Below are 72,089 nucleotides of genomic sequence, written 5' to 3'. Positions count from 1 at the left end.
TTCTGTTCTGTTCTAGTTCTGTTCTAGTTCTGTTCTAGTTCTGTTCTAGTTCTGTTCTAGTTCTGTTCTAGTTCTGTTCTAGTTCTGTTCTAGTTCTGTTCTAGTTCTGTTCTAGTTTTGTTCGTTCTGTTCTAGTTCTGTTCTAGTTCTGTTCTAGTTCTGTTCTAGTTCTGTTCTAGTTCTGTTCTAGTTCTGTTCTAGTTCTGTTCTAGTTCTGTTCTAGTTCTGTTCTAGTTCTGTTCTAGTTCTGTTCTAGTTCTGTTCTAGTTCTGTTCTAGTTCTGTTCTAGTTCTGTTCTAGTTCTGTTCTAGTTCTGTTCTAGTTCTGTTTCTAGTTCTGTTCTAGTTCTGTTCTAGTTCTGTTCTAGTTCTGTCTAGTTCTTCTAGTTTCTCTAGTTCTGTTCTAGTTCTGTTTCTAGTTGTTCTTCTAGTTCTGTTCTAGTTCTGTTCTAGTTCTGTTCTAGTTCTGTTCTAGTTCTGTTCTAGTTCTGTTCTAGTTCTGTTCTAGTTCTGTTCGAGTTCTGTTCTAGTGCTGTTCTAGTTCTGTTCTAGTTCTGTTCTAGTTCTAGTTCTGTTCTAGTTCTGTTCTAGTTCTGTTCTAGTTCTGTTCTAGTTCTGTTCTAGTTCTGTTCTAGTTCTGTTCTAGTTCTGTTCTAGTTCTGTTCTAGTTCTGTTCTGTTCAAGTTCTGTTCAAGTTCTGTTCTAGTTCTGTTCTAGTTCTGTTCTATTTCTTTCCTAGTTCTGTTCTAGTTCTGTTCTAGTTCTGTCCTGTTCTAGTTCTGTCCTGTTCTAGTTCTGTTCTGGTTCTGTTCTAGTTCTGTTCCAGGTCTTTTCTAGGTTTTGTAATAAATTCTTCTTCTCGTTCTGCTCTAGTTCTGTTCTAGTTCTGTTTTAGTTCTTTTCTTTTTCTGTTCTAAATCTTTGCTAGTTCTGTTCTAGTTCATTTTATATATCTTTAAAATCCTTTCTCTTAATTTATATTTCCAACAAAAACTCTTGACTATGTTATCTTAAAGAAAATTGATTGCACAGCAAAAATTAAAACCATGTTACATGAATTTTAGTTATTTTTTATTTTGTAAACGAAAAATACAACAATTTGTTTTTGTCTTAAGCAACTACAAAAACAATAAATAATACCAAAATAATCTAAAATAGTAGTAACGAAAACACACATACCCTTATAGTTAAAATAACTTATCTAAACTACAACAATTTTTGGTATATGTTTGTATAAAAAAGGTAAAGAAAAAATAAAACAAAAATGTTGTACTTACCATTTTTTAATTGCAAACTAACGCCAACACAGCTCGTTAAAATTAAATATAAAACTAAGATAATGAAACGTAACGATGTGCAGTTAAAGGTGTTGCTCCAAGTTGTAATAGAAATTTGTGTTGTTGTTGAAGCTGTTGCTGCGGCTGCTGCTGCTGCTACTGTTGTTGGTCTTATTTTTGGTGTACATGATGTGGTTGTAATTGTTGTTGGTTTGATGAGGGAACTAAGGTGTTTTTTGTTATTGGCAGATATGGTGGAGGTGTTGGCAGTTGATGATGTGGATGTGTTGGAATTGCTGTTATTGGAAACGCAAAAACAAGATAAATTTGTTTCATTACATGATGACAATGTTGTTGTTGTTTTTGCTGTTGTTAATGGTTTTAATATGGTGGAAATTTTTTGTTGCGGCAAATACTTTTTATTAGTTGTTGCAATTAAATGTGTACATTTTGTCACATTTTGAGATTTTATTGTATTTTTATGTATTTTAAAATTGCTAATGACCTCCTTTTTCTCCTCCTCCTCCTCCGCCACCTGCTTTTCATTTGCTCGTTTCTGATCGTTGTTATTATTGCTCTTTGACTTTTGTAAAGTTGACAGTTTATGGCAATTTAAAAGTCTTAAAGCCAAAATATTTGTGGCAATTGTTGCTGTCGTTGATGAGAATGTTTTTATTGTTGATAGATATGACTTATTGTCGTCGTAAGCCATGGCTTACTAAATTGTAGGCCTTCTAAGCCAGCCAATTTGTTGGTTTTTTACTTGTAACTTGTCAATTTTAAAATGAAAAATATGTTTCGTTTCTATTTAAGTAGAATTCTTTAAATACATTTTTTAAACGATTTCTTTAGTTCTTTTATCTGTTAAATAAATTTAGTTGAAAAACGTTACATTAATATTTATCAAAATGTTACTATATATTTAATGAAGAGTATTTTTTTATTTAATATTTTCTCTAAAACTTCTAATATTTTTTTTAAAAAATATTTAATTTTAGTTTTTTTTTTGTTTACCAAAGCTTAATGTTTGTATTTTAGCTATGTGTGTTTACTTTAGCAGCTTTTCCAATTTGCTGCTAAATATTACTAAATAGTGAATGTTGTCGCCTTTTGGCGGCTTTAGTTCAAAGTGAAATGTTTATGGTGTGTGTGTGATAAGCATATTTAAACATTGATAAATAAGAAAAAATTGCTACAATTTATTAATTTTGTTTACTTTATTATTTGCGTGATCTATAAAAGATGGAGTTTATATTTTCGTGTTTAATAAAAAGTAATTTACTTGAATTGAAAACACAGGTCGAGGTAAATTTTTATTTTGTATGTAGGAAAAAATTAACTTATTGAATTTTTAATTCTATTAACAAATAAAGTTTATATAATATCAAATTATCATTATATAAAACTATATTTTATTCAGTCGTAGATCAGTTCAAGTTCTGTTCTAGTTCAGATCTAGTGCAGTTCTAGTTAAGTTCTAGTTCAGTTCTAGTTCAGTTCTAGTTCAGTTCTAGTTCAGTTCTAGTTCAGTTCTAGTTCAGTTCTAATTCAGTTCTAGTTCAGTTCTAGTTTAGTTCTATTTCAGTTCTAGTTTAGTTCTAGTTCAGTTCTAGTTCAGTTCTAGTTCAGTTCTAGTTCAGTTCTAGTTCAGTTCTAGTTCAGTTCTAGTTCAGTTCTAGTTCAGTTCTAGTTCAGTTCTAGTTCAGTTCTAGTTCAGTTCTAGTTCAGTTCTAGTTTAGTTCTATTTCAGTTCTAGTTTAGTCCTAGTTCAGTTCAGTTCTAGTTCAGTTCTAGTTTAGTTCTAGTTTAGTTCTAGTTTAGTTCTAGTTCAGTTCTAGTTCAGTTCTAGTTCAGTTCTAGTTCAGTTCTAGTTCAGTTCTAGTTCAGTTCTAGTTCAGTTCTAGTTCAGTTCTAGTTCAGTTCTAGTTCATTTCTAGTTCAGTTACAGAGAAGTTCGAAATATACCTTTTTATCTCCAAACAGCAGTAATAATATCAATGTTCGTCAAAATATCTTATAAAATATAAAAATCCCCGGTTGTTATTGGTGAGACAATATAGTGATTAACTGACCAGACTGATCTTATTGACTTTTCACTTGTCTAGTGTTACAATTTCAAACGGATTCATTGTCATTGGATTCAGTTGTAATTGTAAATTTCACGACATTCAAGACATAACCACATGATCAGTAAATTTAAAATATATTGTCAGCTTAGGACTAGAAATTTTATTACGAAATGTAAATTTTATGACATTCTGCCCAAGCTTAGTTGTGGATTTTCCAATAAGAGCATTATTCTTGATTTCAATAACATATTTGAACTGCCAATTAATGTGTTAATACTTTACGCAGACTGGAATCTTCACTGTTAAAATTGTAGTTAATAAAAACTTAAGCCGTCTCATTTGCTTTCCCTGAAGGAACCGGCAGAATCTAATATCAATATTACAATAGTTTGTAATAGACTTAATCCAAGTTTATATTACAACTTCCAATAGAAGTGAACTACAAAAAAGTAAAATAAAACACTTGTGAGAAATGCATTTACCTGCTTCCAGACATGTGCTTTTATAAAACATACACTTGTATGTAAATCACACTATTCACTTAGAATTTCTAATGTATTTTCCAAATTAAAATTGCACACTTTACACATAAAACTCTTTGTTATATCAAATTATTAGTTATTAGTACATTTCCACAATTCTTGCTAAAAAAAAACCAATGAACTGAAGAAGAACTGAAAATGTCTGACCCAATATTAACAAAATATAAAAAAATCAATAGTAACTAACACAAATTGCACTTCTGCATGTCTGCACCGAGAATGCAAAAAACCAGAGTAGTAAATTAAAGTCAACAACACACAAATCTCAAAGCAAACAAGGAGGTACTACGAGAGGCTCCACCATTTGCCTTGTCAACTAGCGGCCAGACGTGTGCTGCTCCACTTATTTTGGAAACATTTTTAATTGTATTAAGATTGTAAACAAAACAATTAAATTTAAACTTTTGTATAACTTTACAAAAAATAAGTAAATAGGTATTTTTATAAGAAAACAAACGTACGCCCTTTAATGGAGTTTCCAACGAAAACCACATCAAAACAGACACAAAGAAAACACACCGAAATCTTAAAAAACTAACAAAAGAAAAGCGCGATTTTTCTTAAGAACTCCTCGTCCACAGACAAAATAATAAAAATTCAATAAAATTTTCAACTGAATTTTGTTAAAGAGGAAGAAACAACAAGAATTAAACACACAAACAAAACAAATGAATGTCATGATAAAAATAAACAAAAAAAATACATATTCATTTTAAGAAAAACAAACAAAACAACAATAAAAATGTATAACAAAAGAAACTAAACAAGAAGAAACAACACAGAAACAAACAGGAATAACAAATAAAAAAATTGTAACATACACATGTATGAAAGCACAAAGAAAAGAAGAGAGTAACAAAGACAACACCAGAAAATCAAGACTAAAAAGAAACAGTAAAAAACAAAATATTTTGGAAATATTTTTAAGAAAGACTTTAGTTATTAAAAATATATTAATAAATCTTATTATTTTAACAATATCACACCTTTTTAGTTGTTATTTAAGCTAAAAATCTATTTTGTTGCTTTTCTTTTCACTTAAATTGCTGTAATGTGATTTTCTCTTATTTTGTTTTGTCTAGATTTTCGTTTGTTTTAATTAAGAATGCTGCGGCATTTTGTTTTAGTTTTTTTTTAAGGCTTTAATTTTGTATTATTTTAATATCTATTCACACTTTACACTATTTTTTAATGAAATTAATATAATAATTTGATTTTTTTGTTTATATATCCGATAATAAATTCTTATAGTTAGATTTCTATTCATACAATTAAACGCGTTTTCTAAAACGACCGTAAATCTTCCGAAAACGTTGTTGACTGAACGACACAAAAAACAAGACTGAATGAAAATCATGCACGAAACAAATGTCAGAATTAAAATTTTCAAGAAAATGTTAACAAAACAAGTGCCAACAAATGATGTTGAGAATGACGGTTAGTGATGATAAATAGCAGATAACACAAATTATAAGGTTTTTAGTGATGACACAATATTCTTTTTGCTTAAAACTTGTTGTTATCGTTTAAATTATGAAAAAATCCTCGTTCTTGGTAAAATAGTAGAATAAAAGGGAAATTGATGTTTAGCAGGCATTCCTACTCCTTGTTGTGGTGATAAAAATGGATAAATTTATTATGTAAAATTTTATTTAAAAGTATGTTAATTTTTATTAGCATCCTAAAAGTATGCTGTTGTTTTGTTGTTTTGCATTTTTAAAGTTCAACGCAAAAAGCCAACGTATTGATTGTGTTGCTTTATATATAAAAACAGTTTATTTATATTAAGTTATCAGCTACGCTTTAGCTCATTTCCAAACCAGTTATGTAAACACACTCAACCAAACATAAAAAAGAGGTCGCTGGTGTAAAAAACAATTCACATTAAACTAACCAACACTGAAGTCTAACCAACACTAATATCAACACTATACAAATAAATGTAAACAAACCATTTAAACATTTTGCAACACTTGCATTTTGCAATTAGTAAAAAGCGGGTCTTTTGAGTAAATTTATTTCTCTTTTTGATAAAAAGTAATTTAGAAAATTTTCAATAAAATTAATAAATCCAAATAAAAATGACTAAGGTAATGCAAAGAAAACCGGGCCCCAAATCTGTTAAACAAAGTAAAATATTTAATAAACGTGGCACTTTAGGCGAAACCAGTGCGGAATCCTCCGAAGAGGATGACAGCAGTCCAGAACAAACTTTGGATAACAAGACTCAACAACAAGCTGCCATAACACCAGAATCTCGAATTATAAGTAGATCCCATATAGAGGCAGGAAATGCTTCAGAATTTCGTACACCCGATACGGAAAATGATGTCACCGATTATGGTTTAGAATTTACCACCAGCCACATACAAAATCCCTCACCAAGAAGATGTTCTACCTTAAGAACGGCTCCTAGTTCACAGGAGGAATTGCAAAGTGGCATGCACAATAGTAAATCAGTAATTAAAGGTAAAATATTATACTTTCTAATTAAAAAAAGGGTAATGGTGTAATCACAAATTGTTTTCTATTGTTTTGCTTTTTATATAGCAAATGAAACTCCACGCTCTGCCCTTGTCAAAACACCAACGCCTTCAGAAAAAACAAAACCAGTCAAGAAAGCTAACACCAAACAAAAGAAACTTAAAGGTACACCAAAACCTAAAGAACCGCTTTCAAGTGCCAAAGAGACTCCTGCTGATAAAACAGAAACTACGCAACAACAACAAGTCGCTAGGAAACCACGAAAACGACCTAATCCCATGCAATTGGAAAAACGTTTCTGGAAAGATGTACAAAATCTCCAAAATAGAACAGACCATCTTATACCTATGCTGCCATTTTCACGTTTAGTAAGAGAACTTATGCATGATGCCTCTACGGAAGTATTTAAAATAACACCCACTGCATTAGAGGCTCTACAGACATCATCGGAATTGTATTTGACACAACGTCTGCAGGATGCCTATATGTTGACGCTGCATAGGGGAAGAGTGACACTGGATGTTAAGGATATGGAATTGATAAATTATTTGAAAATTAATTTATAATATTAACAGTTAATGTTTAGATTAAAGTTAAAAAATAGAAAAAAATCACCAACAATTCAGTTTTTTTATTAATATTTTTTTACACATAAATGTTTTCCATGTTGTAATAATTGTATTCTTTTTTTATTATTTTGTTTCATATAACGATTTTTGTTTTCTTTACTTTTAATTGTAGCACAAAAATTTACTAAAATAATGTATTAAAGTTTTGTTTTTGTTATATTAAACGTTCATTATCATTTTTTGTTTATTATATTGTAATAAATTCTAAACTAAATAAAAAGTTACTATTATTTGATTCATTTCATTAAATTATTTGGATTTCGGTTTTTAATTGAAACACTCACACATACAATATACAAAAGAAAGGCAAACGTAAATAATAATCATTATGATGATAAATTCTAAAATTAACATTAAAATGATAATAATTAGTTTTAATAAAAAAGAAAGGAAAGAAATTGGAGTAGAAGGAACCATCAACTAACAACACTCAAAGTGCGTCCACATCTTCGCCCACATCATTGTTGACATTTGAAAGAGATTTTTTGTTTTTATGTTTTAATGGAGGATTAGTGCCCTGATTAACAGTCTGCACACCTTTGGGCTTTGAACCATGATTATTAGTTTGACCGGATTTGGAGGCATGTGATTTGTTATTAGCTGCAGCACCCTTGGCGGGATAGGGTATGGTAAAGAGTTGTATATGCAAATGAGCACAAATTTCCAAGCATACCTAGTGAAAAGACACAATGTTTTAGTTTATAACACATTTTCTTGTGAATTGATTTACTTACTTGAGAACAGTATCTGATTAAATCTTGTATACCCCATAGCAAAGTAAACCAAAGCAGCCAAATTTCAGGCACCACACAATTGAAATATTGATTAAGGAACAGCAATGCAGGACCCAACAAAGACCAATCCAAATATTCCATTTCAGCCTTAGTCATATGGGCGATCTGTAAAAATGTAAAAGATAAATAAAGTTAAATATCTTTAAGTTTTATAGTAAATTATTTTCACCATACTTACCACTAATTTATTAGTGACTTTAGCGGCCACCATACCGAATGCAACTATATACAAAGATGAATGTTCGGTGAATATATTTTCAGGCGATTTTTGAGCAATTATAAATGCAGGCAATACTACCAAAGTCAATGGTATACTAGGCGATAAAACACTAGTACCCTGTATTGATGATGATGATGATCATGATGATGTTGAACACGACGGTCGGGCCAGTAGAGTTGTTAAATTAAATAGAAAATAAATTTATATTAGTTTTTGGTTTAAAGGTTTTTATTCTGTATATAAACATAAAAACAAAAAAAGTTTGAAAATGTAATGATGTTAAGATCATAGAGTTCTGTTTTTTTTTGTAATTAAGTTCGAATTTTTGAAAATTTCAACAATTAGAAAAAGTTTATTACATTTTGAAACTATATTAAAAAAGCTTTAAAATTCAAGAACATATTCAAATAATTTAAGTTTGAAATTGGAAAATGTAAAAAAATCATGAACAATTTTTCAAATATTTTCGAAATTTTCAAGTTCGAAATTGGGAAAGTGAAAAAATTGTTCTTTATTAAGTGAAAATTAAATTTTAATGAAACCTTATGATCTAGAGATTAGTTTAACAATTTTTAAATTTTTTTCAAAACTAAGTTCAAATTTCAAATTAATAATTTCAATCACTTTTTCAATCATTTCATTTTCAAACCATTTTTTTTTACAAAAACATGAGAGACTAAATATCTTTTGGCTTTTTTTAATTGTTAATTACTTTAAACAGGAAGTACAGGGGTTGGTGTTATTGATTGAGCTTGTTATATAAAGCTTTTTGTTTTAATTTTAAAGGTGTTAAAAAGTGAAAAGGTGAAAATTAAGAAAATAAACTATTAAATAAAAGGTATTAATGAAAATATGGAAAAAAGTGAATGAATTAGATTTTTGTTTAGTAAAAAAGACAAATAAGTTTAAGACACAAGAAAGGAATGCAGTTAAAGGATAACGGTGTGAGTTATAAAAACAAAGTTAAAAGTTGAAACAAAACAAGACGACACAACAAATAATTACAAAACAAAAATTAAAAAAAAAAAATAAAAATAAAAAATACCAAAAACCCCAAAATTTAAATTTAAGACAAAGTTAGTTGTTATTAGATAGACTAAAGACATTCCTTGTATTTTACTCGCAAATACAAACTACTTAGGTGTAAAGATTTGTTTATAAAAAAAAAAAACACAAAAGCTTATAACTAAAGTTCTCTAAATGTTACAGAATTGTAAATTATACAATTTACTATTGAAACTAGTGGATAATGAATATGTTTGTATATACATTTATGTGTTAACGTCTGTAATTTGTTGTCTTCTATTGAGTTTTTTTTTTTTAACAAAAAATTATGCTGTGTGTGTGGAAAAACAAATAAAAAATCCAACAGCTCCTTTGTATTTAAAAGACTTTTTCTTGAGAAGAATAGATCGCAGCCAATTTGAAAAGTATCAAGAAAGTTCATTAAACTTTTGTTAAATTGTTAGACTAGACAATAGACTACACTGTAGTCTAAACTATAGAGTAGACTATAGACTAAACTATAGACTATATTATAGACTAGACTATAGACTAAACTTTAGACTATATTATAGACTAGACTATAGAGACTGGACTTGAGACTAGACTTGAAACTAGGCTTGAGACTACACTAGAGACTCGACTAAAGACTAGACTAGAGGTTCAACTAAACACTGGACTAGAAAATATACTAGAGAAGAGACTAGATTCTACACTAAAGACTAGATACTAGGCTATAAATAAGACTAGAGACTTCATTTGGGACTACACTAGAGACTAGACTATAGACTAGACTAGAGACTGGATTTGAGACAAGACTTGAAACTTTATTAGAGACTAGACAAAAGTACGAACTAGATACTACACCAGAGACTAGAGTCTAGACTATAGACTATACTAGAGACTAGACTAGAGACTATACAAGAGACTAGACTACACTAGAGACAGGACTAGGGAATAGACTAGAGACTAGAATAGAAAATAGAATAGAGACTAGACGAAAGACAAGAATAGAGACTATACTAGAAACTAGACAAAAGACTAGACTAGAGAAATGACATAATACTAGACTAAAGACTAGACTTAGGAACAGTCTAGAAACTATACTAATGACTAGACTAAAGACATGATTAGAGACAAGACTATAAACTGGACTATAGACTAGATGCAATACTAGAGAAAATACTAAATACTGGACCACAGACTAGACTACTGGACTGTAGAATAGACTAAAGACTAGGCTATAGACTATAGACTATTTACTAGACTATATACTAGACAATAGAATATAATATAGACTCGACTAAAGACTATATTATAGACTAGACTTACACTAGACTAAAGACTAGACTATAGACTAGACTATAGACTAGACTATAGACTAGACTATAGACTATACTATAGACTAGACTATAGACTAGACTATAGACTAGACTATAGACTAGACTATAGACTAGACTATAGACTAGACTATAGACTAGACTATAGACTAGACTATAGACTAGACTATAGACTAGACTAAAGACTAGACTATATACTAGACTATAGACTAGGCTACAGACTAGACTATAGACTAGACTCTATAGTCTAGTCTAGACTATAGATTATACTATTTATTAGATTTATTAGATAATAGACTAAAGAAGAAGCTATAGACAAATAGTATAAACTCCGCTTTAGTTAATTTTTTAAAAACTTTTCAATTTGCTGCTTTTTAACAAAAAAGCTGTTTAATTTCTTTATATGTTAAAAAGGCTGTTTCAAAGTATAATTTTGTGGGTGTATACAAATAAACAATAATAATAGTTTAAACAAATTCATAAGTGTAAATAATAGTGTAGTGTTTCATTAGGTGTATTAAAATAAACAAATTCAAATTTCAGCTTAAGAAAAGTGTATAATGTGTGTGTGTGTGTTTAAAATGTTTTCATTAAAACTAAATATGAGACAAAAAGTAAACAGTGTTTTGTAAATTAAATAAATTATAGAAAAAAAATATGAAAAAATGTCTTGATTTCTAACACACACATACACTTAATAGAGAGTGGAAAATAAAACACTTAAATATTTTTTTATTTAAAACTAAGTTAACAAAAAAAGAAATACAATTCTTTTTTTTTTTTGCAAATATAATTAATAGAAAAATTCTCTTACAGCCACTGAAGATCCATTTTTTCCACATCCTTCAGTTGTTATAACTTTGGCATAACGTAAAGCTAATAAAATATCAATGCCACAGGCAAAATATAAAGGCATTATGCGTAATTCACAGCCAACATAAGGTAGCTATAGATAAATTATACATCCAATTTGTTTCGTTTCGTTTTTTTGTTTTTTTTTTGGGTTTAAAATTTATAATTGTTAAAAAAAAATTAAATAATATCAGTGTGATATAAATTTTTGTCTATAGTTTTTTTTTTAACAAAATAAAAGAAAAACTTAAAAAAATATATATTTGTAATAAATTTTGTTAAATAATTAAATAAAAATATAATTTTTAAATTTCCAGAAGATCGTAGTTACAAAAATTAAAAATATTTATATAATAAGCAATCTAATTTGAACAGCAATTATCGTTTATCGAATTCTAGAGACAACAATTTACAGGAGTAATAATAGCAAAATGTTTAAATGTATTTTAATGTTTAAATTAAAAGCTTTATGTAAAATTTTCAATTTGTTAATTTAAATAAAAAGTCTATAGTTACCATTTATCTGGCTGTTATAATATAGTATTTAAAGTTTCTTTATAAAAATTAAATTTTAGTTTAAAACTAAAAATAACTGGTTGTTTCCAAAATGTTTTGGTCCTTCGAACCACATTAAAAGTTAAATATTTCTAAAAAATTATTAAGTTTCTTTCTCCACAAAAGTCTTAAATGTATAAAAAGTAAGAAATTTATAAAACAAGGAAAATATAATTTTTTTTTATATATTCAAGTCCCACTTAATGTTTTGGTCCTTCGAACCACATTGGAATATTATCAAGTTGAAGATTTCTAAGAAATGATAAAGTTTTAGAAAGTCTTAAATTTATAAGAAATTAGACATTAATTATAATAAAAAACTAAACTTTTTGTGATTATACTTGGTCCTTCGAGCCGTAGAGTTATTTTTAATTAGAGTTTAATATGAAGAAAATTAAATGCTGTAAAGAAGTAGCAAATAAAAGTGGCATCAAGAGACCATAAAGCTTTTATATGATTATATTATTAAATAATAACCTTTTTGAAATTATAAACAAATAAGTTTTAGGTCCTTCGAACCGTAAATCCATTTGTTTATCTAATATTTATAAAAAAGATTTCAGTTACTAAATAAATAAATTTAACATAAGAACAGTGATTATTCTTAAAAATGTGCTGGTCCTTCGAAACATAATTTCTTTTTTAAAATACACACAAACATGTTTTGGTCCTGCGAACCTCAGTGATTAATGTGGATAATCTAATGTTTATAAAAAGTGTTTTATGTTAATGAATATATAGTGATAATACTCAATTATATTTTGGTCCTTCGAACCTTTACCTTCTGCTGTTTATAATATAATATTTATGTATATGAAGAGATTTTTGACATTGGTCCTTCGTATCGTAAAGTCATTTTATAAACCTTCGTTTATCGTAATGTCTTTTTATAAGCTATTGTTTTAGTAGATTGAATGAGTTAAACGCACAAATCTGTATTAGAATATTTCGGTTTTTCGAACTGTAGAGTCTTTTCTGAATTAAATAAATATTAGAACTAAATAAATATTAGAACAGGGTAAAACTCATAAATGTTTTGGTCTTTTTTATATTGCTATTGTTTTCGTCCTTCGAACCGTAAAGTCTTTTCTGAATTAAATAAATATTAGAACAGAGTTAAACTCAAAAATGTTTTGGTCCTACGAACCGTAGAGTCTTTTCTGAATTATGTACATATTAGAACAGGGTAAAACTCAAAAATATTTTGGTCCTACGAACCGTGGAGGCTTTTTTATAATATAATATTTATATGGAAAGATTTTTAATATTGAATAACATAAGTATAGCTATTGTTCTTTAAAATATGTTGGTCCTTCGTACCGTGAAGTTTTTTTGATTATCCAGTATCTATTAGAAGTGTTTTCGCATATTCAATGAGTTAAATTTACAAATCTACACAAGAATCTTTTGGTAGAATCTTTTTTATTGAATAAAATTAATCAAGATTAGAAGAGCGGTTATATGTACAGTTATATGTACGAATCTATACAAGAATAGTTTGGTCCTTCGAACCGTATAGAGAATTTTGATATTATACGAAACTAGAATTGATATTTCTCTTAAAAATGTTTTGATTTTTTGAACCATAGAGTCTTGTCTAATGCATGAATTAAATTAATATTAGAACAACGGTTAAACTCAAAACTCTTTGGGTCCTACGAACAATGCTCAAATCTACACAAAATTGCTATCGTCCTTCGCAGCGTAAAGATTTTTAATAATAGTTTTTTCTCTTAAAAATGTTTTGGTCGTTTCTATTGAATGAATAAAATCAAGATTAGAAGAGCGGTTAAACTAGAAAATATTTCGGTACTTCGAACCGTAGAGTCTTTATTATAATATATTATATATATTGTATTAGTCATTTGTGCCATAAAGCGTTTTTTATTCACCAGTATCTATAATAAGTGTTTTTTGTATATTCAACGAATATTTTGGTCCTTCGAGCGTAGACAGTTTTTTGATATTATACGAAACTAAAATTGATATTTCTCTTAAAAAATGTTTTGGTTCTTCGAACCGTAAAATATTTTCTATTGATTGAATTAAATGAAGATTGGAACTGCGTTTAAACTCAAAAATGTTTTGGTTCTACGAACAATGCTCAAATCTATACAAAATTGTTATGGTCCTTCGCAGCGTAAAGATTTTTAATAATAGCTTTTTCTCTTAAAAATGTTTTGGTCCTACGAACCGTAGAGTCGTTTCTATTGAATGAATAAAATCAAGATTAGAAGAGCGGTTAAACTAGAAAATATTTTGGTCCTACGAACCGTAGAGTCATTATTGTAATATTATATATATGAAAAGATTTTTGATATTGGATGACAAACATTTAAAAAATGTTATGGTCCTTCGCACCGTAGAGATTTTTAAGAATAGCTGTTGTTCTTTAAAAATGTTTTGGTACTTCGAACCAAAGAGTCTTTTTCTATTGAATGAGATTAAAACAGCGTTTAAACTGAAAAAATTTTTTTGGTCCTACGAACCGTAGATTATATTTTAAAATGCTAAAACATTTGCTTAAGTGTATTTGATTAATAACTAAATGCTGAGCTAAATTAACTTAGTATTTGTAAACATAATAAATGCATTAAATTATATAACTATAAACCATTTAGTAACATGTTATAAATTGGATAAATTTTTAAAATAAATTAATATATTTTAAACCTAATGACCAATTATGATTACGATTAAATTATAATGAAAGCTTATAATAATGTAAATAAATCAAAAATATAATTTAAACAATTATTTGTTTAGCTAATTTGATTGTTATTGTTATGTTAATATTTGTAAAAAAGAATACCCAAATAAATGAGATTTTTTAATAATAATGGAGCATTTTTTAAATCTATTTAAAACCAATTTTTTGTTAAAAAAAAACAAATCACAAAGCAGCATATAGTGGCCTTAGCCTTAATCAAAATAAGGGTTTAATATTAATGGTTACAAAAAGAAAATCATATAAATGAAATGGTATTTGGGGGTCTAAGCAATTAAAAGATTACTAAATCAAAAAACCCAATTGAAGTGGAACAAAAATTAAAAAAAAAAAAACAGCAAAATGTAATGGAAACCATTTCTAAGTGTTATAAACTACCAAACACAGGGATTATGATAAAGGGATACATAAACCATTAGGTTGTTTAGTTAAGGTTTTAATAAGTTAATGTATTTAAACAAAAAAAAGTTTGTGTAATAAAACTGTTTTTAAGAAAAAAATAATTTTTTTTAACAGTTTTATTAAACAGACTTGTTTCTTTAACTTAAATGGAGTTTTGTGTTTTAGAGGGTGCAGGGTAACTTTGTTAAAGCCTTTTTGGTTGGTAAGTTTTTGCAAAAATTTTGAATTTTTTCTTTAATAAATATTTTATTTTGAATTAATGCTTACAGCAACTGAGGAACCATTTTTGCCACTGCCGCCATGTAGGAAGATTTTGCAAAAATTTGTAAAATTTACAAAATAACAGATAGTTATACCCAATAAAATAATATAATTTTTATTAAAGCCAACAATTGGTAGCTAAATATATATGAGAAAAAAATAAAAAAAATAAATAAGAAAATTTTTTTTAAGTTTTATTAATAAGTATGAAAATGTGGTTGGTTGGTTGGTTGTTTGATGTTGTAAACAAAACTTTTCTGTTTTGCAAGTAAAGTTAACAAATAAGTTTCCATTATAATAGTTCCAGGTGTTTGTAGGTTAAAAAAGAAAATAAATTAATAATAAAATAAAATATATTTTAAAAATGTGTTTTTTTTAATATAAATGAAACCCTTAGGATGTTGTAGACGCAACAACGAACAATTATGATAAAAGCCAATTAAAACATCCTTACCACAAAATTTATTGTCAAGTTGATGACTGTTTAGTGTAGTTGTTCCCTTTAAGTTAATGACAAGAAGTGTTTTCCTAAAACCCTAAACTTAAATTTGCTTTATATTTAAAATATAAGAAGTTTATACAACTTTTAACTCAAACAACTAAAATTAGTATAATGTTTTTATTAATAACAAATTAAAACATACATAAACAAATAGCAAACTATTATATAAAAAACTAATAAAAACAACTAAGAAAAAACCTTTTAAAAGCCGGGTAAAGAAAAGGAAAAAAACTATAAGTCATACTTGGGCCTTTAACCAATTTATAGTTCCAAACTTTATTTTATTAAAAAAAAACAAATTCAAATTAAAAAAAAAAAACGTAATTTACAAAAGTTTTACTAAAAACATGAGCAAGTTAAACAAAAGTTAGGAAAAAGGGAAATAGAGTTAAGAAAAGTAAAATAAGTTTAAGGAATTAGCAATAAAGGATAATTGGAAAAACTAATGTTTCTTTTTTTTAAGTTACATTACTGTTCTGGTTTTAGATTAAAACTATTTAATAAAAAACAATTAGCCAAAAGAAGGTATATGTAGGTAATTTTTATTTATTTTCAAAACGTTGGCTGTTAAAAGGGAAAACTTACGGCAACTGTTGAGCCATTCTTGCCAACACCTCCAGCCAAAACAACAGAGAATATATGTGACAATGACCAAATACCACAAACTATTGTCATTAGGCATAAGGAAGACCATAATTCTAAATTACCAAATATCTAAGGGAGGAGTTAGGAGGGTGTATATTTATATGTAAACATATATCATATAGTTTAGGTTTGTTGTATAGCATATTTTTTTTTTTGTTTAATATTTGAAAAGAAAAAAAACACAACATAAAATTTTAGTTTAAATATGGTAAATGTTTTAAAAGGATATTTTTGTTTTCATTTATGTAGCGCATTAATTAAAAATATAATTTTTTAATGAATTTTTTTTCTTAAAATATAAATTTATTAATCTCCTGGAAATATTATTTTTTTTTTTGTAAACAAAAGTATTGAAAAATTTAAAAATATATATAAAAATAATAAATAAAAAATATGTTTTTACAAAAGCCAAGACATAAACCATTCTTATTTATATTAGACTATATTGTAAACTAGACTTTAGAAGAGACTTTAAACAAAACTAGACTATAATTTAAACTTTTAACCAGACTGTTAACAAGATTACACTACAGACTAGACTACAAACACGACTACGGAAAAGATTATAAACTAGACTATAGAGTAGACTATAGACTAGACTATATACTAGACTATAGACTAGACTATAGACTAGACTAGACTATAGACTAGACTAGACTATAGACTAGACTAGACTATAGACTAGACTATAGACTAGACTATAGACTAGACTATAGACTAGACTATAGACTAGACTATAGACTAGACTATAGACTAGACTATAGACTAGACTATAGACTAGACTATAGACTAGACTATAGACTAGACTATAGACTAGACTATAGACTAGACTATAGACTAGACTATAGACTAGACTATAGACTAGACTATAGACTAGACTATAGACTAGACTATAGACCAGACTATAGACTAGACTATAGACAAGACTATAGACAAGACTATAGACTAGACTATAGACTAGAATATAGACTAGACTATAGACTAGACTATAGACTAGACTGTAGACTAGGCTATAGACTAGACAGACTATAGACTAGACTAGATATGTGATGGTAGTGGAGCCGATGATGTAACATTAGTACTATGGCGATAAACATTATCATATCTTACAATTTATCATACTTTTTCGTTGAAAACACGTAATGTAACATCAACATTTTTATATGTTTTTTATATGTAAATGCAATTTTTTATATTTTTAAAATACACACTTCATAAACATACTTCATATTTATTTAGCAGTATCAATAAAAAAGTATGGATATTGAAAAGAAAATAAGGTAAATAAAGTTATTATTCATCGTTTATATCTGTATATGTAAAATTATATGTATATCATTTAATAAATTGCCTCTTAAATTTTATGTAGAATACCTTCTAAATTGTAAAAAGTTGAATATTTTATGTTTTCAAGCATAAAAATTCATTTTTGTGTTAGTGTATGTATATTAGGGTTATATTTACAAACCCAAACCCAAACATGTAGTTTATACCATTAAATTTTCATGTATATTTATATGTAAATAGTTTTAAAAAATCAATTGGCCGGGGAAAGTTTTTGCAGTAAAATTACCTGCGAAAAGGCACTAGATACCACATAGTTATCGAGCCAAATTTTTGGTTATACCCTAATGTACATATCTACACAATTAATTTTATTCAAATTCACACAACACATTCGCATGTCCATTTTTATATAATATTTATATACAAATAAATATTCTCACTTTATATAATAACATTTACTGCGAGTTAGCAGGAATTTTTACACTCTAAATTGAAAGAAAATCGAACAACACAATTACTTCAAAAAATTTTATAGTATAGTCTACAGTCTTGTCTATAGTCTAGTGATAGTTTAGTCTATAGTCTAGTCTAAAGTCTAGTCTATAGTCTAGTCTATAGTCTAGTCTAAAGTCTAGTCTATAGGCTAGTCTATAGTCTAGTCTATAGTCTAGTCTATAGTCTAGTCTATAGTCTAGTCTATAGTCTAGTCTATAGTCTAGTCTATAGTCTAGTCTATAGTCTAGTCTATAGTCTAGTCTATAGTCTAGTCTATAGTCTAGTCTATAGTCTAGTCTATAGTCTAGTCTATAGTATAGTCTATAGTCTAGTATATAGTCTAGTCTATAGTCTAGACTTTAGTCTAGTCTTTAGTCCAGTGGTTAGTCTAGTCTTTAGTCTAGTCTTTAGTATAGACTTTAGTCTAGACTTTAGTCTAGTGTTTATTCTAGTCTTAAGTCTAGATTTTAGTCTGGTTTAGTTTGTACTTTCGTCAAATCTATAGTCTAGTTTGTAGTCAGCATAAAGTATAGTCGTTAGTTTCATCTATTGTCTAGTTTATAGTATAGTCTATAGTTTAGTCTAAAGTCTAGTCTATAGTCTAATATACAGTCCATTCTGCTGCTCTATCTCTTTCTATACATTAGTCTATAGTTCAGTCTGTAATTTTATTTATTTTATTTATTTATTCAAACAAAGTAAGTATTATAAGAAATTATTTAAAAAAAATTCTTCATAATTTCCAGAGTTAAGCTAATAAATCTTTATAAATTGCTAAAATTTGTATAAATTATTAAAATGACAGTTCATCAACAAAAAAGGTATCAAATTATTTGAACTTGATTGATTATTTAAATCTAAATTTATTACAATAAATTACTATATTGAGAGAACGTTTCTCACAAATTGCAAACTCACACATAAAATTATTTATTTAATTTAGTATTAAAGGCAGCTTTTGTTTAAATTTAATTAAAATGATTCAATTAAAGCTACAAAACGAAATAAAAAGATACATGTGTTTAACACGTTTCATTAAGAAAAAATTTACACTCAATGTTTTTTTTTTTAATATAAAAACCAATAAAAATATCATCGTCATTTTGTCTAGCTCACTTGTATTTATTTATTATATTTTTATATAATTCAATTTAAAAAAAAACACCTTTTTAAATAAATTACCACAAAATGATTCATTTAAATTTTGCAACAATGATTACTAGTAGACAAACGCCAACAATAGCAGATAAACAAAAGAGATTTTGTTTTTGTTTCCCCCTCAAATTTTATTAATATAAAGGGGTTTTTAATAACAAATGTAATATTTCGTTATTTTACTTATTTTGGTTTAAAAGATTTTCTTTGTTTAACAATCAATAATTTACTGATAAATGTCGCAATATATTATCATTAAACATTGAACTTTTCTTTAATTTGGCATTTATAGTTGCAAATAACACCTCATTTTAATAGACTGCATTTAGCTTTTTATTTTTCTCTTTTCTATTTGGGGAAAAATTCATTCAATAATTTATTTAATAAAGAAAATTCTCTTGTTGTTTTTGTGTGTCTTACTATTGACTTTTACTTGCCCTTTTCGAAATATTGTGCATATAAATGTGTTCTTTGATCTAGTTTTTATGTATTTATTTAATTGCTAATTAAAATACAATTGAAGTGTATAACAAGTTGCTAAAGCTGCAAATGAAAAAATGTTGTTAAACTAAAGACAGGTGTATATATTCCTTTGACCACAAAACAACTTGATAAACAGTTCATTGATTTACAATGTGTATATAGAACATTGGAATATGACCTGAATTAAAGACACATGTTAAAAATATAATTGTTATAAATAAAAAATTATTAATTTATTCTTTTCTTCTTGTTGAAATTCTAGTTACAGTCCAGAAGGCACTTCTGCACCCCCACGATGGACATGTTTACTTTGTGCCTTTGGTTTGTTTGTTTATCAAAGTTTAGATTCTATAGATGGTAAACAGGCACGTCGTACAAATACTTCATCGCCATTGGGTGAATTATTTGATCATGGCTGCGATTCTATATCCACGGTATTCGTAGCACTATCAGCATGCATATCTTGTCAATTAGGCCATTATCCAAATTGGTTATTCTTCCAGGTGGGTTTTGGGTTTTTTTTGTATTCCAATTTCAAATCTTATATAAAACAATTTGTAAATTGTTTTTCTTTCAGTGTTTCTGTGCCATTTCATTATTTTATTGTGCCCATTGGCAAACCTATGTTTCGGGCACTTTAAGATTTGGCAAAATTGATGTAACTGAGGCACAATTTACCATTATGGGTATACATATAATCTCATTTATATTTGGTCCAGAATTTTGGATGACTAAGGTAAGTTGAGAGTTTTTTTTTTAATTGCGAAAAAAAAACAAAATACATTTATTTTATTAATTTTTAATTTGAATTTTATTTTATTAAAACAAAGCTAAGATGTAAACCATTTTCTGTATAACATCTATTGTTTATGCTGTAGTGTTGTTTGTATTGTAATGACGAGTATAACATAATGTTAACTTTAGAGAGTCTTGTCTAAAGACTAGTTTGAATTATGGTCTATAATCTAAGCAAGATTCTAGTTTAAAGACTTATCTAAAGTTTTGACTATAGTCTTCAGTAAACAGTTTCATCTGGGTTTCGTTCTACAGTTTAGTATAGAGTTTATTATAGAGTCTAGTCTAGAGTTTTGTCCAGAGACGAGTATAGAGTCTAGTTTACAGTTTAATGCATATTTTTGTCTAGAGAAAGGTGTAGAGACTAATCTCGGTTCTAGTCTAGGATCTAATATATAGTCTAGCCTGGAATCTGGTTTGGAGTCTAGGGTGAAGTCTAGCTTAGATTCTTGTCAGAAGTTTAGTTTAGATTATTGTTTAAAGTATAATCTGCAGTCTAGTCTAATGAGTAGTCTATACTTTTGTCTTGACTAGTCTAGTCTATAGTCTAGTATATAGACTAAACTATAGTCTAGTCTATAGTCTAGTATATAGACTAAACTATAGTCTAGTCTATAGTCTAGTTCATAATCTAGTCTATAGTTTAGTCTGTTATCTAGTCCACAATCTAGTCTATTGTATAGTATATAGACTAGTCTGTAATTAAGTCTATAGTCGAGTCTGTAGTCTAGTTTAAAGCCTTGTATATAGTCTAGACTATAGTATAGTCTGTAGTCAAGTCAGTAGTTTATTCTTAAGTCTAGTCTGTAGTCAAGTAAATAGTCTAGTCTAGTCCAGTCTAGTCTACTCTAGTCCAGTCTAGTATATAGTCTAGTCCAGTCTAGTCTAGTCTATACTCTAGTCCAGTCTAGTATATAGTCTAGTATATAGTCTAGTATATAGTCTAGTCTATAGTCTAGTCTATAGTCTAGTCTATAGTCTAGTCTATAGTCTAGTCTATAGTCTAGTCTACTAGACTATAGACTAGACTATAGACTAGACTATAGACTAGACTATAGACTAGACTATAGACTAGACTATAGACTAGACTATAGACTAGACTATAGACTAGACTATAGACTAGACTATAGACTAGACTATAGACTAGACTATAGACTAGACTATAGACTAGACTATAGACTAGACTAGACTAGACTATAGACTAGACTATAGACTAGACTATAGACTAGACTATAGAATAGACTATAGACTAGACTATAAACTAGGCTATAGACTAGACTATAGACTAGACTGTAGACTAGAATATAGACTAGACTAGACTACAGACTAGACTAAAGACTAGACTATAGACTATACTACAGACTATACTACAGACTATACTACAGACTATACTATACATTAGACTATAGACCAGACTATAGACTAGACTATAGACTAGACTATAAACTAGACTATAGACTAGACTACAGACTAGACTACAGACTAGACTATAGACCAGACTACAGACTAGACTATAGACTATACTATAGACTAGACTTTAGCCTAGACTTCATACTAGAGTAGACTTTAAACTTGACATTAGACTAGACTTTAGACTAGACTTTAGACAAGACTTTAGGCAAGACTTTAGACAAGACTTTATACTAACTTTAGACTAACTTTATACTAGACTTTACATTAGACTATAGTCTATATTTGACCACAGACTAGATTATCGACTAAACTATAAACTAAAGACAGGACTATAGAGTAGACTAAAAACTGTAATATAAACTAGACTATATACAATCCTTTAGACAGACTACCTTTAAACTACAATAGACCAGACTTATAGACTAAATAAAAATTTGATAAAAGCATAGTGAGCCTCGTATAGCAGAATGAAGCAAATTATCTAGTATCTCTTCATATAAATTACTCTATTATTATCTACAAACATATTGTATATTAAATAAAAAAAAAAAACGATAAAAAATATATTTTTACGCCATAATAATGAAATCAGAGTATAGCCTCTACTGCTAGTGGGAGGTTTGTAAAAATCAACTACTTAGTTTAGTTTTTTTTTTTTTTTTTTTTATAACTATAAAAACTATTGTTGCAGTAAAATATGATAAGATTGAAAAATAAACTATTTTTTTAATATTTTTTTTTTTAACGTAAAAGAGAAAACTTATCATGTTCGAACATACATACATATATAAAGCAAATACAAACTTTGATCTAATAATAACAACAACAATAAACATAATTTGAAATTTCAATTGTTGTGATTAAAAACGAATAAAATATAGAAGTTTAGTACTGTAATATCAGTATAATGTACTCATATTAAAACCAACAATTAATGTTAAATGTTGATTTAAACAATTATTATGGTCTGTTGTTAATACAAATTATTTTAAATAGAAAAAATTTTAAATATTATATAAAATTATGAAAATTATAAATAATATGTATAACTAAATATTAATTTTAGTTAAAAATATAGATCTTTATTAAAGACTAACGAAAAAATGTTTTTGAATTTTATTGTCATTATTTAAGAGTCAAAGTTCAAATTTCAATTTGCATACGTAATACATCACGTTTATTATTGTTGTTTTCAGTTTTGTTAACACTTTTGCTCTAACGATAAATATACGCACAGTGAAATAATCTGAGACAAAATTATATATATTTTATAACATAAAGTTTGTTATCAGTAGTCGCAAACAGTTTGTATGTAGCAAAGTATACATTTTTATTGTTGCCTGACATCTGACGAGACAATTTTTATATTAAAATAGATTATAAATAAGTTAGAAAAAAAACTATGAGAGGTAATCAAAGACAAATAAAATGGCCTTGGAGACTACAATTTAGTTTGATATTTTAGAAATACCAGAGAATCAGGAACAAGTGCACTAGACGAATAAGAATGAAATTAGAATTTAAGAGATGAGAAATCTTTTTAACTGAATTTAGACACTTGTTAGTTTTATACATTTAGATTAGTTTTTTTACTTTATACTCTTTTTAAAAGTTTAACTCAACTATTCACTACTCATTTTATGTTTTTTTTTAACTTTATATGAAATTCTTGCTTAATGACCTAAATAACCATATATGTACGTATGTAAAGCAACAAATCTAGTTTTTCTAGCCAGCTTTAAACTATTAAAACATTAACAATGTTTTTTTTAAATATAAAAATATAGGTTCATGTAAAGTTCAATATATAATTATGTTGGTTGAAAAATAACCTTTTTTTAAAAATGACCTCATTATTAATGACATAAAAACAGTTTAAATCATTTACATATTTATAGGTTAAAAATTTATTATAGATTTTTTTTATTTTCTTAATAAATGGTTAGAGTTATCTTTTAAAAGACTTTCATAATATATAAGAAATGAAGTATTGATTTTATGTTTTTAAATGGGGTTGCTTTATATTCAAAGTGGTGAGATTTAAAGTCCTTTGAAATACATTTAAAAGGGGATGAGTTTTCTAATAGAATAAAGACAAGTCCATAAAGTTCTAACAAATATGTTTAAACTTTATTTTCTTTTTTTTTAATCGTTATATTTGTCATACTATAGTTAGAAGTCTAGTCTATAATCTGCTCTATAGTTAAGTCTAATCCATAGTCTATATTCTAGTCTATAGTCTAATTTAAAGTCTACTTTATAGTCTAGTCTATAGTCTAGTCTATAGTCTAGTCTATAGTCTAGTCTATAGTCTAGTCTATAGTCTAGTCTATAGTCTAGTCTATAGTGTAGTCTATAGTGTAGTCTATAGTCTAGTTTATAGTCTAGTCTATAGTCTAGTCTATAGTCTAGTCTATAGTCTAGTCTATAGTCTAGTCTATATTCTAGTCTATATTCTAGTCTATAGTCTAATTTAAAGTCTACTCTATAGTCTAGTCTATAGTCTAGTCTATAGTCTAGTCTATAGTCTAGTCTATAGAGTAGTCTATAGTCTACTCTATAGTCAAGTCTATAGTCTAGTCTAGTCTATAGTGAAGTCTATAGTGTAGTCTATAGTGTAGTCTATAGTGTAGTCTATAGTGTAGTCTATAGTCAAGTCTATAGTCTATTCTATAGTCTAGTCTATAGTCTAGTCTATAGTCTACTCTATAGTCTAGTCTATAGTCTAATCTATAGTCTAGTCTATAGTCTTGTCTATAGTCTAGTCTATAGTCTAGTCTATAGTCTAGTCTATAGTCTAGTCTATAGTCTAGTCTATAGTCTACTCTACTCTAAAGACTAGTCTATAGTCTACTCTACTTTAAAGTCTAGTCTATAGTCTAGTCTTTAGTCTACTCTAAAGTCTATAGACTATTGTCTAGTCTATAGTTTAGTCTTTAATCTAGTCTTCAATTAAATCTACAGTGTAGTCTACAGTTTAGTCTAGTCTATATTCTAGTCTTTAGTCTTGTCTTCTGTCTAGTCTTTAGTCTAGTCTTTAGTATAGTCTTTAGTCTAGTCTTTAGTCTAGTCTTTAGTCTAGTCATTAGTCTAGTCTTTAGTCTAGTCTTTAGTCTAGTCTTGTCTAGTATTTAGTCTAGTCTTTAGTCTAGTCTTCAGTCAAGTCTTTAGTTTAGTCTTTAATCAAGTCATCAATCGTCTTTAGTCTAGTTTATATTGTAGTCTAGTCTATAGTCTAGTATATAGTCTAGTCTATAGTCTCGTCTACAGTCTAGTCTATAGTCTAGTCTATAGTCTAGTCTATAATCTAGTCTATAGACTAGACTAGACTATAGACTAGGATCTAGTCTATAGACTAGTAGTCTGTAGCCTGTTCTATAGTCTAGTCTATTGTCTGGTCTATACTCTAGTCTATAATTTAGTCTATAGTCTAATCTATATATTAGATTATAGTTTAGTTTATAGTTTAGTCAATAGTCTAGTCTATAGTCCAGTCTATAATCTAGTCTGTAGTGTAGTCTATAGTCTAGTCTACAGCGTTTTCTCAAATCTAAAGTCTTGTTTATAAGCTTCTCTATAGTCTTATGTACAGTCAATGTAATAGTCTTTAAAAAAATGTTAATATCTGGCACAATTATATGTAAATTCTTATTCAAAGCTATTAATCTATTTAATATATTATAATAAAACAACATTGTCCAATATGCTAAATTTACCATGACTCAATAGAAACAAATAGAATATGCAATACACTTTCCTTAAAAAAAAAATAAAGCAAAAAGCATGCACAAGCATTTAATAAACTATTTAAACAATTTCTTTCGTCCATACACAATTACAAAAAATAAAAACAAAGCAATAAAAAGCAAAATTAAAATTTTAATAAAAATTTGTTTTAATTAAAACGGTTTTTGTTTGGAAAATTGTGAAATCGAGCAATTTAATGGAAAATTTATTTAAGATTTGAAAAGAAAAAAAAAACGACAGGAAATTAAAAGAAACTTTCTATAGCTAATCAAAAGCAAATTGTTCACAAATCTAATGTTGCAGATGATAATAATGATGACGACAACATTGAAATCACAAAAAAACACACAAAATCAACAGCAATAGAAAAGAGGCGCAAGTGAATTTGTTGCACCAACAACTAAATAATAAAACAAAACTGCAAGGCCAATACACATACAAAATAGAAATGAAAATTTCAGGGTCAATAAGTGAAATTCAAACAAAAAACGAGAAATAATTTAAACAATTGCTATGAATTAAATAAATAATTAAAAAGTAATTACTTACGCTACTAAGATTAAGGTGGTCACTATATTAACAACTAAACCCACTATGGTTATTAGATTTGGAGCCAACCATAATGGTGTCTTGGAGACCAACCAATTCCACCAGGGCTGTAGCCAAGGATCCATTAAACTTGAACTGCTGCATGAGTACTTATGTTCGGACAATTTCTTCAATTGCTGTGGTGTGAGTACGCGGTCTTTGTAGGCCATTGTTGTTGAATAAATAAAATAAAAAAACTGTATTTTCTTTTATTTTATGATGATTTTATCACTCCTCTTTTGCGTTCTTTTCTTTCTCTTTCACCACTACTCACTCTCTTTGATACTTTCTATATACAATTTTCTTTAAATTTTTTTTTACTATGAAGTGATTTTTTGCTTTTAATGATTTGCATAAGATGGGGCTTAAGCAAATTTCGTTTCTATAACAAAAAATGAAAAAAAAGAAATGTATTTTTGTTTTTTCAAAAAATTATTTACTTTTTATTTTTTTCACACATTTTTTTCTATAAATTTGCACTTGTTATACATTTCATACGTTCATTAAAATTGCACTTATTTTACCTTCACCCTTTTTTATACACTGCTCAACCCCCCTTTCGTTTCATAGAAAAAAGTTCTTTTTTTCCTTTTCTTTCTTTACTTCACGTGTTTAATTTTGTACTAAATGGTATTTGTTGTTGTTAGAAAATTTGTATTATAGATTAATTTGTTAAATTTATTTTATTAAAATATAGTTATTTCTTTTATTAATATTGCTTGCGTGTGATTTTTGTTACGATTTTCTGTATTAATTTAGCCGCTGAAAATTTTCTTTTTCGCTTTTTTCACACATTTCTTCCAACCGGACAGAGAGCTGACAATCGTATGAGAATTTTTTTATTGATAGAGTTGTCAAAAAAAATGTATGTATGATGTGTCAAAAAAAGGGGAGGAAGTAAACAAACCGAAGAAATTTTTATTAATTTTAACACAGTTGCATTAAAAGGTACTACAGTACCTGGTAGTATTATGGAAAAATTGTATAATTCTATTAAATTTTTGTAGAAACACAATGGAATAGGTTTAGTTGGTGTTAAATAAAGCAAATAACTTTGTTTTAAACAAAATTGATTCCAAAATACATGGTAATTGTAGGCAAATTTAAAAGGTTATGGTTACTTTTTCTGGAGAAATTTTTGTTACAAAACAAACATGTTGAATTGCCGGTACTTTTTCGTTCTTCAAAAGGTACTTTTTGAATTTTCTATAGTAGACAGACATTAAATTAAACATCTGGAGTTCTGAGTGAATAAAATTGTATAGGAAAGGATTTTTTGGTATATTTTCGTTTTTCAACTGGTACTTTTAGGGTTTTTCCGATGAAATAAAAATCTATAAGTGTTATTTTTTCTTCAACTGGTACATTTTGAATCTTTTATAATATTTAAACTAGAAACGCAAAATTAAATATGCAACATATTGTTTGATCGAAATCATATAAAAGAAAGACTTTCTGATACTTCTTCGTTCCTCTTTTGATTCTTTGAGTTATGGAACATGAAATCAAATAAATAGGACAGCGATAGCATGATAATACATTTTATTTTTATATTTGTACGTGCTGTATTTGCTTTAAAGTGTACACACAGCATGCTAATTGAATAAATATTTATGGAATTTATACGTCTTTATCTTTCAAATGGCACTTTTGTAATTTTTAAAAACGTTGTTCAATTTCCCACCAGAAGAAATACACCTAGGCCTCTATCGGGCCTGTTGTGCGCTCCTTAACCAGTGTCTCAGGTGAGAATCGAACCCACTATCTCCGGTCTACCAGACAAGAACACTAACCACTAACCTACCGTAGGCCACCTATTAAATAGGGTCGAAAAGTCGACTTTTTGCATTTTATGCAAAGTCAATTTTTCGACTTTTTTCATTTAGTTAAAAGTTGTCTTTTAGACATTTCGACTTATAGTATTTTATAAATAGTCGACTTTTCGACTATTTTTAACTTTTTTCAAGTTTTTCCCACTTTTTTTAAATTTTAGACTATTTTTGACTTTTTTCTACTATTTTCGAGTTTTCGACTTTTTTCGACATTTTCCGACTTTTTACGAGTTTTTCCGACTTTTTTTTAAATTTTAGACTATTTTTGACATTTTTTCTACTATTTTCTAGTTTTCGTCATTTTCCGATTTTTTACGACTTATTGACTTTTTTCGACTTTTATTTACAAAGTCGACTTTTGACTTTTTTCGACAAAAAGCCGATTGTTCGTTTACTCGAAAGTCGATTTCTAGAACCCTACTATTAAATATATAATGATTGCTTTTTAACAACTATGTATTCAAAATCTAAATTTCATTACAAAATCTTTATTAATTCCAGATAAAAAAAATTAATTTTCAAAGTTAATCATAGAATTAAAGTTTTAGTACTTTTTACATCATTGCTGATTTGGCTTACAATCTTTTTGTTCATAACTAGTTGGCAGCACTCTAATGTCAAAAGGTAAACAAATATGAATCTTTCATAACATCAAGCTTTTGTATATAACACGAAAAAGAAAATAAAGCAAAAAGGTTTGTGACTTTGATAAATTAAAAGCGGGTTTGACGGTTTTATTTGATATTAAATTTGAAATAAGAAAGAAATTAAAAATTTTGGCTATTTAATATAAAACTTACCTTTTTTATTAATTCAAAGAAAGTTCAATTTACTTTTTTCATTTTATTTTAATATATATAATTTTTATTTATTTATTTTTTTATTTACTCACTGATCAGTTATTTTTTATTACTAAACATATGTGATTTTTTTTATGCTTAATAATTATGAATTGTATAAGTTTGTAGATGTTTGTTTTTTTCTGGGATGTTTGTTGTTTGTTTTTATTTTATTTTCATTATTATTATATATTAATAATTGTAAGTGTTGATCATTACTAAAAAGTGCAATTATTTTTTTGTTCATGTTGTTATTTTGTATAGTGATTAATTTAGTTTTATATATTTATTTATATATATATATTCTATATGATTAATGTATGCAGAAAATTAAAGGGATTTTTTTAACACCTAAAAAAACCAAAACTTAAATTGATTTTTATATAAAGGAAATTTAATTTCATGTTTTATTTTTAATGAAGACTAAACTACAAAATTTGTTGTAAATGCTAAATTTTTTTATTAATTTTTAAAGAAAAGTGATGTTTTAGTTCACGTTTCCTAACTACTTGGCATTTTTTTTTATTATTATTTATTTTTAATGTTTAAAGTTAATTATTTATTTTTTATTTAATAATAATGCTGGGTGATTAGTTTAATTGTTATATATTTGGCCATTTATTTTTTTATTTATATTTAAGGGATGTCTGGTTTATTGTATTTGAAATGGTGGTTAAAAAAAGTTTTTTTGTTTGTCAGTAAAATATTGGTGTTATTAGTTTACTTTTTTTTTAATAAGTTTTATAATTTACTTTTTCAGCTGTTTTTTGTTTCTTAATGAATTTATTTAATTATTTTGTTCTTGTTGTTGTTTTTTTATTAATCCCTATATAAAATTCCTTGTTTTAAGTAAATAAGTGTTTTATGTTTATTTCTTATTTTTTTTATAATTTTTTATTAAAAGCCAATTGTGTTTTTTGTTATTTTTTTTTTTTAATAAATTTTAAAAATATTTTATATTTTTTATTAATAAAAAAAAAACAGACAAATTAAATGAAATTTGTTTTATTTATATAAAATTTTTGTTTTTATTTTTAATTATATTAAGTTTATATCAAAGGCATTAAACATATTTTATTTAAGCAAAAATTTTTTAATTTTTTCATGTTATCATAAAAATTGTTGAAAAAAAAAATAAAACAAATAATAAATATACACATTTTTTATATTTTTTTAAATTTTAAATTAAATTTTAAATTAAAATTTAAAATAAAATAGCAAATTCTATTTTTTTGTAATTTTATAATTTAATTTTATTTATAAATATATTTTTGTTTTTAATAATATTGCTGCATGCTGGTATTTTATAGATTTCTTTTGTTATTTCAATATTTGTTTACTTTTAGTATTAAATATTATTTAAAGTTTTTTGTTTTAATTTATAAACTTAAAAAGCATAAAAATTACACTTTGGATTTGAGAAACATAAGAAATTTTAAGCAAATTTTAAAGAAAAGTTAAAAAGATTTATAAACAAACAAAAATGTTATTAAACATTTAAAAAAAGTTTGCAATTAATAAATGAAAATGTTTATAAACATGTATATAAGTATTTATAAACAAATAAACATGTTTACAATGAAGTAAACTTGTCTTAAACATAAATAGTTTACAAACAAGCAAACATGTATATAATCCTGTATTTAAGTTGCTAAACCTGTTTATAATGTTGCTAAACATGTAAAATGAGTTTTATGGAATTTTAAAAGATTGTCGTAAACATGTTTTGCTAGTTGAATACATAAATAGTTAACAAACAAGCAAACATGTTTAGAAACTTGTATAAATGTTGCAAAACCCCTTTATAATGTTACTAAACATGTAAAATGAGTTTTGTTGTGTCAAATTTTAAAAGATTGTCGTAAACATGTTTTGCTAGTTGAGTAAATAAATAGTTTACAAACAAGCAAACATGGTTAGAAACTTGTATAAATGTTGCAACACGTGTTTATAAAAAAGAAAAAAATGTTTAGAAACTTGTATAAATGTTGCAACACCTGTTCAATTGTTGATAAACATGTAAAATGAGTTTTATGGTTTGCAAACATAAAAATGTTTGCAAACAAGACAAACATGTTTATAAACAAGTATTAAACTTGTATAAAAGTTGCAAAACTTGTTTATAATGTTGCTAAACATGTAATGGGAAAAATTTTCAACAATTTTAAAAGGTGTGTTAACTTTCGTTCTCATAAACAAGTTGGCAAACAAAAAAAGAATGTTTATAAACAAGTAAACTTATCTGAAAGTTTAAAAAATAGTTAATAATGTTAACCAACATGTAAAAAATAGCTTAAAATGTTGGTCAACATGTAAAACAGTGTAAAAATGTTTATAAACAAATAAAAAGGGTATTCAGTATGAAATAGTATAAAAAACACAAACGACTGAAATTGTTGTAAGCAAGTTTAATAATAAGAAAACTTGTTTATAAACAAAATAGCAAGGTTTATAAACAAGCCAAAAAGTTTAAAAGATATTCCTCATAGTAAAATGTTTCTAAACATGAATCTAAACAATTATAAAAGGAAAAAGTTGTAGAAAGTTTAAACAAATTTCAAAAGAAACATTAGTAAAACTTTATTACAAAGAAGTCATTGAAAAGTTTATAAACATATAATAAATTTATAAATTCTATTTAAACCATGTTGATAAACATTTATTAGAAGATTTTTAAACTTTTAATAAACATTTTCACAAAGTTTAGAATGATAAATGAAATGTTTATAAACATTTAAAAATTAGTTTATAAATATGCTGAAAAGTTGATATAAATGTTTATAAACATTATGAAATGATCTTAATATGACAATTAGCTACAAATTGCAAATGTTTTTATTATCTATTAAAATTTTTATAAACTCAAAAGTAATTTCTCTAAAAAATGTTGCTAAACTTTTATAAAATGTTTATAAACTAGACCAAGTTGCTAAGCATTTAATTAATTAATTATAAACATAAAATAAATTGTTATAAACATTGAATAATAGACATTAGAAAACATTAGAAGTTTATAAAATTTAAAAGAAAATAGTTAAATATTGAAAAAAATTCTAAACTTGAATACATGATATGTAGCTAAACATTGATGCTAGCCTTAAATACATTAAATTATTAAAGAAACTTTCTTAATTTTTAAAGATAAAATGTTTTGGGAACATTGTTACTTCACATAAATGTCAAATTTCTTAATGTTTATAAACCTTTTTATAAGATAGTTAGACTTGAAAACATTTAAAGCAATACTTTCTTAAATAGTTTCTAACGAAATTTATAGTTTTTTTAGTATTTTTTACAAAAAATTATAACTTTACGTATAAAAAATGTTGCTAAACATTCTTAATGAATTTAAATATTGAGAAACATTTTCTAAAGTTTTCAAAACTGCATAAATATTAAGGAAAATTTGTAAATATTGAGGAATTATCTAGATTATTATAAACAAAATTTTGCTGAAGAGTATTAAACAACATAAATGTATAGAAACATTGCTTAACGTTTATAAAACTTTATAAAATGTTGCTGAAGCCATAAACAGAAAAGGTCATATTGTTTTACACAGATTCTAAATAAATTTTAACATCTGATGTACATCTGATAGATAGTAGATATCTACCATAAGATAGAACTATAAACTTAATTGTTGTTGAATATTATTGTTAAGCACAAATGTTTAGCAACATTGACAAATATTTGAAAAGCATTTGTTTATGTTTAATTATCTGCTTAAATGTTAAAGAAAAGTTATTTATATTGTAAACAATTGACAAAATAAATATATAAAATGTTGCTGAGAGTCAATATAAATGTATAGCAACATGTCTAAATATTTATAAACCTTTATAAAATGTTTATAAACATAAAAACAAAACCGTTTTGTAGTTTCTTAAACAAATTTCTACTTTTTTCTTGAAAAATTTGGCAAACTTAAATATTTCAAATGTTTCTAAACATGATAATTACACACAAATGTTTAGAAACATTTCGTAAGGATTAGCAAACTTTAAATGTATAAAAGAAATGTGTTTAATATTAAAATAAGAAAAATAAACATAAAAAATGTTGCTAAGAGTTTAACATCAATTTAAATGTTTAGCAACATTGTTAAATGTTTATAAACCTTTATAATAAGTTTCTTGCTTTAAAGCAAAATTGTTTTTTTTTAACAATTTACATTTTTTTGTATTTTTAACTCTTTACCCTTTAAAACTTGTTTAGACATTTTCAATTCTATGAAAAATTGAAAATTTTGTATTTAAATTTTTAAAATTTCATTTTTATTTTAATTCAAAATTAAATTAAAAAACACAAAAAAATAAGCATAACTAAAATAATACACTAAAAAATATGGCCTAAATGTAATATAATGCAAATTTTTATGATTTGTCGTTTTTCAAAAAAAAGAAATTTATAAATTAAAATATTTTATAAAAAGAAAAAAAACGAAATGCTGCATAAAGTTTAAAAGAGAAAGAAAAATAAATTTAAAGCTGTTGTTGTTGGGTTTTTTTTTAATTAAGAGAGTTTTACTTTAAATAAACATAATTTTATATTAATTATTATATATTTTTAGTTAAATAAAATACTTTTTTTTTGTTTTTACTTTATTTTAGTTATAAATATGGCAAATTTTTGTTTTTTTTATTACTTGTTGTAAAACAGCATTTCATAAAGAAATTTTTAATTTAACATTTTATTTTAAACAAAAAAATTATATAAAAAATGGAAGCAAACAATAATTAATTAATTATTTAATAATATTTAAGTTAAATTTTATTTTATACATGTTTTTATAATAGCAAATTGTTTTTTAAACTTTTTTATGTAAAAAAAAATGTTTATAATATTTTTATTATTTATAAAGTAAAAAAGTTTTCTTTTTACTAAAAAAAAATATTTATTTTTATATTTTTTTAGTTTTTTTTTTAAGTAAAAATAATTGTTCATGTTTTATTGTTTTTTTTTCTAAAAAAAAAATGCATTTTCACGGAGTTTTTCTTTAATATTTGTTTTTCAAAATATTTAGGATTTGTTTTGTGTGTGTGTGTGTTTTTTTTTAAACTTAAAATGGTATGTGTGTAAAAGTTTATAAATTTGAAGTAAAACTTTTTAAAAACTAAAATGACAACGGTGTTTACAATGTATGTATGTGTATGTGTGTTTGAGTGAGGTTTTAAAACTGTTATTACAACTGTAAGTCTGTTAATGTTGTTAATTTCTTTTCTTGTTTGTTTTTCGTTTTTGTTGTTTTATAATTTAATAGGATTTTTATTTTGTATATGTTTGTTGTTGTTGTGGTTGAAATTGTTTATAGTATTATTATTAATATTATGATTATTATTATTATTAATATAAATATAATTTAGCAATAATTATGAATGATATGGCGTTACATAGGTAGCTGGGAAAATGCCTTTACGATTGCCAATTTCACCATTCCACCAGTTTTCATCAGAACGATCTGTTACAGTGATAACATCACCACGTCTAAAGTCCAATTCACCCGATTCCTGTGGCACAAAATCGTACAAAGCCTGTACAAGCATCTATAATAGAGTTATAAACAAAATATTATATAAAAATTTAAGAAAATTTTCATCATCTCTAATTTTACCTCTTCAGGTATCATATCTCTTAATTTAACATCTTGTGATCTTGATACACTAGCCGTTCGATGATATTCCACCAATTCATTGAGGGAATTAAATTTAACCACCCAAAGGAAAAATTTACCTTGTGCGTCACGTAATACCTTAAAATGTTGAACACCATCGGGGCATCTGTTCAGAAAAAAACCATAATTATATATACATATTAATAATAAAAAATTCATTTGCCTTTACTTACTTGACCGATAATGAAAAATCACCCGGACTGGATTCACTGATACGTATTAAAAAAGCGCCTTCATGTTTATTAGATAATAGTTTCTCAGCATCAGCACGAGTTATGCGACCATAATACCAGCTGTTGTTGTTATCACAATTATACAAAAAAATATAAATATATTCATTAATATTTTATTGTCTATAAATGTTTTCACTTATTGTTTTTTATATCAAAAACTTACTCATGATTTTTCATTTCTATATAATTGCTGGGTATTAAACCTTCTTTACCATCTAGTTCAGCACGATACCAATTTGAATCATCTTCCATATTTAAAATCTAGAAATTAAAGAGAAGAAAAAAATTGAAATTAGTTTTGAAAAAATTATAAATTTAGCTTAAAATTTTGAAGAAATTTAAAAAAATAAATATTTTTCGAAAATTTAGTTTTGTAGTAAAAACCTAACTTAGTGGTGAAAAACTAATTTTTTGGTGAAAAACTAATTTTGAGTTGGAAATCAAAATTTAAGGTGAAAAAATAATTTGGTGATGAAAAACTTATTTGGTGGTGAAAAACTTATTTAGTGGTGAAAAACTAATTTAGTGGTGAAAAACTAATTTAGTGGTGAAAAACTTATTTAGTGGTGAAAAACTTATTTAGTGGTGAAAAACTTATTTAGTGGTGAAAAACTTATTACGTGGTGAATTACTTGTTTTGTGGTGTTTAGTGATAAAACACTTGTTTTAATGTGAAAAACTTATTTAGTATTAAAAAAAACTTATTTAGTGGTGAAAAAACTTATTTAGTGGTGAAATACTTGAGTGGTGAAATACTTGTTTTGTGGTGAAAATCTTGTTTTGAGGTCAAAAATTTATTTTGGGATGAAACTCTTACATTGAGGTGAAAAACAGATTTAGTGGTGAAAAATTTACTTCGTGGTGAATAAGTTGTTTTGTTGTAAAAACAAAGTTTTGTGATAAAACACTTGTTTTGAAGTGAAAAATTAATTTTCGGACAAAAATTTAGATTTGAAGTGGAAAAGAAATTTAATGGTGAATAACTCTTTTAGTGGTGAAAAACAAGTTTTGTGGTGAAAGACAAGTTTTGTGGTGAAAATCTATTTTAATGGTGCAAAACTCGTTTTGGTTTAAAACTAATTTTTCATGTTGAAAAACGAATTTTCAATTTAAAATCTAAATTTGAGATGAAAAACAAATTAAGCGGCGAATAACTTATTTATTGGTGAAAACAAGTTTTGTGGTGAAAAATAAGTTTTGTGGTGAAAATATATTTTAGTGGTGAAAAACTTATCTAGTGTTGAATATCTGGTTTTGAGGCAAATAACAAGTTTATTTATTCAATAGCGTATTTGAGGCGAAAAACTTATTTTTGGGATAAAAATCTAGATTTGAGGTGAAAAACAAATTTAGTGGCATAAACCTAGTTTTGAGTTGAAAACCTAGTTTTGATGTGAAAACCTAGTTTTAAAGTGAAAAACTAACTTAGTGGTGAAGAATTAATAGTTTTGAATTGAAAACCTACTTTTGAGGTGAAAACCTAGTTTTAAAGTGAAAAACTAACTTAGTGGTGAATAATTAATAGAGTGGTGAAAAACTAGTTTCGAGGTGAACAACTAATTTCTTGGTGAAAATCTAGTTTTGAGACGAGAAACTAATGTTAAGGTGAAAAAATTTCTTAGTGGTTAAAAACTAGGGCAACTTAGTATATAATGATGAAAATCTTCCTATGTGGTGAAAAAATAAATTTTAGAAGAAAATGAAGTTTAATAACAAAGAACTAGTTTCCTGGTGAAAAAGCAAAGTAAGAATAAAACCTGGATTCATGGTAAAATTGTTTGCATTTTAAACAACACATTTTATGATGAATAACTATACTTTTGTTGAAATCTATTTTCGTGGTGAAAATTCTCAAAATTAAAAACTTGTGTTTTCATTTATTGTTGTTTTCAACTAACATATGATTTACAATATTTTAAACATAAAACACTAAATGCACAAATAAAACAAAACAAGAAAAACAAAAACAACACAAAACCTAATCAAGCAATATCATTTACTTAATACCCAATAACTTAGCAAAAGGCAACAGCAACAACAGCAAGTAGTAAAAGCCGTTGTTGCTAAAGAGGTTTGTCTTTATAAGCGTGTGACCAGGCCAGGCCAGACAGACAACTTAGCAGATCGCAAAAAAAAATAAATAAAAACAGAAACAACAATGCATCGAAGCATACAATAATAATACCGACAACAACAATATACTCGCACACAAAATAAAAGTGCATTGCCATCAGCTTAGCCTTGTGCCTGACATGGTCATATTATTATCATTAACAAACTGCATCATTATCATGTTAACAACATTAAGCAGTCACAGCAGCCCTTTTTCCCATATCACAAGGCAACCATCCCAATTTACTATTAAACCAATAACAAAAAAAATTCGACCAAAAAGCCCCAACCATACATCCTGCATACTAGATTTAAATGTTTTTGGGAGAATCGCTATTCCAGAGAGAGATAGAGAGAGTTTAACAAATATAAATGCAAGAAGAGTAGTTAGAGTTTTGTTTAAATCTTGTTTGACTAGCATGTGTCCCTCACACCATGACTGCCGTTCATTTCGCGAGAAGGTATAATAAACCTGACTGGCCAAAAAATCATATGAAAAAATAACTCCAACAAAAACAAAAAAAAAAATAAACTATGTTTAACAATACATTTTTGTCTGGATTTAGGTTTTGTGACTGGTTTTGTTATTTTTTTCAGGGATTTTTTTGTATTTCTTAAAGGGTCTATTTTTGTTTATTTTCCCTCTTTTTTAGTGGAATTGCATGTTTGTTGTTTTTGTTGTCGCTTTAAACCTTTTATTTCACCAGTTGCCAAGTGCTAATGGTTTTTATTTGGTTGCATTATAACCTCTAGTTATTGAGCTCTCCCTCTATTTCTTGCTCTTGCTCTCTTTCTTTCTCTTACTCTTGGTATGTCATTATAAAAATATATCACTTGCATTTATAATTTTATTGTTTTATTCTGTTCGCTTTTTAGTTTAGTCATAAATTTCCATTATAATGTTGATAAATTGTAAAGAAAAAACTATTTGTTCTGGTTATCGTTTACTAAATGACCTTTGAACTTTCCCTTTCTTATTCCGTAGAACTTTGAAATGCGTTTCTTTTTATTGTCTTTTATTTTTGAAATGATAATCTTAATTTTTGTAATATTTATTGATTAATGTCTGTTGATATAGTTGTTTACGGTTTGATCAGTTTTATCTCCCTTTAATTTGATAGTCGCTTCTTAGAAACAGTTGTTGTTGGTTTTAATGCCTTTAATAGTTTTCAATCTTTGAATAGTGATTGTATGAGTCATAAACAAGTATTTTCAATAAATAATAAAAAAAATGATAAACAATTTATGAGAAGCTGTCGAAAAGAAAAATAAATTGATAGTCTGTCTACTTTAAATGTAAAATAAACAAACAGATTTTAATTAACACCCTTATTTTTTGTACAAAATTGAAAATTAAGACAATTATCGTTACATATTATAGATAGATAGATAGATAGATAGATAGATAGATAGATAGATAGATAGATAGATAGATAGATAGATAGATAGATAGATAGATAGATAGATAGATAGATAGATAGATAGATAGATAGATAGATAGATAGATAGATAGATAGATAGATAGATAGATAGATAGATAGACAGATAGATAGATAGATAGATAGATAGATAGATAGATAGATAGATAGATAGATAGATAGATAGATAGATAGATGGATAGATAGATAGATTCAGATTTTCGCCCCAAAATATTACTCTAAATCAATCTTTTTCCTTAAAATCGGATTTTATCTCAAAAGCTGAGATTTTTATCTCAAAATCTGATTTTATCCCAAAAGCTGCTTTTAACCTCAAAAACTTTATTTTATCGCAAAACAAATTTTTCTCCACTAAAACTTTTTTTATCCCAAAAACTTATCAAAGTAAATTTTTTAGCATTATATCAGTTTTTCACCACTAAAACAGTTTTTGTTTACTACAAACAAGTTTTTCACCTCGAAAATGCAATTTTCATCAAAACCCTTTTTTTACCGCAAAAAAAGTAAAAATTTACCATAAAATCAGTTTATCATTTCAAAAACAATTGTTTACTCTGGTAATAACCTCTAAAACTAATATTCTTTCCTAAAAACATAAATTAATTGCTATCATAAAACTATTTTTTCGGCTCAAATAATAACAACGAAAACTTATTTTTACTACAAAAATAGTTTTTTTTCCCTCAAATAAAAAAAGATTTTTTATTTAGCAAATCGTTCCACTTTCAAAAAGAACAATTTCGAGAAACAACCTTTATTATTATGTTATTATCGCGTGTGTCTTATTAAAGATAATGACAAAATCAGAGATCGCATGTTGACACCAACTAATTGAAAAATTAACATGAAATAATAATAAAAAATCCTATAAATTTGAAGGAGAAAGTATTTAAGATATCGCCTTACTATATCATGTTGGTAAAAATTATGATTTTTTAAATTATAGATAATTTTAAAAGTTTTTCTTTTTTAAATTAGTTTAAACATTATAGGGTGCTTAGCAACGTCTTATTAAGAGCTCAATGATGCAAAACAAATTATTTTTATTATTTTAATATTTTCTTTTATTTAGAAAAAAAACTATTCTTTTGCCTTTCACCACTTTCATCGTTGTAGTAATAAAAATTGAAGAGAATAAATAAATATGTATAAATTACTTAAACAATATTTATATATATATTGTGCCATATGTGGCTGTCAGTGTGTGTGTATGTTAGAAACAATAAAAATTATAAAAAAACTGGGTCGTTTTTATAACAATAAATATAAACATAAATTGAAGGCATCAAAAGCAAGTGATTTTTTCTTGTTGTTCAAGCAGACAGACAAAATTAAAAAAAAAACTACAAATAGAAAAAAAAATTGTGAAAAAAAAACAAAAGAATTTTCATTATTTCAAAATAAAACAAAAAACCCTTTTGTTATTAATTTTTTATGTTTTTTGCAAAACTAGAAACTTTTTCTATTCATTGATAAGTTTTGTTTTGACTGAAAAAATAAAAATTTAAATTTATGCAAAACAAAACGTCATTATACGTTTGCTTTTCACCATTTTGTACTCTTCTGTCATATTAAATAGAATATAGAGAGAGATCTGGCAAATAAATTTGTTTTTGCATAAATAAATTATCCAGTAAACAAACACACACACATGTGATGTTTACTTTTAATTATTAAAAAAAATTGAAAAAAACTTTAGTTGATTTGAAATATTTTTTTTATTGTTTATAAATTCCAAATAATACAAATAAAATTATTTAAATTTTTTATTTAAACATTTGTATGTCACAGCCCACATTAGCAGCACCTGGTTTTTAAAACAAATAGATTTTGCTAATTTTGTTTAAAATTTTTATTTCAATTACTTGTTTTTGTAAGTTTAAGTTTTTGGTTTATATTTTCTTTAAAAATAATTCTTATTATTTCAATATTTCGAAATCGAAAAATTCAAAATCGTGACAAAATTCATATTTTAAGTTAATTACAACATGTGCATTAAGTAGCAAATAATTACAAATGACGTTTGGCTTATTTTTAGTAATTTGTTTTTGTAAAAAAAACAAATATATTAAAATTTATAATAACAACATGTTAACACGTAACATGATGATTTTTAATATATTTTTATGGTTTTTTTTCGGAGTAAAAATTCTTAATGGAAAAATTTAATACAAAAAAATTTGCTAAATGAAATTCTTGAAAACAATTTGATATTACATCCATGATACATATAGTATTGACAGTTTTGAGTCTTCAATTTAGCCTTTAGATAAGTCTATCTGGTCTATTTTCTAGTTTATTGGCTAGTTATGGGTCTAGTCTTTATTGCAGTCTATTGTCTAGTTAAGGGTCTAGTCTGTTGTCTAGTTTACAGTTTAGTCTAGTCTAGACCATCGTCTATTCTATATTCAAGTCTATAGTTTAATACATAGTTTAGTCTATATTCTAATCTGGCATATAGTCTAGTCTATAGTTTAGTCTATAGTCTCATCTTAAGTCTAGCCTTTAGTCTTTAGTGAAGTATATAGTGTAGTCTATAATCTAGTCTATATTCTGGTCTATAGTCTAATCTTTAATCTAGTTTATAGTCTAATCTATAGTCTAGTCTATGGTAGTCTAGTCTATAGTCTATTTTATAGTCTATTCTATAGTGTTGTCTTTAGTCTGGTCTATAGTCTAGTCTATAGTCAAGTCTATAGTCTAGTATATAGCCTAGAATATAGCCTATCTATAGTCTAGTCTATAGTCTAGTCTATAGTCTAGTCTATAGTCTAGTCTATAGTCTATAGTCTAGTCTATAGTCTAGTCTATAGTCTAGTCTATAGTCTAGTCTATAGTCTAGTCTATAGTCTAGTCTATAGTCTAGTCTATAGTCTAGTCTATAGTCTAGTCTATAGTCTAGTCTATAGTCTAGTCTATAGTCTAGTCTATAGTCTAGTCTATAGTCTAGTTTAAAGTCTAGTCTATAGTCTAGTTTAAAGTCTAGTCTATAGTGGAGTCTATAGTCTATTCTATAGTCTACTTTATTTTTTAGTTTATAGACTGGTCTCAAGTATAGTCTAGTCTATAGTTTAGTCCGTATTCTAGTCTATAGTTTAGTATAGTCATTAGTCTTGGCTATAGATTAGACTATAGTCTGGTCTATAGTCTAGTTTACAGAATATTCTAGGCCAGAGTCTTGTTGACAGTATATTGGCTATTGTATACAGTCTATTTATTAGACTTGTTATAATTCTTAAGACTAGACTATAATCCAGTCTAAAGTATAATTTTGTCTACATTCTAGCCGGTAGTCTAGTATGTCCTTTAAACTATGATTTAGTTAATAGTTTAGTCTGTAGTCTAGTCTATAGTGTAAAGAGAAATATGGCCTATATTTGAACTTCTAGTCTAATCTTAAGTATATTTTGTAGTATAATCTATAGTATATGTTCTAGTTTATAGAGAATTCTATTCGTTTAGTTTTTGTAGATTTTGCTTAAGGTAAAACTGCTACTGACCCATTACCTAAATTTTAGCTTAACCCAGAAATGAAACACCTACTATTTACATTAATCAAATAAATAATAGATATGTTTTTGCACTACTAGTAAGTAAATGTTTTTTATTTATTTATGTTTTTTCCTGTTTGTTTACGCACCATAGATTACAAATATTGAGGACATAGAAAAATTGGTCACCCTCTACACAGCTCTAGCACACTAGGTGGTAGAGATCTGTTTTAAATAGTATTATTACATCATTAAAAAATAATCTAGTCTCTATAGAGTCAGCCAGCAGCCATTAGTTGAAAGAAAAAAGTACAAAAATAAATAAACTATGACGGCAAAAAATAAAAATTTGTCTATTTTATAAACACACAAAAATTTTATGATAAATACCAAAAAAAAAAAAAAAATCAAAATTGTACCAGAAACCAAAAACATGAAAAATGTTTTTGTGCGTGTTGGCGTTAAAATATATAATTTTTTTTTTCCTATTTAATATAAAATCTATACAGAAAATATACATAAATATTTAACAGAAAAATATAAACAAGTGTTGTGCATATGTTATGTACGAAAAATTCAAATATATAACAAAAATATTTTGCTAAAAATTTTATATTTCTATAAATGTACAAAAACCGAACTGTATATTTATGAGTGATGAACTTTGTTTAAAACTATTTTGTAATTAAATACAAACATATACATTTTTAGGCTTTATAAGTATAAAGAGCGGCGATTTGACAAATGTTGTTGAAAATATTGTAAATGCCATATTTATACATTTAATTTTATTAATATTTTTCAGTTAAGAAAACCATATGCGGCAATAAGCGTATTTTATTACCCAACTTCTAGTAGTTAATTTCTTTCAAATCACTAATTATAGTCAATACACTGCTGACCTTTAGGCTATTCACAGTTTTACATAATTCTAGATTTTAGTTTTCTGTTCATTGCTTAAAGGTTTACTGAACCTTCCATTGCTTAACAACTACTGCGTTTACAGATAATATTTGTGTATCGTTCTCCCCCTCTCTCTATTACCTATGAGTCATGGAAAAAAATATTGAATTATTCAACTTTGTGTTTTTTTATGACATTTTTTTCTCAAAGTACAACAATTATCTTTTGCATTGACTCGTATAAATAGAATTCGAAATTGTATTCTTTTTTTCTTCGTCTATAATAGACTTGTTACTCTTTTTATCTCGTAACAATAGTAATTTTTTTTTGTTTAGTTAACATAAATAATTGTTATACATTACTCAACAGTTAGCAAAATTAGTTAATAATTTAATTTAGACATTTAGAAGAGACTAAACAAAGATTTTTTTGTTTAGAAACTTATTTTGAGTTTATTATATTGCGGTATCATTAATCATTTCTGGATTGTTATAAAAAAATTGATATTTTTTCGTAAAACAGAATGAGGCTGCTTAGGTTCCAATAAAGGAATAGCTTTCTGAAATCAGTAATAAGGAGATAATTCGAATTGTTTTACGATGTAGAATAGATTATAGACTCTACTATAGACTAGACTATAGAGTAGACTAAAGACTACACTGTAGGCTAGACCATAGATCAGACTTGAGACTTGACTATAGACTACACTGTAAACTAGACTATAGACTAGACTATAGACTAGACTATAGACTAGACTATAGACTAGACTATAGACTAGACTATAGACTAGACTATAGACTAGACTATAGACTAGACTATAGACTAGACTATAGACTAGACTATAGACTAGACTATAGACTAGACTATAGACTAGACTATAGACTAGACTATAGACTAGACTATAGACTAGACTATAGACTAGACTATAGACTAGACTATAGACTAGACTATAGACTAGACTATAGACTAGACTATAGACTACACTATAGACTAGACTATAGACTACACTATAGACTAGACTATAGACTAGACTATAGACTAGACTATAGACTAGACTATAGACTAGACTATAGACTAGACTCTAGACTAGACTATAGACTAGACTATAGACTAGACTATAGACTAGACTATAGACTAGACTATAGACTAGACTATAAACTAGACTATAGACTAGACTATAGACTAGACTATAGACTAGACTATAGACTAGACTATAGACTAGGCTATAGACTAGACTATAGACTAGACTATAGACTACACTATAGACTAGACTATAGACTAGACTATAGAGTAGACTAAAGACTACATTGTAGGCTAGACCATAGATCAGACTTGAGACTTGACTATAGACTACACTGTAAACTAGACTATTAACTAGATTATAGACTAATCTATAGACTAGACTATAGACTAGACTATAGACTAGAATATAGACTAGACTTTTTACTAGAATATAGACTAGAGTATAGACTAGACTATAGACTAGACTTTTAACTAGAATATAGACTAGGCTAGACTAGACTATAGATTAGACTATAGGCTAGACTATAGACTAGACTATAGACTAGACTAAAGGTTAGACTATAGACTATATATAGAATAGACTATAGACAAGACTATAGACTAGACTATAGACTAGACTATAGACTAGACTATAGACTAGACTATAGACTAGACTATAGACTAGACTATAGACTAGACATATAGACTAGACTATAGACTAGACTATAGACTAGACTATAGACTAGACTATAGACTAGACTATAGACTAGACTATAGACTAGACTATAGACTAGACTATAGACTAGACTATAGACTAGACTATAGACTAGACTATAGACTAGACTATAGACTAGACTATAGACTAGACTATAGACTAGACTATAGACTAGACTATAGACTAGACTATAGACTAGACTATAGACTAGACTATAAACTAGACTATAGACTAGACTATAGACTAGAGTATAGACTAGACTATAGACTAGACTATAGACTAGACTATAGACTAGACTATAGACTAGACTATAGACTAGACTATAGACTAGACTATAGACTAGACTATAGACTAGACTATAGACTAGACTATAGACTAGACTATAGACTAGACTATAGACTAGACTATAGACTAGACTATAGACTAGACTATAGACTAGACTATAGACTAGACTATAGACTAGACTATAGACTAGACTATAGACTAGACAATAGACTAGACTATAGACTAGGCTATAGATTAGACTATAGACTAGACTATAGAGTAGACTAAAGACTACATTGTAGGCTAGACCATAGATCAGACTTGAGACTTGACTATAGACTACACTGTAAACTAGACTATTAACTAGATTATAGACTAAACTATAGACTAGACTATAGACTAGACTATAGACTAGAATATAGACTAGACTTTTTACTAGAATATAGACTAGACTTTTAACTAGAATATAGACTAGGCTAGACTAGACTATAGATTAGACTATAGGCTAGACTATAGACTAGACTATAGACTAGACTAAAGGTTAGACTATAGACTATATATAGAATAGACTATAGACTGGACTATAGACTAGACTATAGACTAGACTATAGACTAGACTATAGACTAGACTATAGACTAGACTATTGACTAGACTATAGACTAGACTATAGACTAGACTATAGACTAGACTATAGACTAGACTATAGACTAGACTATAGACTAGACTATAGACTAGACTATAGACTAGACTGTAGACTAGACTATAGACTAGACTATAGACTAGACTGTAGACTAGACTATAGACTAGACTATAGACTAGACTGTAGACTAGACTATAGACTAGACTATAGACTAGACTGTAGACTAGACTATAGACTAGACTATAGAATAGACTATAGACTAGACTATAGACTAGACTATAGACTAGACTATAGACTAGACTATAGACTAGACTATAGACTAGACTATAGACTAGACTATAGACTAGACTATAGACTAGACTATAGACTAGACTATAGACTAGACTATAGACTAGACTATAGACTAGACTATAGGCTAGACTATAGACTAGACTATAGACTAGACTATAGACTAGACTATAGACTAGACTATAGACTAGACTATAGACTAGACTATAGACTAGACTATAGACTAGACTAAAGAGTAGATTATATACTAGACTATAGACTATAGACTAGATTATAAACTAGACTATATGTCAGACTAGACTATAGACTACTGACTTGGCTATAGACTAGACTATTGACAAGACATTAGACTACAGACTAGACTATAGGTTGCACAATAAAACAAACTATAGACTGGACTATAGTTAAGACTGTAGATAATACTATAGACAGAACAAGACTAAAATTAAGTCTAGACTAAACTATCGACTAGAATTTAGACTAGATTATAGACTAGACCATAGACTAGACTATAAACTTGACTGTAGTTAAGACTTCAGATATCACTATAGATTGGACAAGACTATAGACTACTCTATAGATAAGACTAGAGTATAATGTACGCAAAACTACAGACTAGACTATACATTAAATATATAAGGACTAGTAGTGCCGAAGTATAAAACTTAGGATCTGAAATAAGTAAATAAATATATTTTTTCCACTCAAGGTTCCTTTATTATATATACAAATATAAATATGTATATCAAATTTCTCAATATTTTTTTTTGTTTAAATATCTATCAACATTAATAATTCTCAAAATCTATTTCTTATTAAATGTGTTTTTGCTCCAACAAAATACACATAAATAACAAACCATTCGCATATTTATATGCATATAAGAAATATACATGTTTGTATCTAAAATATACAAAGCAAAAAAGAAAAGTGACTCACGTTCATTTCCAACAATTATTTCATAGCAGGAAATATCGCAAGACATATAGAAAAAAAAAAAAAAAATACGAAAAAAATAAAAACACAAACCCTCTACAAACACCCAAAAAGAATGTTAAAATGTGACCTCTTTTCAAAACAAACAAATTTATGTATTTTAAACAATTCCTTTTATTATTTTGAAATTTATTTTAAAAAAAATAAATAAATATTGAGATAAAAATAAATATATATTTATTAAGTAGAGGTAAATTAAACAACACAAGGCTGGGGTTTTAAATATTGAAATTGTGTTTGTAATTAAAAACCTCTCGTTTTTTTAAGTTTTTTTTTTTTTTTTTTGCTTTTTATTACAATTTAATGTCATATTGCTAAAATATTTGTAATAGATATTAAATAATGATTATATAATTGTTGCTGTTTTTTTTTTAATTAATATTTTAATCCACCAAAAAAATTAAGTCATAAATAATTAACTTTGCTAAATGACATACATACAAAAATATAGTCAATTTGCAAAAAAAAGTAAAAAAAAATTTTATGAAATTAAATTTTTATCTTAAAAACAAACATACAAATATTATATAGATTTGCATGTTTAGATATTTTCGTTAGAGTTATAAATATAAAAACCGCAACCATAAAATTTGTCTTTAATTATGTGGAGATGTTTACAGGGCGAAAACGAATTTGGTTTTGAGCTACAGTATAAAATGACAAGTCCAAAAAGTTTGCTATAATTAAAGCTGAATAGTCTAGTCTATAGTCTAGTCTATAGTCTAGTCTATAGTCTAGTCTATAGTCTAGTCTATGGTCTAGTCTATAGTCTAGTCTATGGTCTAGTCTATAGTCTAGTCTAAAGTCTAGTCTATAGTCTAGACTATAAACTAGATTATAGACTAGACTATAGACTATATATATATATATACTATACATATAGACTATATACTATATAGACTATAGTCAAGTCTATAGTCTAGTCTATAGTATATAGTATATAGTTTAGTCTATATTCTAGTCTATAGTCTACTCTATTTTCTAGTCTATAGTCTAGTCTATTTTCTAGTCTATAGTCTAGTCTATAGTCTAGTTTTGCCCATGGCCTTGACTATAGTCTTAGCTTTTGTCGAGTCTATCGCCGAATCTACCGTGTCTCTATCTATTCTATAATCTAGTTCCTTTATAAATCTAGTATGAGGTTTATAGTCTATACTACAGCATTGCCAAACTACTAGACTATAGTCTGGATTATAATCTAAACTTCTTCTAACTAAACTTCTTCTAGATTAAACAACAGTCTAGTTTATAATCTTACTCAGGTTGTTGTTCAGCTTTAATTATAGCAAACTTTTTGGACTTGTCATTTTATACTGTAGCTCAAAACCAAATTCGTTTTCGCCCTGTAAACATCTCCACATAATTAAAGACAAATTTTATGGTTGCGGTTTTTATATTTATAACTCTAACGAAAATATCTAAACATGCAAATCTATATAATATTTGTATGTTTGTTTTTAAGATAAAAATTTAATTTCATAAAATTTTTTTTTACTTTTTTTTGCAAATTGACTATATTTTTGTATGTATGTCATTTAGCAAAGTTAATTATTTATGACTTAATTTTTTTGGTGGATTAAATATTAAATTAAAAAAAAAACAGCAACAATTATATAATCATTATTTAATATCTATTACAAATATTTTAGCAATATGACATTAAATTGTAATAAAAAGCAAAAAAAAAAAAAAAACTTAAAAAAACGAGAGGTTTTTAATTACAAACACAATTTCAATATTTAAAACCCCAGCCTTGTGTTGTTTAATTTACCTCTACTTAATAAATATATATTTATTTTTATCTCAATATTTATTTATTTTTTTTAAAATAAATTTCAAAATAATAAAAGGAATTGTTTAAAATACATAAATTTGTTTGTTTTGAAAAGAGGTCACATTTTAACATTCTTTTTGGGTGTTTGTAGAGGGTTTGTGTTTTTATTTTTTTCGTATTTTTTTTTTTTTTTCTATATGTCTTGCGATATTTCCTGCTATGAAATAATTGTTGGAAATGAACGTGAGTCACTTTTCTTTTTTGCTTTGTATATTTTAGATACAAACATGTATATTTCTTATATGCATATAAATATGCGAATGGTTTGTTATTTATGTGTATTTTGTTGGAGCAAAAACACATTTAATAAGAAATAGATTTTGAGAATTATTAATGTTGATAGATATTTAAACAAAAAAAATATTGAGAAATTTGATATACATATTTATATTTGTATATATAATAAAGGAACCTTGAGTGGAAAAAATATATTTATTTACTTATTTCAGATCCTAAGTTTTATACTTCGGCACTACTAGTCCTTATATAGTTTAATGTATAGTCTAGTCTGTAGTTTTGCGTACATTATACTCTAGTCTTATCTATAGAGTAGTCTATAGTCTTGTCCAATCTATAGTGATATCTGAAGTCTTAACTACAGTCAAGTTTATAGTCTAGTCTATGGTCTAGTCTATAATCTAGTCTAAATTCTAGTCGATAGTTTAGTCTAGACTTAATTTTAGTCTTGTTCTGTCTATAGTATTATCTACAGTCTTAACTATAGTCCAGTCTATAGTTTGTTTTATTGTGCAACCTATAGTCTAGTCTGTAGTCTAATGTCTTGTCAATAGTCTAGTCTATAGCCAAGTCAGTAGTCTATAGTCTAGTCTGACATATAGTCTAGTTTATAATCTAGTCTATAGTCTATAGTCTAGTATATAATCTACTCTTTAGTCTAGTCTATAGTCTAGTCTATAGTCTAGTCTATAGTCTAGTCTATAGTCTAGTCTATAGTCTAGTCTATAGTCTAGTCTATAGTCTAGTCTATAGTCTAGTCTATAGTCTAGTCTGTAGTCTAGTCTATAGTCTAGTCTGTAGTCTAGTCTATAGTCTAGTCTATAGTCTAGTCTATAGTCTAGTCTATAGTCTAGTCTATAGTCTGTCTATAGTCTAGTCTATAGTCTAGTCTGTAGTCTAGTCTATAGTCTAGTCTATAGTCTAGTCTGTAGTCTAGTCTATAGTCTAGTCTATAGTCTAGTATATAGTAGTATATAGTCATGTGTATAGTATAGTATAGATTATATTTAGTCTATAGAATAGTCTATAGTATATTCTATAGTCAATTACATAGTCTAGTTTATAGTCGTGCGTATAGTCTAGTCTATAGTCTAGTTCATTGTATATTTCTTTCTCTATGTTATAGATTATAGACCAAATGTATGTCAAAACTTAAACTACCTTCCCTTTCAATAACTTCAAATAAAACAAAAAATATTGCAAAAACATTAAAAGTAACAAAAAACAAAGTGTTTGGATGGATTGATAAGACACGTGTAATTGTATCGAAATGACCTATTTTTGGGCTCGAACATACAAGTTGTGTTTTTTGCTAACTTTGTAAAAAAAATGTTTTTCAAATTACTAAAAATAAATTATATTTACTTAAAGCTATAAAAAACAATGCCTTCATTTATGGGTTTGTTTAGTTTATTTTAACTTGAGGAAGGTTACTCTCAAACTTCAATACTTGTTGACATGAAAAATTAAAATGGCCAGAAGAAAAATAATAAAAAAACAACAAAATATGCAAACAATTGCATGACCCATACACGTTTTGAGGTTTTTAAGTATTTTGAATTTTTGTGTTTTTAATTTTGTCTAAAAAAAACGTGTTCAGAATATGAATTTTTTTAGTTTTATATTTTGCATAATACTTGACACCCAAAATATTTACTGTGTTTTAATAAATATATTTCAACAAAAACTACATACTACATACATATCTACGTAATTGATTTAAATATGTTATATATATATTTTTTGGATTTTTTTTTGATACGATTACATTTTCGCTTTCGTTGCTGGTTAACTGGTTTTTAAGAAACACATTTCTGTTAAGTTGCGTATATTTTTATTTCAATTGAAGAAAAATAAATAAAAAGTTCAATTAGGTCTGTTAAAGATACAGCAATTATGAATTAATACGCTGAAAGAAATTTTGAAAAAATACTATATACCAGACTTTTGTCTATACCATAGATTAGCATTTCGTCTAGACTATATACTAGGCTATAGTCTTGACACCAGACTCTAGCGTAGACAAAACTCTAGTCTAGACTATAGACCAAACTCTAGGGTAGACAAGCCTCTTGTCTAGACAATACAGTAAACTTTAGATCATACACACTTAATAGCCTAGACTATAGGCCAGACTATAAACTAGATCATAATCTAGTCTAGACTATAGATCATAATCTTGCCTAGACTATAGATCATACTCTAGCCTAGACTACAGACCAGACTATAAACTAGATCATAATCTAGTCTAGACTATAGATCATAATCTTGCCTAGACTATAATTCATACTCTAGTCTAGACTATAGGCCAGACTATAAACTAGATCATAATCTAGTCTAGACTATAGATCATAATCTTGCCTAGACTATAGATCATACTCTAGTCTAGACTATAGATCATACTCTAGTCTAGACTATAGATCATACTCTAGCCTAGACTATAGATCATACTCTAGTCTAGACTATAGATCATACTCTAGTCTAGACTATAGATCATACTCTAGTCTAGACTATAGATCATACTCTAGTCTAGACTATAGATCATACTCAAGTCTAGATTATAGATCATACTCTAGTCTAGACTATAGATCATACTCTAGTCTAGACTATAGATCATACTCTAGTCTAAACTACAGATCATACTCTAGTCTAGACTAAGATCATACTTTAGTCTAAACTATAGACCAGACTATAGTCTAAACTATAGGCCAGACTCTTGATTAGACTTTAGATCAGACTATTGTCAAGACTATAGAGCAGTCTAGATTATAGTCCAGTCTTAGCTTTAGACCAGACTTGGCTAGACTTAAGATCAGACTATTGCCAAGACTATAGAGCAGTTTAGAACAGTCTAGATTATAGTCCAGTCTCAGCTTTAGACCAAACTCTTGACTAGACTTTAGATCAGACTGTAGTCTAGAATATAGGCCAGACTCTTGACTAGACTTTAGATTAGGCTATTGTCAAGACTATTGATCAGTTAAGAACAGTCTAGATTATAGTCCAGTCTAAGCTTTAGACCTGACTAGACTTGACTAGACTTTAGATCAGACTATTGTCAAGACTAAAGACTAAAATCTGAGTTTAAGACTATATACTTTACTAAATTCAAGAACCTCTAATCTAGACTCTAGTAATTATACTAGACTGTATGTTAAACATTAGTCCAAACTATAGTTAGACTAAAAACAATAGACTGTACACTATTCTAAATCAGACTCTATTGTAGACTTTGGTACTTAGCCTAGTTTAAACTGCAGTCGTTACTGAAGTCTATACTCTAGTCCAGACTATATTCTAAACTATAAACCTGACTCTCGTCTTGTCTACAGAACAAACTCCAGACCACTCTACACTAGACTATAAACCAGCATATTGTATAGACTAGAGAACAGACACTTTAGTTCAGACAATCTAGACCTTACACCAGCCTATACAGCGGAATCTAATCTACACCTTTAGAACAGACTGTAACCTACACTATAAGTAATACTTTAACTTTTTTACAGTGTGTTAAGAAAATATTAACAAATATCTATCTAAAGTCTAGACTATAGCTCAGATTCTAGTCAAGACTAAATACCAGGTATTAGTCAAGGTTATAGAACCATCTATTATCTACACTTTAGAGCAGACAATAATCTAGACCTTACAGCAGCCTATAAAGCGAAATGTAATCTACACCTTTAGAACGTACTCCAAACTAAACTATGAATAACATTTCAAATTTTCCACAGTGTATTAAGAAAATATTAATGAAAATCAAATAGTTTAATTTAGAAAATATCAATGAAAAAAATATTAAAAATTAAAATATTTACCTTTAAAATTTGATTTTTACGAAAACTAAGCTCATCATCAGCTGTTGCTGAGAAATCATGTTTGGCAATTGCTTCCATTGTTGTGTTTTATAATTTATTTTGTTTTTTTTTATTTAAATAATTGTTGTAAAAAATAATTATTTATTTGTGTTCTAGAAAAAAATTTGTTGCAGTTGTTTTTGTTGTGCTTTTTTAATCTTATAGTTTTTAAAACTGAGTAAAATAGAACCTTTCTTTAAAAAAAAAAATCTTTTATATTTAAATATTTATTATAAATATTTTTTTAATTATTATTTTTTAATATAAAGATGTTTCGTTGTGTTTTCTTTTTTGCTTTTTAATTTTAAATTTAAAAATATTATTTATATTTTCTTCATTCAACACAAACATAAATTTTTGCACTCTTTTTATTATTTATAACTTTTGCTTATCTATAAAAGAAAAATTTTATAAATAAATTAATTAAAAACGAAAGTTTATAATAATTATTTTATTAAATGTTTAATTTTACACTTTTAAAAACACTTTTTTTGTTATTTCTCTTTGTGGTTTATTTTTATTTAAAATATTTGTTGCTATTTAAGGATTTCTTTTATTTTTTTTGCAGACATTAGGCCTTTTAAATTACAAAATGATTATAATAATGAAGTTATATTTATCTTGAAAATATCAAAAAAAAAAAGTATTACAAAAATATTTATGGCAAACCACCACCAACAAATAACGCACTAAAAGTATGACAAGGGAACGACAAAAATACACAAAATTAAATATATTTTTTTCTTATTAAATTTTAACTATATGTACGAAATTTTATTAAATGATGAAGAAAGAATGAAATAAATAAAAATAGCGAGAATTCACCGTTTTGAATTAATCGTATGACTGACTGACGGACACGACTACCACCAGCTAAGTTACGTGTTGTATGTACTACTAATACTACTACTAGTTGTGTATGAGTATGAAATAATCGGCATCTTGCTTGTTAGCTGCTACTGCTGTGATGTCTGAATATATGCGAACAGAGTGAGTGAGTCTGGCTGGTGGCTGACTGTGGTTCATACAAAATTCAGAGTAAAGAGCAAGCATGTGACATGGGATTTTGGGTATCTGTGTGTGTACTTGACAGTTAAGTATTGCCAGAATGAATATTTAAATGTTTTAAAAGGTCTACCCATTACTAAGAGCTTAAAACCCAGTACCTACCTCAATTGGAATTTTCAGATTGGGAACTTTATATTTTATTTTATCAATTAGTTGTTGGATATACTTAAATCCTTAAAATTACTGTAATGATTATCAGCATGTTAGCAGATGTCCCTACGTTTTAAGAAAACATAAGATGATTTTTTATTTATTTATGGAATCTAATAATTTGTTTTTATTACCACTTTCACGATCAGAATTCTATACGAAATCATTTTCAAGACTAACCTGTTGTCCTGACTATGGAACATACTCTGGTCTAAATCATGGACAAGACTCAAGTCTTAACTGTGGGCTAGGTATTAGTACTAAATACAGACCCTACTTTTTGATAAACTTTAGAACAGACTTGTATTCAAACTATAGACTAGACTCTAGTCTAGAACACTATACTGCAGACTCAACTACATTTTTGTGTAGACGACAAAACCATATTACAGTACTCTGTAGTCTAAACTATAAACACTATAGATCAGACTATCTACATTACTCTATTGTAGCCTTAAGGCCAGACTTTAGTGTATACTAAGGACTCAGGTATAGGTTACAGAAAAGACTTCTGAAAACTTCAGAAAAGGCTCTGTATTGTGTATAAAATATACTCTATGATAGACAATATTACAGAAAAGGTTCTCATATAGACTACATACCAGACTACATTCTAAATTATAGAAGAGACTCTGATGTAGTTTATAGAACAGATACTTGCCTACACTATAAAATATAATCAAGTGTGGCCTCCATACCAGTCTCTATTAGAGAGTACATTCCAGAATCTGTTTTTAAAAGTATGGACTTTAGTAAACACACTACTAGACTGCAGGTTAAACACAAGTCTAATCTATACACAACATAGATTATACTATATTCTAGACAATAGACCAGACTATATTCTAGATTATAAATCAGATTCTAGTCTAGACTATAATACCTTCTGCAGTCGTTACTTTAGTATATACTCAGAATATAGTCTCAACGATTCATTAATCTAAAATATAAACCAGATCAAGTCTAAATTTAAACTGGACTATAAATCAGACACTAGTCTAGACAATAGTCCAAATAATAAGCCTTTTTTTAAAATAAAAACAACTTTTGCCATTTTCCCCAAAGATTCGTTTAAAAATTTAAAAAACTAACAATTTTCAATTTAACTATTATATCAACTCTTATCTAAAATCTATCTCCACTCTTATCTAAAACAATTCCATTTATGATTCATAAAATGTACCTAGAAATTAAGTAATAAACATTAATCCAACCCATAAGCACCCATTTATTAGCGAACATTTTTCATAAAACAAATCTATTCATGTTGGCAATACTGCGATGACGTCGTTGTTTTGTTTGCTTTTTATCTTTCACATTTTTGTATTTGCGTTTTTTTTTGTTGCTATATTTCTTATACTATTATTTTCTCCCCCCACACGACATTCGTGCTACAATGTGGACTGTTGTTGTTACTGCTGCTGTTGTTCTTGTTGTCGGCATAATTCGCCGAAATTGATGTGCATGTTGTTGTTGCTGTTGCCGCTTTGTGTAGATTAAAACAAAAACAAGAAAACTAAAGTTTTTTGTTCTCGAACAATTTTTTTTTTGGTTTTTGTTGCTTCGGCTGTTTATATTGAATTTGAATTTTGTGTTCAATGTTTATTTCTTTAAACAGAGATGGGTAAGGTGATTAATTTTTATAAATACAGAAAGTTTTTGGTTAGAATTTTTTAATGAAATTAGAAATTTAATCTGATGGTTAATTAAAAATAGAAATTTATTGCAAGTGTTGTGCTAATTTGTAACATTTTAATTGTATTTGTTTAAAGTGGGAAAAATATCTTGCTTAGAGTTTTGCTAATGCCAGCCCTGTGATTTAAGTTGCTTCTTCTTTTGTTTGTTGTTTTTTTACATACTTCACTTTGTTTTCTGCTCTCTTTTGAAGAAAAAACAGATGATGATGAGTTCGATTATGATAAGAAGCATGATAATGACATTTACAGTAAAATAATGAAGTTTTTTTACTTGATTGTAAAGAATTAAATTAATAAAGATATTATGTCGACATTATTTTTGGGAATTTAACATTTTATAAAGAAACTTTTAATTATTTTCTTTATTTTTAACTACATATTATGTATGTGTAAAAATCTCTGTAATAAAAGGCCTGAGAAATTTCGCCAAAACAATGATTAAAAACAATGAAAATTAATTTTATCTTCTTCTGTTTTCAAGTGTTTGTTTTTGGTGAAAAACAAAAAATGTCTGTGTGTATGTCAAAGAAAAGGCGGTGTCAATGTGATTTGTGGTGGCGGAGTTTGGTGGTGGAAATTCAATAATAAATAAAAAGAAAAAACTACCTAAATGCATTTAAGTATAGGAAATCATTTTGAATGAGTTGAAAAGAAATCACACACTTTATTACTTCATATGAAAATCAAATCAATTGAGATTTATTGAAATTAAACTAAATTGACTGACAAACATTACACTGTTGGTGGTGGTTGTAAATGGTTGATGTTGTTGTTGCAGGCTCAAGATGTTGTTGTTAATAATGATGACGATGATGAAGTGAAAAAAATATATAATTTAAGAAACTGGAAAACTCGTTTAAATTTTTTTTAAGATTTTTTTCTAAATTGTAAAAATGACAGACACAAGGAAAAATTTTTTGACGTTGCTGGGTGCAACTTGCTCACTTTAGTTTTTTTTTTACTTTTCGTCTTTTTTTTGTTCTTTTATTATTTACTATTTTGCTTTTGTTTTTCAATTCCCTCTTGTTGCTAAAGGGCCTGCCTAGTCTGATTGCAACAAATACCAGCAACAACAACAAGAAAATTGCAGACTAACAACAACAAGAACATTAAGAGACGAAGAAGAGTAGAACGTAAGCAAGAAATAAACGAGAAAAAAGGTGCAACGAACTGTATGTAAACTAAAAAAGAAGAAACACCGAAAATAAAACAAAAAAATTCTTCATTTTTGAATTCTTTAACAAAAAAAATTTAACATTAATTAATTTCTTCTCTTATTCAGCTAAATATTTTCTTTAAAAATAACCACAAAAAGAAAACACTATTATTATTTTAATCGGCATTTTTAAGATGCCAATTTTATAACATGAAAAAAATCTCTAGAATGTTTTTTTCTTCTTTCTTTTTCATTTTTTGGTGCGGCAACTAAAAATTTCACTTTTCATTTTTTTCTTCATATGAATTCAACAAATTTGATTTGCAATTTTTACTCGATTTCACATAATTTTTTTTCACTTTTTATAGAAAATTAGTGATAATTACTTTATTTTCTTTACACTTTTATCAATTAAAATGAACTTTTTTCTCCTTTTGCAATTATTAAACAAAAAAAATTTAACTCAACTTTTATTCTCCCTATAAAAAAACACGTAACTACTAAACTAGTCAACTGAACCTGATACAGTGTTGTTAAATGAGCGGCTTATGAGATGCCTACAGTGATTTTGTAGCGGCGGAAAAGGTATGTTTAGGGATTGTAGCGATTCTATTGTTGATAGCGGAAAGTCAGTTTTGGTGCATTTGACATTTTTATAATATTCTTTTTTATTAAAAATATTTATTTGTTTCCACAAATATAACAGTAAAAATTTCTTAATTCTTAAAGATTTAAAAAAAGACAAACATTGCCCTTCACAATGTAAAAACGTAATTTTTTAATTGAACTTTTTTTCTGGTGTGTTTGTAGAAGATAAAGTTGACATCATTGTCTCTATAATGAAACAGCAAACAGGGTGTTATGAAAACTATAAAATACCATAATATGGTGCTGCCAGATAATTGTTTAATTTAATAGGGTAACTAATATTAGAAATTATTACTGTTTTTTGACAGCAAAAAGTTGATTATAAATTTTTAAAACGAAATTGGAAAAACTGTCATATATACATTCTAGGGTTTTATAGTTGAAACGAAAAGTCAACTTTTTGACTTTTTGCATTAGGTCAAAGTCAACTTTTCGCATTTAGTTAAATGTCGACTTTTCAACTTTTTGCATTTTATGTAAAGTCGATTTTTCGACTTTTTTCAGTTAGTTAAAAGTCGGCTTTTAGACTTTTAGTATTTTGTTAATAGTCGACTTTTCGACCTTTTTCGATTTTTTTCGTCTATTTTTGACTTTCCGATTTTCAACTATTTCGATTTTCGATTTTCAACTATTTTCGACTGTTTGACTATTTTAGTTTTTTTCGACTTTTCGACTATTTAAACTTTTCGACTTTTTCCAACTTTTTTCGACTATTTTCGACTTTTGAACCATGTTTGATTTTTTTCCGATTTTTCGACAATTTTTGACTTTTGCCGACTTTTCGACTATTTTCGACCTTTTTACGACTTTAGTACTATTTTTGACTTTTCGACATTTTCTGACCTTCTACTTTTCTACTTTTTTTCGACTTATTCAGACTTTTCGACCATTTTCGACTTTTTTCACATACGATAGTCGAGTTATCGACTTTTTTGGAACGAAATAGTCGACTTCGACCATTTCGACTTTTTTTGACAAAAAGTTGATTGTTCGATTATTCTATACTTTTCGATTTATCTCGATTAAAAATCGATTGTTCGAAACTATAAAATTGACTTTAAAATAATCGAAATTCAAGATTTTGTTGGACAACAAAGTCGAGTAGTCGACTATTATTTTATAAATAAAATCAAAGCACCGATTTCGCAAATAGAATCCGAATTAAATCGGAAAGAAAGTTGTAAAGTCGAAAAATTTTAAAAAGTCGACAAGACTGAAAAAAATCTGAAAAAATTCAAATAAAATCAAAATAGTCGAAAAAAAATCGACAGAAGAAGAAAAAGGTCAAAAAGTTGAATGAAATCAAAAATTTTAAAGGTCTACTTTTCATAAAACACATATATCGAAAAATCGACTTTTCGTTTTAACTATATAACGCTAAATCATATACCAAAATTATTGTTATAAATAAATGCTGCCTAATATCTCAGATTTCTAAAGTGAATGAACAATGTGTTTTTAGCAAAAATAAAAAAATATTGATGAAGACGTGAACAAAGTTAAAAGGTTTGGCTTTTAATTATTTCCAAGAAATCGACTTTATGTTTTAATTACAGAAATTTTAAGTAGGCCAATCTATAGTTTATTATATAAAGTTTTGATTTTTAGTAATTTTAATTAAAAAAATACAATCTGGCAACATTAAATATAAGTCTTTCTATAGTGTTGTTAATATAAAGGTTAGTGTCCTAACTATAGTGTTGGAAAATAACTTGAAACGATGTTTAGTGTTAGATAATAGACAACAAGTGTTTTTGTCTTGGCTGCTACAAATAATATTACTACTTGCCGTTACAGACTTTTGGCGTTTAGTTAAGACTACAATCGTTTAATAAAATAGTTTGCTGCGTTCAACACACAAATACGAATGGATATTAGAAAAAATTTACCATGCAATTCTTTGGCACAGCAAAGTTTTGCTGCGTTCAACACACAAACATGTACATTGCTTACGGGAGTTTTTGCTGTGGGACACCGCCTCTCATTGATTAAACAACTTTATATAACAAGTGAATTTTTTCTGAAGTTTTCAAATTTGTTGAAATGGTAGAGAAGTCTTTTCAATAAAATATGATATGATTCAAAATTGGATTTTTTTGTTTTTGTGTGTGTGTTTTTTTAAATTTGACATTTTTTGAATATTAAAAATTAAATTTTTATAAAATTGTTATTAAACCTAGAATTGGTTGTTTAAAAAGCTATTTTTAGGACTGAAAATATGTTACAAAATCTTCGTTAGTGATGGCTTTTTAGTAGAGTTCAGTAGCATATATTCGAATCTTTGGGGCTTTAGGATGATATGGAAACATAAGGAAAGATAGATACGGGTTAACGAACTTTTAGTTTAATTTGATTAAATTTTTAATTAAAATAATCGTCGGCATTATAATACAAACATGTACAACTTTATGATAGTTTTAGTTGTAAAGGAAACAAAAACGTTGAAGTGATCTTTTCAAATAGGAGGGATCTTTTCAAATCGAAACCCAAGTGTTTCCTTTGGCAAACTATTGGAGTTATCTTTGTTTTGTTGTATTAGTAAATAAATCTGTTTTATTTTTAAAACATTTAAAAGAAAAAATCATCTGGTTTTTCTCTTAACATTTTAAACGGTTTGATTGTTTCCGCTGATCATCATCATCATCAATTATCCTTTAAAACAGACTCTTGAAATGAATTTAAATTTAGAATGGAATGGCATTTTTATTTTAAATTTCCACATTGTTTTTGTGTTTACTTTTAAAGGAAAAAAACATGCGCAATATGGCACGAGCTCTTAAAATAACTACGACTAGAAATGGTTAGCAAATAGCAGCAGCCGTGAGTTAGTGAGTGAGTGAGTGAATGATCCTGAAAAACACACATCTTTTTTGTGGATCGTTTTTGTTTGTGTTAAAACCGCAATAACAGATGTTGTTTCTATAAATATTATTAAAAAGGAAACTGTTAGTACAGAATTTTTAAATGTGAAAATTGTAATGCGCAAAATAAAACCTCCCTCATGATTTTTAAAAAGGTTTTTGTTTTTCAAATATCCTTTACAAAGTCAATATAATAAAGTTATCTTTTGCTATAGATTTTCTTTATTTATATTCAAATATAAAGGAAAATTAAATAAAAGATCATTGATCTTTTGGATGTTTTGAGCAAATCTGCTGGTGGGCACATGTTAATTGAATGAAAAAAAGGTGTTTTACAATAAATGGGTTAAATTTTCTTTGGAAAACAGATGGTTTTTTCAGGTTGAGGGTGAGTTAAATAAAAACACTAAATTGTCATTTTGGCACGGGGTTGTTATGCTAATTTGTGTCATTTTTACATGCCAGCCATGTCCTTAATGAAAATATTTTTATGATCGTAACAAGCCGCAATATGCCACCTACTTGCAGCCTGCTTTTTACATAAAATTTGTAATCAATTGTTGTTGTTTGTTGATTGCATTTTTAAGTAATTTTATCTTTTGGTTTAGATCTAGACACGAGTCATGAATAATTTCTCTTGATATTTTTTTTTTATAAATTAAAATGCATTTTACGCATATGCCACTTTAAAAAGTAAAGGCCCACTCCACTCTTCAGTTATAATTTTAAAATTAAAAACAAAATGTAAATTTTTCATGGCCACTCGTCACATTGTTATTATTGTTATTTTAACTAAAGTATTATTAGCCTAGATCCTTTTGTATCCTTAACATTATTAGCTAGACATCTGTTGTTTAACTAAACTCCCTCTAACTCCTCCACCATCAACCACCACTACCACCACCACTTCTATAAAACTTCTAAATATTTCAACTAACAACTGTAAACCTAACACTTTAACACCATGATCCTTTTCAATAATATTTTCTAATGCTAGTTCCTATATCCTGTTACTTTTTATAAAACTAAACTACACCCTCTTTACTAGCAAATGATTTGTTAATTTTTCTAATATTTTCCTTAAAAATAGAAATATTTTTTTTTTTTTTGTAAATTTAAACATTTTTATGCTCGACTTCTTTTTACCCCAAAAACTAGAAAAACTGTAATGTATCTCTCTCAATATTTCATTCCAAAGGATAATGAACTCTGTGTTGTCATAATTCTAGGAAATAACAGCATGTCCTTTTTAGTTTCTTCTTCTTTTTACTCGCGTGCCATTTGTTTTCTTATTTTCAAAATTCACTTTCATCTTATCGTGTTTTCTGGCAGCCAAACTCAACATTTAAGTAGTTGCTTTAAAACCACAGGACATTAAACCATAGCTGATAGTTTAAACAATTATTTACTTACATTTTAATGTTTTTTCAATAACTTCCGCCGTTGAAGGAAATGCCTTAATTAAAGGTGTTAATTTCTTAGACATTTCTATTGCTGAGCAAATTTTTTTTCAATTATTGTAATATAATTTTTGCCAAGATTTTTGAGTCATTAATACTTTAATGATAGGCTACTGCTGGCAAATTGCGACTTCCGGTTCAAGCTGTTTAAATAAATGAAATCCAGGAAAAATTATTTTTCTTATTATTTGAAGAAAAAGCTGGAAAAAACAAAGATGAAATTAATTTAAAAAGCAGCAGTCTCTTCACTATTGAACTGAACTAGAACTGAACTAGAACTGAACTAGAACTGAACTAGAACTGAACTAGAAATGAACTAGAACTGAACTAGAACTGAACTAGAACTGAACTAGAACTGAACTAGAACTGAACAAGAACTGAACTAGAACTGAACTAGAACTGAACTAGAACTGAACTAGAACTGAACTAGAACTGAACTAGAACTGAACTAGAACTGAACTAGAACTGAACTAGAACTGAACTAGAACTGAACTAGAACTGAACTAGAACTGAACTAGAACTGAACTAGAACTGAACTAGAACTGAACTAGAACTGAACTAAAACTGAAATAGAACTAAACTAGAACTGAACTATAACTGAACTAGAAGAAGTCGATGTAAAGTCTTATTTCATCCATAAAATAATTTTGAAATAAAATGTTTTCAAGTGCTTTAAATTTAATAATTTAATTCATGGCTTGAAGTATTTTTCATATCATTGAATACCAATTTCCATTTTTAACTTTAAAGGACTTTACAATTAACCTTAGTTCTTGTAATCCTTCATGTAATCCCACCTTTTAAATTGACAAAATATTCAAATAGAAATATTTAAATGCACAATAGCAACAAAAACAGCAATCCTTTACAAAAATCACAGACAACAAACAGTCAATGGCTTAAAAACTACTAAAACAACAACAACCAAGAATGAAAGAAAAAGGTGTGAACCAAAAGGACAAGAAGTTAAATATACCCGCAGTGTCAAAACTTTACAACAAAGAAAACAACACATAAAAGTATTTTTAAGAAACGACAACAGAAACAAGTACAGAACAAAAAACACCTCAAGATAAAAAATATTTAAAAAGGACTCTAAACAACTCACGGAATGGCAAGGGTAGGGTAGGGTAGGGGGTAGAGTTACAATCGCACTCAAAGGACAAAAGCTGAAGAAAAATGCAAATGTTTGTCCTAAGGAATCTAAAGGAGCAATCTTATTTTAAGTAAACAGTGTTAAAGAAATGGGTTGTTAAACTGGGTGGTAGATCTGCCTGCATTTAAAGAGTTAAATAGATTTTTGTTGTGTCACTTAAAGGGATTTTCCTCTTGAGTGGAATGTATTCGAAAACTACAATGCAAATATAAGATTAATGTCCGAAAAATGATAATTTGTATGCATACATGAACATACAGACATGTCCTGTTTAAGGAAAAAGGATGCGCGCTATTAATAAAAACATGACGTCAAAACTACCTACCCCTTTTTTCAAAAGTGACTGTCTGCCTGCATAATTGTATGCAATGAAGTTGTAATCATTATAATTGTTTCTACAAACGGACAAAGTTGTTTCAATTTAATGTTTTCATTGACATTACAAAGGATTTTCTATAACAGTGTAAAAAAAGGGTTCAAATAACCAACAACAAACATTTCTCAAGTACTTTTTCTTTGTAAAATTTCTTCTCCTTAAGGGACATCTTTCTTTTTACTAAAACTATTCATTCAATTCAAACTGTTATTTACAAGAGTTAAAGGATTGTCACACCTTTTTCTCTTTGAGACAACAACCGGAATTATTGTTTTACTTCCTCCTCTTTTTTACACAGACAATACGACACATTTGTTTTGTAAATATTGCGTTTATTATTAATGATCTTTATTCAAATTTGAAATTAAATAATTTTTCTTTAATTTTCAAAATTCTTAATAGTTTTTCTTTGAAAAACAATTAAGTTTTTCTGTCTTTTCCTTTGGGAATTGTTGGTAATTTGCATATGTTAAACATTTGTCATTTTATGTTGAAAAATAATTTTCCTTTTCTAGGAAAATATGCAATTTGCATGTGAATAGATGCAACAAGATTAATGAGTTTAGAATAACTATTAGTCATTTATCTGGGAAGACAAGTTTACCTAAATTACAGTTTTTTTATTTTTAATAAAAAACTAATGTTCAGTAATATGACATTTGTTGAAAATAAAGAAAGGTGTGATTTTATTAAATATTTAAATATGAATTCGTTTCTTAATTAAAATAGACTTATATGCAAAGTCATCCTCAAGACTTAAATAAACTATAATTCGAAGTAATTTCCCAGGCGAAATAGACTTTCGATTATAAAAAATGAAATTGGACTTCGATTCGAAGTCGTTTTAACTCTTGTTAGTTCTAGTTCAGTTCTAGTTCGGTTTTAGTTCAGTTCTAGTTCAGTTCTAATTCAGTTCTAGTTTAGTTCTAGTTCAGTTCTAGTTCAGTTCTAGTTCAGTTCTAGTTCAGTTCTAGTTCAGTTCTAGTTCAGTTCTAGTTCAGTTCTAGTTCAGTTCTAGTTCAGTTCTAGTTCAGTTCTAGTTCAGTTCTAGTTCAGTTCTAGTTCAGTTCTAGTTCAGTTCTAGTTCAGTTCTAGTTCAGTTCTAGTTCAGTTCTAGGTTAATTCTAGTTCAGTTCTAGTTCAGTTCTAGTTCAGTTCTAGTTCAGTTCTAGTTCAGTTCTAGTTCAGTTCTAGTTCAGTTTTACTACAGTTTTAGTTTAGTTCTAGGTAATACAATCATTTATTACCAATAAAATATTTAACATTAAATAAAATTCTTCAAAATTAAAAATTATTTTGTTAAATCCTTTAATTTACTTACTAATAATAAAATGCTTTTTTCCAAATTACCCAACCCTGCTAATGTTTTAATATTTTTGCATTTATTACTTTTAATATAATCTTAATAACAACAACATTAACAGCATTAACAACAACACAACCAAATGACAATTCCTACTCCTTCTTCTTACTCCCATTCTTCTTTAGTTTTCTACAAATTCTTAAAGCGTCCGGTTGTTAATAGATTAATTGTCGTCTTCAAATTAATCTAACGCGTTAATTAATCGTTTTCTTACAAATATTTTTGCATTTATGTGTTATTTAAAAGTAGCTTAATAGTTTTATATAAAAATATCCATGAAAAGTGTTAAATTAATATGAGAAAAAAGTGTTTAAAGTTAGCAAAAAAATTGCCAAAAAATGTAATGCAAGAAAGAAAAAATGTAGTTTTGGCGGCAGGTTATTGTGTTGTTATTGCTTTTGTTAATATTTCCATTTAAGCAACAACAAGAAAAAAATGAGTGCAAATCATGTGAGAGAGTGCAAGTGGGAGAATAAAATCAAGTGCATTAGCATGTTGTTGTTGTTTTTTGTTAAACACCCCTTTCACTAATAAAATATGTGGAATGGGCGAGTTAATAAATATGTTTGTTTGTTTGAATTAGTGCTTATTGCAGAGATGGAAAAAATAGTGCTATTGCAAATTTGCAGTATGTGCTGCATTGTCTTTAATTAAAAGTTAATTCTAATAAAAGTTTAATTAAAAAATATGTTAAAAAATCTTGAAATAAAAAAATAAAAATCATTAAATAAAAAATAAAAAAATTAAATTTAAATTATTTAATTAAAAAATAAAAATAAATTAAATTAAAATCAAATCGTTAATTTTAAAAATATGTGTTTTAAAATAGTTCTTATGTGCGTTAAATGGATTTATACAGTAAAAGGTGAGTTTCTTTTGAAATTTAATTTATTTTTATTTAATTTTAAATGACATATAGATATACAATTCCATGGCCTCAAAGTCAAATTTTTATGGTTACATATATTTGTATATAGACATCAAATCTTTTTCAGTACTAGTCTAACTCTCTTTAGTTATTTAGTTTAGCTTCAATTTAGTTATAGTTCAGCTCTAGTTAAGTTCTAGATTAGTTCTAGTTCACTTGTATTTCAGTTGTAGTTCAGTTATAGTTCAGTTCTAGTTCAGTTCTACTTAGTTCAATTCTAGTTCAGTTCTAGTTCAGTTCTAGTTCAGTTCTAGTTCAGTTCTAGTTCAGTTCTAGTTCAGTTCTAGTTCAGTTCTAGTTCAGTTCTAGTTCAGTTCTAGTTCAGTTCTCGTTCAGTTCTAGTTCAGTTCTAGTTCAGTTCTAGTTCAGTTCTAGTTCAGTTCTAGTTCAGTTCTAGTTCAGTTCTAGTTCAGTTCTAGTTCAGTTCTAGTTCAGTTCTAGTTCAGTTCTAGTTCAGTTCTAGTTCAGTTCTAGTTGAGTTCTAGTTGAGTTCTAATTCAATTCTTGTTCAGTTCTAGTTCAGTTCTAGTTCTGTTCTAGTTCAGTTCTAGTTCAGTTCTTGTTCAGTTCTAGTTCAGTTCTAGTTCAGTTCTAGTTCAGTTCTAGTTCAGTTTTAGTTCAGTTCTAGTTCAGTTCTAGTTCAGTTCTAGTTCAGTTCTAGTTCTAGTTCTAGTTCAGTTCTAGTTCTAGTTCAGTTCTAGTTCTAGTTCTAGTTCTAGTTCTAGTTCAGTTCTAGTTCAGTTCTAGTTCAGTTCTAGTTCAGTTCTAGTTCAGTTCTAGTTCAGTTCTAGTTCAGTTCTAGTTCAGTTCTAGTTCAGTTCTAGTTCAGTTCTAGTTCAGTTCTAGTTCAGTTCTAGTTTAGTTCTAGTTCAGTTCTAGTTCAGTTCTAGTTCAGTTCTAGTTCAGTTCAGTAAGTACTTGTTGTACTTGTTGTCTATATTTTTCCCATTTAACTCAATTACCTTTAACTAATTCAATTCGTTATTAATACCAAATAAAGTAAATGACTCTCTTAAAGACCAATTTGAAGACTTCAAAGAAAATTGTCTAGTTCCCACGCTTGACAATCTTAAAGAACGAAACCAAAACTGCCCTTAAATAGAAATTATTTATATTTCTTTAGTTTGAGTCAGCTACCTTAGCAAGTAACAACAAAACACCAGCAAAAGCAATTAAGAACAACTTATGCAAAAAGATCCCTACATAGAGGTAAAAGTAGTTAAGAGTATTTTTACTAAAACTTGTTGCTGTTCTAACGCTTACAACACAGACATACACCTGTTAACCACCAACCAGCATGTTGGCAAACACCTAGAGAACTAAAAACATGTTTAACATAATAACTGCAAATGAACTACTTTAAATCTGACTGCAGCCACCACTGCTAAATAGAAATTAAAATACTGGACGACTACTTGACTAGATGGTAGGAAGGAAGGTAAACAGACGATAATTCAAACTTCACACGATGTGCAGTGAGCAGAACACACCTTTAGAATGCTATATATGAGTCCATATAAAAGCTGAGTTTAAAGAAGACTAAAAGATGGACAGACACACAAAACAACGGAAACAAGAAATATTTAAACTGTTTGTTGTTGGTTTTGTGTAAAATGTCAACTTAAAAACGTAAATGTAACAAGTTGGCAACAACTACTAACTTGTAAAAATTTATTATTTATTTCTCAGAGAAGAAAGCAAACCAAACACTTGATGACCATCATAATTGTGTGTTTGCTAGTGTTTTGTGTAGGTCATCCATACATCTGAAGTATGAATCCCAAAATTATAAGGTTTCCTTAACAAAAAAGAAAAAACTAACAACCACCACCACCAACCACTACCGCCATGATAAGGTTACTTACTGCTTTCTGTACATTTAAGTATTTATATCGGACTTATTTTTTATCAAGATCTAAAAATCTTAATTTTTTTAATGTAATTGCTTGAGAAATTTCTTAAAAAATACGTTACTTTAAGACGTTTTTTTTTTCTGAAATATGAAAGAAACAATTAAATTGTTTGTTGTTGTTTTTTATGAAAAGGAAGATTTTGTAGAAAAGGAAGAAAATTACCCGCAAGAGAATAAAAAATATTAAAATTTTAATGTCCTTTTTTATATGATAAGCACTATAATTATATATATTTTTAAATGGGATTGTAATAACAAGTGAAAATTTAATTAAAGGAATTCAAAAAGTAACGATTTTTTGGATTTCGAATAAAGCTTGTTTTTGTTTAGAAAATACCTGTAGTTCTAGTTGAGTTCTGGTTAGTTCAGTTCTAGTTCAGTTCTAGTTCAGTTCTAGTTCAGTTCTAGTTCAGTTCTAGTTCAGTTCTAGTTCAGTTCTAGTTCAGTTCTAGTTCAGTTTTAGTACAGTTCTAGTTCAGTTCTAGTTCAGTTTTAGTTCAGTTCTAGTTCAGTTCTAGTTCAGTTCTACTTCAGTTCTAGTTCAGCTCTAGTTCAGTTCTAGTTCTTTTTTAGTTCAGTTCTAGTTCATTTCTAGTTCAGTTCTAGTTCCTTTGAATTGCTAGTTCTTGTCTAGATTTTGTCCAATTGCCGGTTTTTAATATAATTCCTAATAACAATTAGAGTACTATTAGTCTTACTGTCCAGTTTTTAAAAAGTGTTGGCAAACGATTTCAATTAATCATAAAGGATTTTTGCAATTAAAACTTTATTTTTAAAGATTATAAATTACCACTTTCTTTGAAAAATAATTTCTTAATTTTTAATTAAAGGATTACAACAAACTTACAAAAGGATTTAAAAATTGAAATCAAAAATTCAAAATCCTTTTTTTTTGAAACTCTCAATTAAACCCTTATAGCTGAACATATTTGCCTTAGAAATAAAAAAAATCAGTTACAAAATTAAAGTCAAGTTTACATTACAGAAAAATCTAAAAATCCTTAACAAATGACCACAGGGGAGGAAGATTTGTCATAAAAATCTAAAAAAAAGACTCACAGCTGTAATGTTTAATCATAAAAAACAAGAAAATATTAAAGATGCTCATTTGATGAATTGTTCACAAAAAAACCCTTCTTCTTCTTTTAATTCCTATCTGACCAAGTGAGGGCTGCATGAATGCATAATAATTATTACATCCTTTTGTTATCCTTTTCTTTTCATTCCTGTTCATATTTATTTTGTCGAGTAAGAAAACAAAAAAGGTGATGGTTGTAATGATTCAATTAACGTTGGACAAGTTGACCAAAGTTAAATAAAATTTATGGCCTCTACTGTATTTGCTGTTTGATTTTTGTCTAAACCAAAATCTTGTTTATGATTTTCTTTTAAAAGGGGTGTTTTGTTGTTAATGATAAATTTTCTTTTGTTTTTCCTTTCACTTATACAAAAAAGGATACATTTATTTTGTCTCTAATTTAAGTCTCACACTTGTCATAATTTATAAAATTTATGATGCACAAACAAGAGAAGGATGTTGGAAATGAAAAGAAAATGGACAAGTTTCAAAACAAGATATTGACTTAGTCGTGTTTTTTATAATGTAATCTTTAAATAATGGTCATTTGATAGTATTACTTTTGTTTTAAAATTATAAAAGAGTAAACACACAAAATGGAGGTTATTTCTAATATTTTTTTATTTTTGGAAAATAACGGCTAAAATTGTGTAATTTTTCTATAAGAAAATAGACTTTGATTTAAATTTATTTTTTAGAAGAAAATATTTCCGAACTGAACTAGAACTGAACTCGAACTGAACTCGAACTCAACTAGAACTGAACTAGAACTGAACTAGAACTGAACTAGAACTGAACTAGAACTGAACTAGAACTGAACTCGAACTGAACTCGAACTGAACTAGAACTGAACTAGAACTGAACTAGAACTGAACTAGAACTAGAACTGAACTAGAACTGAACTAGAACTGAACTAGAACTGAACTAGAACTGAACTAGAACTGAACTAGAACTGAACTAGAACTGAACTAGAACTGAACTAGAACTGAACTAGAACTGAACTAGAACTGAACTAGAACTGAACTAGAACTGAACTAGAACTGAACTAGAAACTGAACTAGAACTGAACTAGAACTGAACTAGAACTGAACTAGAACTGAACTAGAACTGAACTAGAACTGAACTAGAACTGAACTAGAACTGAACTAGAACTGAACTAGAACTGAACTAGAACTGAACTAGAACTGAACTAGAACTGAACTAGAACTGAACTAGAACTGAACTAGAACTGAACGAGAACTGAACTAGAACTGAACTAGAACTGAACTAGAACTGAACTAGAACTGAACTAGAACTGAACTAGAACTGAACTAGAACTGAACTAGAACTGAACTAGAACTGAACTAGAACTGAACTAGAACTGAACTAGAACTGAACTAGAACTGAACTAGAACTGAACTAGAACTGAACTAGAACTGAACTAGAACTGAACTAGAACTGAACTAGAACTGAACTAGAACTGAACTAGAACTGAACTAGAACTGAACTAGAACTGAACTAGAACTGAACTAGAACTGAACTAGAACTGAACTAGAACTGAACTAGAACTGAACTAGAATTGAACTAGAACTGAACTAGAACTGAACTAGAACTGAACTAGTACTGAACTAGAACTGAACTAGAACTGAACTAGAACTGAACTAGAACTGAACTAGAACTGAACTAGAACTGAACTAGAACTGAACTAGAACTGAACTAGTTCAGTACTAGAACTGAACTAGAACAGAACTAGTACCGAGCTAGAACTGATTTTTAATAAATTTTCTTTAAACATGAGAATAAATTTCACATTAGTGTTATAAATTTGTGCATTCCTTTTAAAAAGTCTTATTTAAATTCATCTCAGATTTCTGTATACATTTCAATAAAATGATCATTATTGATAAAAAAAAATCATTAATAATTCAATACTCGTACAAAACTATTAACAACAGAACATAAATTAAATCTAAAATTACATTTAGCAAATTTATAAAATATACTTTTTAACACCAGAAACAATATTTAAGCAACCCCTTAACCCTTTCCACTCATGTTTAACAAATTGGCAAAATGTTTCCTTTTTTAAGCAGCAGCGGCGGAAGGACCAATAACATTTTTGAATAATTTGCAAAACTGTCTATCAAAACATTTAAATCTTATAGATTTTGACACTTTGTTTTTTGCTAAAAAAATGTAGCAGGGGTACAAGGCAATTGTAGGGTTTAATAAAAAGATAACAAACATTTTATTTAAATGTTTAACAGGATCAGAGAAGAGCCTTTAATTTCGTATAAAGAAAAGGCTGTACAATAAACATGTTTAAAATGGACACAGATATACGAAAAAAGAAAAGAAAAGGATATTGGCAAAATAGGTAAAACTATAATGTAATAAAAAGTTCTTTAAGAAAAATTGGCAAATTTTCACAAAAACCACCCTTTTTGATTGCTCAAAAGGATTGAATGAAAAAAAAGGATGTACTCAAATGTCAATACACGTTAGTAACGATGGATCAACTTTATTGTAATGACTTCAAGACATGACGACCGTTTTAATAAGATTTGCATGCAGTTTCCCTAAGACAAATGGCTGTACTTTAAATGCAACCCTTCCATCTATTGTTTTGCATATTTAAAAGGAATAGAAAGAAGAGAAGAGTTAAAAGGGAAAATTCTATGTTTCCAACATTGATGCCACATTTATAGCCCATACATAATCCTTTTAATGGTGTTAAAGAAAATAATAATATTTCTTTTAGTTGAAAAATGAAAAAACACATAAAGATTGTAAGAATTTTGTTTGAAAATAGTATAAATGATGAGAAAATTCATATTAAATCCTTTTTTCAATGCTTTAATAGACTTAGTACGTTTATTACATGATGATTTTATTTTAAATATTTTCTATTACTTTAGAGATTTTAGAGATCAGGGAGTTTGATTAAACTGTTTTTTTATAGTTTTAAATTTATATTGCTAACTAAAGGATAAAGTAAAGTATTTATTCTAAATATTAAGAAATAAAAAAAGGATTAAATATTTTATATATACTATTTTCTTTTGAACAAATCTAAATGATTTTATGACGTTGTTTAAAATTTTATAACTTTTAAAATTTTTATTAAAAAAATGCTCAACATAAGGCTTCTTTCTTTCTTTAGTTTTTTTAACAAATTATTTTTCTTACTATTTAACTACTAAATGCAGTTTTGTGGTTTTATATCCTTTTCAATAAAAATATCAAATTTCTAATTGCAGTTTTTATATCAGTTAACTTTTTGTTTTACTTTTTCTTTTCTCTCTTCAACTTCTTTGTCCTGCTGAAAGGTTATACTTTTTTTGCTGCATTTCAACGTCCATATGTTTAGTTAAAACATTATTATTAATCGATCATATGGCTATGATGACAGTCAACTATATATAGCTGCTTTTGAAATCAGTTATGCTTTAAATAATAACAGCTGTTTAAGTTAAACCAGTTTGAATTTGGGTGTGTTTTAAAAGTGTTAAAAAGTAATTTAATAACCAAAATTATCGATTAGGGTTTAACATGCAATGATATTGACCTGAATTTGATCGTTTTATAGTGATAGTATTTTAGCACTATTTAATTTGCTAGTTTGAAACTAAA

General features: G+C 27.2%; 4 protein-coding genes and 1 long non-coding RNA gene across 8 annotated transcripts in view; 1 reads left to right on the top strand and 4 right to left on the bottom strand.

The window, feature by feature from the left end:
- Positions 1–5,233, bottom strand: part of LOC111677398 (low-density lipoprotein receptor-related protein 6) — a 79,004-nt gene extending 73,771 nt beyond the window's left edge. The window contains exons 1-2 of one of the 4 annotated variants that reach the window (XM_046955641.1): positions 4,874–5,233; positions 1,277–2,137 (exon numbers count right to left, since the gene is read on the bottom strand). In XM_046955641.1, the coding sequence (XP_046811597.1) occupies positions 1,277–1,988 (712 nt within the window). In that variant the 5' untranslated portion in view covers positions 1,989–2,137; positions 4,874–5,233. The other 3 variants (XM_046955642.1, XM_046955643.1, XM_046955639.1) reach the window with 3 other exon arrangements.
- A 633-nt stretch (positions 5,234–5,866) lies between these two features.
- LOC111677407 (histone H3-like centromeric protein cid) lies at positions 5,867–7,070 on the top strand. Its single transcript, XM_023438517.2, has 2 exons — positions 5,867–6,356; positions 6,438–7,070. Exons 1-2 carry the CDS (start codon positions 5,969–5,971, stop codon positions 6,935–6,937), a joined length of 888 nt encoding a protein of 295 aa, XP_023294285.2. The 5' UTR covers positions 5,867–5,968; the 3' UTR covers positions 6,938–7,070.
- A 157-nt stretch (positions 7,071–7,227) lies between these two features.
- On the bottom strand, positions 7,228–27,103 carry LOC111677410 (cholinephosphotransferase 1). The gene is made up of 8 exons (XM_046955713.1): positions 26,789–27,103; positions 26,225–26,646; positions 16,242–16,370; positions 15,161–15,292; positions 11,171–11,302; positions 7,973–8,131; positions 7,735–7,899; positions 7,228–7,673 (listed from the first exon to the last, which is right to left on the bottom strand). Exons 2-8 carry the CDS (start codon positions 26,432–26,434, stop codon positions 7,431–7,433), a joined length of 1,170 nt encoding a protein of 389 aa, XP_046811669.1. The 5' UTR covers positions 26,435–26,646; positions 26,789–27,103; the 3' UTR covers positions 7,228–7,430.
- A 6,891-nt stretch (positions 27,104–33,994) lies between these two features.
- On the bottom strand, positions 33,995–52,809 carry LOC111677404 (growth factor receptor-bound protein 2). Its single transcript, XM_046955063.1, has 5 exons — positions 52,586–52,809; positions 35,006–35,103; positions 34,783–34,902; positions 34,550–34,715; positions 33,995–34,481 (listed from the first exon to the last, which is right to left on the bottom strand). Exons 1-5 carry the CDS (start codon positions 52,661–52,663, stop codon positions 34,308–34,310), a joined length of 636 nt encoding a protein of 211 aa, XP_046811019.1. The 5' UTR covers positions 52,664–52,809; the 3' UTR covers positions 33,995–34,307.
- A 175-nt stretch (positions 52,810–52,984) lies between these two features.
- Positions 52,985–55,427, bottom strand: LOC124420823. Its single transcript, XR_006941390.1, has 2 exons — positions 53,275–55,427; positions 52,985–53,016 (listed from the first exon to the last, which is right to left on the bottom strand). It is a non-coding gene; the product is annotated as an uncharacterized LOC124420823 (long non-coding RNA).
- Positions 55,428–72,089: the final 16,662 nt, after the last annotated feature.

The sequence above is a fragment of the Lucilia cuprina genome, chromosome 6, assembly GCF_022045245.1.
Source record: "Lucilia cuprina isolate Lc7/37 chromosome 6, ASM2204524v1, whole genome shotgun sequence".
NCBI classification, from domain to species: domain Eukaryota; kingdom Metazoa; phylum Arthropoda; class Insecta; order Diptera; family Calliphoridae; genus Lucilia; species Lucilia cuprina.
This window is presented reverse-complemented; position numbering and strand designations above follow the sequence as displayed.

What these genes read in the sequence shown, in the direction of transcription:
- LOC111677404 (XM_046955063.1), bottom strand. Translation starts at nt 52,663, where the DNA reads ATGGAAGCAATTGCCAAACATGATTTCTCAGCAACAGCTGATGATGAG. An exon ending in GTAAAAATCAAATTTTAAAG is followed by an intron (nt 35,104 to 52,585) that starts GTAAATATTTTA and finishes TTTAATTTCTAG; the next exon opens with ATTTTAAATATGGAAGATGA. An exon ending in ATAGAAATGAAAAATCATGA is followed by an intron (nt 34,903 to 35,005) that starts GTAAGTTTTTGA and finishes TAACAACAACAG; the next exon opens with CTGGTATTATGGTCGCATAA.
- LOC111677407 (XM_023438517.2), top strand. Translation starts at nt 5,969, where the DNA reads ATGACTAAGGTAATGCAAAGAAAACCGGGCCCCAAATCTGTTAAACAA. An exon ending in TAGTAAATCAGTAATTAAAG is followed by an intron (nt 6,357 to 6,437) that starts GTAAAATATTAT and finishes CTTTTTATATAG; the next exon opens with CAAATGAAACTCCACGCTCT.
- LOC111677410 (XM_046955713.1), bottom strand. Translation starts at nt 26,434, where the DNA reads ATGGCCTACAAAGACCGCGTACTCACACCACAGCAATTGAAGAAATTG. An exon ending in AAAATGGTTCCTCAGTTGCT is followed by an intron (nt 11,303 to 15,160) that starts GTAAGCATTAAT and finishes ATTTATCTATAG; the next exon opens with CTACCTTATGTTGGCTGTGA. An exon ending in AAGTCACTAATAAATTAGTG is followed by an intron (nt 7,900 to 7,972) that starts GTAAGTATGGTG and finishes ACATTTTTACAG; the next exon opens with ATCGCCCATATGACTAAGGC.